Here is a 72089-nt window from a genome sequence, read left to right on the forward strand (position 1 = left end):
GAAAAATTGTGAAAAAAATTCTACCCGCTCTTCACCTGGTGTGGAAGTCTTTGTCACAAAGTTGCAGTGGAAGCGTTCTGAGAATTATAAATTTTGTTGCACTTCATTTTTAAGTGACAGCATGGAAAAGTTTTTAGTTATTTAGAGATTTTAAATATTTATTGTGGTGTGCATATAGTAAAAGGAGAGTGCAGTTTCAAAGCGATTAGGAATGACATTACAAAATATAATGAGGGTTTGTTGGACACAAAAGATTTCATTAGGAGGGAAAGCTTACAGACATTTAAAAGAGAGCACAATTTTGAAGTTCACCAAGCAAACAATGAGCCTAAACATACAAAATGCCCTACAGGAAAAATAATTGGTGTTTTTACAATCTAGCATTGGATAAAACTGGAAAATCAGGTTAGCTCATTGACAAGGTTAGAACACTCATCAGTGTATTTGTATTAAGATACATAGCATCAATTTATGGAAGGCTTGCTGATGAAAATTGATGAAATCTGTGTCTGAATGGAAGAGCTCATTACGACAATGAGAGTTTCTACAGTCCTTTTATGGAAAAAGTGCAAGAAAGGTAAAGTGTTTCGCGATTGGTAGTAGAAGAAGGGTGGCAGAGGAACGAGAGAGTTTAATTTTGGTAATACAGTAATTAACAGGTAGTATGGAAAAAGCTTCTGCATCCTCAGAAGTCAGTGGAAACTTAGAAAGATCGCTGAAGAAAAAAGAAAATTATGATACGATCGTCAGATTTATCAAAGTGAAAGGAAGGCTGCAAATGAAACAGATAAAGAAAGAAGAAAAAAGAAGCAGAAAACATCATATATGTAGCTGAGGATTTCTGAATTAGATCAAATGTATCAAGTGAGTTTTGTAAGTTTAAATGTCCTTTCCTGTAAGTTTGTTTTTATACCTTAAGTTTCTTAACACTTTGAATCCTAAGCTCGTGGAATTTGAAATTTGCGTAGTGATCGGAGCCCGTGAAATCCATGGGGATTCTATTTAATTACGTTATAAATTTCATAAGTATCGCTTTCTGTGTTATGGTTAATTGCATCGTTCTTTAACTCATTTTGTACGGTTCGTTTGTTTTTCCGCATTCTGCCGGGAAAAAAACGAAACGCAATTTAGTCTATACTATATTTTTGAAAATATCTAGTATAGACTAAATTGCGTTTCGTTTCAGTAGTTTGGGGTAGTGGTGGGATTAACGATTCTTTTTCAGGAATCGAATCTTTCGATTCAATTCTCAGAAAGGATTCGTAAAAAAGAATCGTTTGCCCGATTCAATGATTCTTTTCCTTTCCACCACTACCAGAGCTGTAAACTCTAATGCGCATGCTCTCTTTCTCTTCTTCACCCATGTTTAGTTCTTCATCTCTCTTCCTACTCCTGTTCGACTCAATTGATGTATACCTACCAAATGTCTTCGATTCTTCTCTTTTCAACTTTATTCGACTCTTAAGTAAACATCTGTCTGACTTTTTCGGTTGAATACGATTTTTAGTAGCCTGTCACTTCTAATACGCATGCTCTATTCCCTTCATCTACCCAACGATTCTCCTTATTTCATCTCCTACTCGATTCCTTTACTAAAACAAGCTTATATCAACAAACGTCATCGCTCAACAGAGAAGGGAAAATTTAAACTGTTACACACACATTCTATATGACATCATTATTCTTTTTTCTTTTAATTTCATTCGGACGGGAAGCTATGTTGTACAATATTAATTACTGTCGTTCTTTTGCGCATACTGTCATACTAAAGATATATTTTACAATTATTCTTAGTAGACCTTCTGATTTTGTTTCAGAAATGCATTATAATTTAAATCCTACTACGTCTATTGCAACTGAACCGAATGAATCGCAGCAATTAGCCCTTAAAATAACAAACCTTGTTGAATCGCCTAATCCTTCTTCTGTGCATCCAATAACATCTTTGTCCTCAAAAAAATAACAGTTGTCCCTTACTTCTTTGTTACAAAATCTGTCCCTCAAAGTAAAAGCCGAGTGATAGATATTCAATTAATTAGGTTAATAACTAAAGAATATCAACCTATTTCACTCGTTGAGGTGAAGAATTCAATTAGTTTGTTCACATGTTAAACCCTGGGTATTCGCTTCCTTGTCGGAAAATAATTACAACTAGTTTAATTCCACAATTATATGATAGAATTTCTTTTGAGATTCGTAAGTCATATAATTAATATAGAAGCATGCGGAATAACCACTGACAAGTGGACATCAGTTTCAAATAATAATTATATGGCCATAACTATCCATTTCATTGACCATGATTGCAATTTAAAAACCCAATTACTTACTTGTATGGAAATCTGTAGTCAACATACCGCTGAAAACATTGCCTTTGAATTACAAGGTAAATTCAATGAATGGGCTATTATTGACAAAATAGGAGCAGTTGTTAGTGACAATGCAGCAAATTTAAAAGCTGCTATTCGCAATTGTCAGCTACGCCATATTCCTTGCTTAGCGAATACAATTAAATTAACTATCCAAGCATCAGTGTTTGAAGTAAAACAATTGTGGTAAAATCGAAGGCAATTGTCGAATTTTTTAAACGAAGTTCCATGCTGCCTCCAAACTGCAAAACATGCAGCAACAAATGAATTTAAAAAAAATAAAATTAACAGGAAGTGCCTACCCGATGGAACTCACTCCTGCACATGTTTAATAGATTATTAGAAACAAAAGATCCACTAATTTCGATTATCGCTTTGGTGAATCCTATTCTTAATAATATTACATTTGATGAGTGGACAGTTATAGCTGAAATGTGCAAATTATTGTAAATGTTTGAAGAGATAACTATTGAAATAAGTTCTCAAAAAACTGTCACTATTTCGAAAATCTGTTTATTGGCGTGAGCGATGATAAAACATGTACTTAAGATTAAATCTTCTACTCAAAATTCTGAATTCGTTAAAGTAAGTATGTAACAAGATATTAGACCAACTGCTACATAGATATTAGAATGTTGAAAGTAATAATATTTTGCTTTAAAGCATGCAATTAGATCCTCGCTTTAAAGAACAAGGCTTTAAAGATGAGGCATCTTACCAAAATACTTACACAAAACTTTCACAGAAAGTTCGAAGTATTTAGATCGAACAAGGCGATAGGTTTGAAACCGAACAAGAAATAATTGAACCCTCCATTTCAACCGCACGGGAAGATTTTGATAAAAAAGTAACGCCAATTTTAACTAATTCAAACTCAACAGTAGCAGGAATTTTAGAGCTAGATAAATATATAAATGAACCGCTCATCTCAAGAACACAAAATCCTCTCTCTTGATGGGAAGAAAGGCGGTTAATTTATCCAAGATTATTCAAAATAATGCAAACTAGACTTTGCATTCCTGCAACCTCTGTTCCCTGTGAACGAATTTTTTCAAAAGCGAGACAGTTAATAACAGAAGGTGAAATAGACTTGCATCAAAGAATTTCGAAAAAAATTATATTTCTACATGTAAATATATAAAATATTATAAAGTTTATTTAAAAGGTATTAATTAATTATTTTGATTAATTTTGATTATTTTTTTGTGATAATAGAACCAAACATTTTTAAAAACAAAATGTTTGTGTGTGTCTGTGTAAGTAACTGTGCGCATATTAGTAAAAACATCAAAGAAAATATAAAATCATAACATCGATGTGATAAAAAAAAAACAAAGACGGAATCAATGGCTCGCTCAAAAATAAGGTACGGTACAAGCTATATTATTTTAAATTATCCATTTTTTTATTTATAGCTTTAGATAAATTAGTTTAAGATAAATTTTCTAGTTATAAATACTTTTACCCACCGGGTTGGTCTAGTGGTGAACGCGTTTAAGCAAATCAGCTGATTTCGAAGTTGAGAGTTCTAAGGTTCAAGTCCTAGTAAATGCAGATAATTTTATACGGATTTGAACACTAGATCGAGGATACCGGTGAACTTTGGTGGTTGGGTTTCAATTAACCACACATTTCAAAACTGGTCGACCTGAGACTGTACATGGCTACACTTCATTTACACTCGTACATATCCTTACTCACCTTCTGAAGTAATTCCTGACGGTGCTTCCGAAGATTAACAAGAAAAAAAAAATTATAAATACTTTTAATGAGTTGAAAAAAAATTTAGTTGTCTCTCATTTCGTTGTAGTTGATGATACACAAAAAATGTTTTATGGGGCTTACAGATAAAATTTAATAGTTTAAGATTAACTCAGTTAAATAGTACAGTTAATGAAAATATTTTATAATCAGAAGTACTAAATTTGCTAAATGTCAATAACCATTAGTGATGGTGATGTGATAAGTTATGCGTCACGTGTGGATGTAAGAAAACAAACGCAAGCTAGAATTTGGTGTGGTTGGAGGATCCCCCACTACAAGCTATGCACAAGAAAGATTACTATGAATCGAATCGTAATTGAGAAGATTTGGTTTCCTGTCGCTTATCCAATTCATTGTTAAGAATCGTAAAAAGTATTGGTTTCTCCTGCAAACCGATTCTCGATTCTTTCATTCGGTATAAAGAATCCAATCGAAGAAACGACTCGTTCACGATTCTTCCCATTACTAGTTTGGGGTTAGAGGTGAGGTTTGAGGTAATGAATTTGTTGTAAACGAAGTAGTTAATGTATGTTTTTTTCTGTGTGATTGTTTTTTATTTAATTAATAAGTAAAAAATATTGATGAATATTTTAGTGTCAAGTTATATAGTTTTCTGTCTAAATATGGATGTACAATATGTTTACACGCAGTAGTAACGATCCTTTTCGGCTGAGATGGTATTCAATTTTTTCTTTTCGACGAAGGTTTGTGTGTACGGTTTAAATCTTATTTTGCTAGAAAGAAGAAGCATACACGGCAACACTGATAGATTCCCTAAATAAATTAGAGGTGTTAAAATATTTTTTTTAGAGATAATTTTATGTCGTAGTGAACGTGCTAATTGTCGATATTAGTATTTGTAATCTATATAATGATATTTGTTATGCTAAATTATGGATGGATAAATGTATTTTCTGTGTGTTAACGGTAATATCGATATCATTTAAGATTGTTTTTTATTATGTGTATTATACTTTATTTTTAAATTTTAATTTTATTTTTGAGTTAAAAAGCTTAAGTTTAGAAGAAATTCTAATATTTAGTTTTAGAAATTCTAATATTTCGGATTATATTTATAAATATATGCATGTGCCCGAAAAATGTGTGTCTTTGAGTATACGAGAAGGTATAAATATAAACAATTAAAAGAAGATGTATATTTCATGATGTTAAATAAAGTAAATATTTCTTTTAATATCATTCTTTGTCAGAAAAAAAGCAGAAAATGGAACTAAGTAAATATTTTTTTACGCACAGCTTTCAATGTAGTTTTCAAAACGCTTTTCTCAAGATATATAGTATTTTCATTTACTTTTGGAGATCAACATTGTTGAATATATGAAAATCCTTTTCGTTTCAGTAGTTTAGAGCCTAACCATTGACAAATTTAAAACAATATTCAATGGAAGTAGTTGCATCATAGTACTGTATAAGCAATCCTGTACTTGTTCTTAAAACTAAAAATTTTAATACTTTTTGAATGAAGAAACGTGTACTTATTCATTTCTTGCATGCATATTTATCTACATATATTTATATAAAATAACTAAATAAATGTATCTTGAAACATTAATGGTTCTATAGTATGGAAAACATGAATTAAAATCTCAGCCTTTATCCATAAAGACAAACATTTTGATAAATTATTCAAATATTGTGTGTTAATCAAGCAAAATTAGTAAATTAATAAACAGAAAGTAAATGTCACCCGATTATAATACATGATTATCATTCTCAATAACTAAAACCGATAAATTTGTAACAATCGATGCCTTGCGAATTACAAAAATAGATTGTTTTTTAATAACTATTACTTGAATTTACATGTATGAGAAATAGTTAGTACTTAGAATGAAAGTGTTACTGTACCTATTGTAAATAATGTTCAATCAGTCTGATTTTCTTTTGTTTGTTTCTCAGCAGTGAAAAGAATGAGATCGATTTTTGACGCAACCATACTGATTAAAATTAAATTTTTTCTTTACCTTTTCATTCTCCACAAAATTTATAGGTATGTGCATAAAGGCATTTAAATGTTTGTAGTTTATTTGAATTGGAAAGTTAGCGCTTTAGAAGAATTTAATTAAATTAATTTGTCAAGTGGTGTTCTTTTAGTTCGGTATTTGGAAATATCGAACTAAATGTGAATTTATAATTTCACAAAGATTTGAACTGTCATATGTCAGAAATGTTGTAAGGCTTCAGTATAATGAAATAGCAATTTAACTTTAAATTCTGTGTCTTATTCTGAATGCGAACACATTTCCTGAAATGCTATTACAGTAATTTAATAAAAGATAAATCTTACTTTTATTCACTGTGTTAAAAGCAGAAAAAATTATATCCTGAAAAAATTCATCAAATGGGTCCCCGTTGCACTTAACTTTACTTTGGCACCACAAGAAGTTGCATAAATAGGAATCTAATTTTATGGTTGTTTTGTGTTATTTTTAAACTAAATCATGTACATTTGTATATTTACTGTGATAATGCTCAGCAACAAAAAAAAGAAAGAAAAAAACAAGTTCGTTCTTCTGGTTATTTTAAAAGTAATCTAACATTGCCTCCTTTCATCTATTTTTCCATCAGTTTTGCATTTCTTAATTTATCGATATAATTAAAACATGAAACTATATGTATTTCAGTATCTTCAAAAGGTGAATTTATGAAAAATTAGCCTGTTTGTTGATCTATGTCTCATAGATCGCTTTACGAATAGTTATGGTATATGAAAGTTCTGTCTGGCCTGTTGACATAATAGAGGGATGCATCTACAGTAATAAACAAATTAGAAGTTGGTCATGTATTTGTGTGTGAAGTTATAAACCATAATAAAGGATGGTGATAAAATAGGATACAATATAATGAATTTTCTTAATGAGGAAATGATTTTGTAGACATGTTTTATTTAAAATTATCTTCCCCTGCAATGGGATTCCAACTCTATTATAGTTTTGTTTATTGTTTTATGTGTATGGCAACTTTTAGACATAGAGACTACTTCTTGGTAGAAGCTATAGAATTAATTCAATTTCTTTTGTTTCAGAACAAGTCAGTGATGGAAACATATCTGAATTTTCAGAAAAAGATTTAGACAGAATTATCAGGTAACTGAAAAATATGTCTAACAATTCTTGAAATTTTTTTTACATTAGAAAAAAGTATTAACAATTTTTTTTAATCTTGATTGTTATATGAAGTGAGATGTAAAACTACACAAAAAATTATAGGTACTTACGTATTAACTCCACCGCAGCTACAGCTTTATTTAAAATTGAGTATTTATTTTATTGAGTCTCTATTAATTTTAAGAAATGGTTATTTATATTTATTTATTTTATAAATATAATTTAACCAAACTTAAGCTACGCTCGCTAACCTTGACTAATTAACACTGTAATTTTTTGATTATTTATTTAATAAATTCAGTAATTATTGTTATTTAAATAATAAATAATTGCAATAATTACTGAATTTATTAAGTAAATACTCAAAAAATTACGGTGTTAATTAGTCAAGGTTAGTGAGCGTAGGTTAAGTTTGGTTAAATTATTATTATTATTATGCTTTTACGGCCAACATGGGACCACTTAAGTCAATTTTAGTTGGATCTTTTCTGAGAAAAGCGTGTTATTTTACTCTTTCGAGCTGCCCAGTATTTCTTCATCCGTTCAGATCTTGCTTTCTTTTCTTCATCCGTAAACACCCTCTTCGTTGTATTTTGTTGTTTGTCTGTCTTTTGTTTAAATCTAATGCTTTTAGCTTTGTAATTTTTCCAGTTTTATTCTGTAGGTCAGTCAGGGAAATTCCCAATTCTTTCATATCTTTGGTTAAATTATATTTATAAAATAAATAAAGAGACTGTTTTGAATCTATGTTAACTCTATATCGGCCCATTTTCCACCGACATCCAATTGAATACTTTGTTTTCAAATAAAGCTGTAGCTGCGGTGGTGTTAATACATAAGTACCAAATTATAAAATTAGCTCTTGGTAGAACAAAGAACTCATTTTTGGGGAATGAAGCAATTAACGGAGTGTTATAAGGAGATGTCTTTTTTAGGGTTCTCCTCCTCCTTTTGGTAGGTAATAAATTGTTTGACATTATTCATAAAGGATGATTTTAATAAAAAAAAATAGATATAAATAAAGAACTATAAAATAAAATATTTGTGTAACATTATGGGAGAGAAACTTTATCCTTTCATTTTTTTTGTGATTTACTGATTCAAGAAGCACTTCAGCAAAAAGTGTTGTTCCCTTTCTCCAAGTATTGAAATTTCTTTATGCCTTTGAATAGGTCAGGAAGCATACCAACACAGAAGAAGTGAAATTAATAGATAGTGTGCAAAATAATAAAGGAAGATACGAGGTGTGATAAAAAAATACGGTGAATGAATTTTTATAGTGGCAACTGCCGATGCTACATCCATATACTGTAATTTGTCCAATAGCGTGATCAACTGAGACAGGCAGGGACAATTTGTAACACGTTCGAGCTTGCCAGTCAGCTGCGAGAGCCGCTAGAGTGAGGTTGTGTTTATCGTGTCTGTCGCGCAACATGGATTTTGAACAATGCATTAACATTAAGTTTTGTTTTAAGATGCAAAAGAGTGCCAAAGAAGCTCACGAAATGTTAGAATCGGTGTATGGCGATAATGTGGTAACTTTGAAGACTGTGTACAAGTGGTATGCCCGATTTAAAAATGGAAATGAGTCTGTTGAAGACGAGCAGCATGCTGGTCCAGTAACCTCAAAAACAGTTGAAAATGTACAAAAAGTGGAAACAATGGTTCGTTCAAACAGGCGAATGACTATTCGAGAGCTATTGGAAGACCTTAACATCTCGTACGGATCCATTCAAAGCATTTTAACTAATGAATTGGAAATGAGATGAGTGAGTGCAAAATTTGTTCCCAGACTTTTGAGTGATGAATAGAAGGAAAATCGTGTGTCAATTTGCACGGAGTTGAAGGGTCATCTTCATGCATATCCGGACTTCATGGCCAAAATTGTGACTGGAGGTGAAATTTGGGTCTATGGGTATGACCCTGAGACCAAAATGCAGAGTTCCCAATGGAAAACCAGTTCATCTCCTTGCCATAAAAAGGCACGTCAGTCAAAATCCAACATCAAGGTCATGCTCGTTGTTTTTTCGATAGTGCGATCAGATTTCATTCTGAGGGGAACAACTGTAAACTCTGAATTTTATAAGAGTGTACTGCAACGTTTGCGAAACGACATACGAAGAAAGCGACCAGAAAAGTGGACCAATGGCTCCCTTCTTCACCATGACAACGTGCCGTGTCACACCTCGCTTCTCATTTGCGAGTTTTTGGCCGAAAAAAGTGTTCCTGTCTGTCCACATCCGCCATACTCACTGTATTTAGCACCATGCGACTTTTGGTTCTTCCCAAAAATTAAAACTGTGCTTAAAGGAAAACGTTTTGGCACCATTGCTGACATTGAGAGGGCCACGACCGAGCAGCTGAAAGCCCTTCCGAAAGACGCCTTCCAGAAATGCCTCCAGTCATGGAGTCAACGTTGGGATAAGTACATTGTTAGCCAAGGACAGTACATTGAAGGAGATTAAATCGAATTCTATGTAACCTTATTACTTTTTTTAATAAAAAATTATTCACCGTATTTTTTTATCACACCTCGTACTTTAGAGAAAAGATAGTGTAAAGAAAAAATGATTGATAGTATTACAAGAAAGTATATACTACACATTAAAAACCATGTGAAATTTTGAATAAATGAAGCCAAAGCTATTACTATCATTGCTGTAAATGAAAAATGTTTGATTCAGGGAGCAGAAATAGATAGAAGGACTGTGTAAAGGAGAAAAATTATGTAATAAGGTAGTGAAGGAAAAAAATTGATTTCAGTGGAAAGGGTAAATAAGATTAATGCATAGAGCTCCAAAAAACTGAACAAAGTATAAATTACTTGGAATCGATGATATATATCATTTTAATTATTGTAGTGTATTAGAGAAGTACGACTAAATAAGCTCTTAATATTTTTATAAATATCTATGATTTTTAAAAAATCCACAATTGCTATCACAATAATGAAAGCAGCTGTAGATAAATGTGAGTACTATTACAACAGTGTATCTGTGATCAAAATATTCATTTTTCAGCGAACATTTGTAGAAAGTATATTAATTTTGCCAGCTATCTTGATTGCAGAAAGAATGTGGTTCAAGAGAAGCCATCAATCCTCAGACTAATTTTAGAAATCGAGTTTATGAATAAAGTTATTTCTCATCAAAGTCTATAAAATTTAAATACATACATTCTAATTAGTTCTTTCTGATGTGCGCACACACGCGTGTGTGTGAAGTAATGCTGGCACTGCTAACACTACAGTGGAGGTTATAATGTACTGCGACAATATATTGCCATCCCAGTCAGGCATGACATTTTCATTCATGCTACAAATCATTTGTCTCATTCTCTGAAATAATACCTAAGGTAGACCTGGAGATAGCAAGCCAGTTGCCAATCTAGCAATCCACTTCTACCCTGTGTTAAATTAGCATTCTAAACTTTGAGGCATGGAAAATTTACAGCATTGTGTTTTGAATTTTTTTGATTGTGGTCAACCATAGTACTGGTATTACATGCTCTGCTGTTTTTCTTTTGAGTCATAGTGATACACCAATGTTTTGTTTCCCATCAAAGTATTGCAAATGAAGTTATCTCCCTCATCAGTATACCGTTAAGGAAGCTGTTCCCAAGATTTTTCCCATTTTATAATTTTTTTTGTAATCGTCATACATTAAAAAAACTAAAAGTTATTGGGTCGGACTTGTATGCCTTTTAGAGTACTTGTAGGTTTTACATACTACATACAATATACAGTTTAATTCATGTTGAATTGATTCATGTAATCCTTCAACTAAATTAAATTTTCACAGCCGATGTAAACAGATTAGTTACTAAATGATTTCTGATACTGTCAGAAATCCATGATCATCTTTCTTGTTAGAGATCACTTCTTTATGAACAAATTTTTCCAAAATTTTCCCTGCAGAGTAAGGAAGCCCCTAAAATGAAAAAAAAAAATCTTTTATACAAAATTTGGGAATTGTGATACTAGAGAGGTTCCCAAATTTTAAACACTTTAGAAAGCTTTTTTTCCAGTCTCAACATTTATAAACTGATTTTGATAATTACTAACTTTATTAAAAGTCTTTGTAACAGAATTCATCAGACCTGATAAAAGAGGTAGTTTGCAATGGCCTCAAAAGTTACCAAATCTGACTACATGTGAATTTTTCCTTTGCGGTTTTATACATAATGTTGTTTATGTGCTTCCACTACCTACTGATCTACGGCATAGGATTGAAGCAGCAGTTGTTTCCAGTAATGTTAAAGTATGGGATGAACTCACAAATCATAATTTTGTGAATGAATAATTAACAATGGTGATTATAAATAAAAATTAATTTATTTAAAATATATACTACAAATTTGTTTTCTTACTTTCAGATTTATTTAATATGTTGTAATATGTACATATAGCTAAAAATTAATTTATTTATTTGAAATATATACTCTCTCTTCTCTCTTTTTCCTGTTTAGCCTCCGGTAACTACCGTTTAGATAATTCTTCAGAGGATGAATGAGGATGATATGTATGAGTGTAAATGAAGTGTAGTCTTGTACATTCTCAGTTCGACCATTCCTGAGATGTGTGGTTAATTGAAACCCAACCACCAAAGAACACCGGTATGTATCCACGATCTAGTATTCAAATCCATGTAAAAATAACTGGCTTTACTAGGACTCTCGCTTCCTCTCAGTGCTGTAACTCTCGACTTCCAAATCAGCTGATTTGGTAAGACCAGTAGATCGACCCGGTGGGTTTTGAAATATATACTACAAATTTGTTTGCTTACTTTCAAATTTATTTAATATGTTGTAATATGTATATATAGCATTTATTGACTGAAACAAAAAGAAAATATTTTAGAATAATAACTATATTTCCTTTTATTATTCAACAAATTATATATTTGTATTTTATATGTATATATATATATATATATATATATATATATATTTAATTTTTTAACATGTTGCTCCATGTGTCAACTCACAATTAATTATTTATAGTTTAAGAATCTATGAATAACATTTCAACAAAATTCTTTTGTTATAACTCAACTACGTGTTTGACAAATTCAACTTGTGTGGCATATATAATATTAAGTGCACATACTGTGATGCGGCATTACAGTATATATATATATATTGGAAAAACTGATAGATCGTTCAAGATAAGATTCTCAGAACATCTGAGATTATTCAAGAATAAGAAGAAATTATTTTCAAACATGGCGGATCACTTGATTTTGAACAGACACAAAATTACAAGCTTAGCAGATAATCTTGAGATATTAGAAGTTAGTAACGTTAAAAACAAACTAAAGAATTTAGAGAAATATTACATTTATAAATATAAGAACTTCAATTTAGTGAACTATATCAAACACATTTCAAAAACGATGGTGTATTTAAGTTGGCTATAACACCTGCACATTAACATCTGTTTTTAACATCTAATTATGATTTTAATTAGTATATTACAAAACCTTGCAATCCATGACAAAATACCGCCCATTCACTTATAATTTTATGTTAAAAATATTTTTGAAGTAATTAAATTTTTAAAAAATTAAATTTAACTTGTATTTAAAACCATACAAAAATTTAAAACATTTTATTTAAATTAAAAGTTTTAAATTATAATCCCAACAGATAAAAACAAAATATACAAAATTTAAAAAATTGTTTAGAATTACAACAATCGATTAATTAAAATTAACCGTCAAAATAACTATATTAGTACTATACTACTACTTAGTAACTGTATAAGTCAAACTAATTATGTAACTATCCATTTCATTGACTACTATACTAGTGAAGTAAAATCAGTGAAATGGCTAGCACATGATTTTGTTTTTATTTTAAACGTTTTAATTTTTAATTATGTAATTTTTATCATTGTTTTAATTAAATTTTTATATTTTAATTTTGACTTGGTTAATTTTAATTAATTGATCTTTGTAATTTTAATTAATATTTTATGTTTTTATCTCTTGTTGAGATATTAAATTTAAATAAAAGGTTTTAAATTTTTCATAAGACATTTTCATCGGTGTGTTTACTCAATTTGAGTTTCACCTTTATATTAGGCTTATTCTGATTTCATTTATCTACCCTAATTTGTAGCCCTCTCAACTAAATGATTAATCGTTTTGCAGAAGCGTGATCACACCACGTCTATCTCTAACACTGAGGGACACAAAATAACTTTCCCCGTAAGTAAATTTCAAACTAGAGTATACTGTTAAACAATAATTTTTGAGTCTACTAGAAACATCTAAATTTTTTCTCATATCTTTTAAACAAGTGTTGATTGCAACGACAGTTTTGTCTTACAGATACCCAAATCCACCTCTTAATTTATCAAAGACAATTAAGATAATCAATTATGAAATTCTAACAAGAAGCAAACATTAACTCTCAACAAAATATTCCTCTAACATTTATATCTCATTCATTCATATCTCATAAGACCAATGTCACCGCATAGGTCTTTTCCCTGCTACCTAACAAAGAAACACCAAAAATCTCTCATAGATGTTCTAACTTTATGAAAATATTCAGATCTCTGCCTATAGTAATCAGCTATTAATACCCACTCGCTGACAGGTTCAACATTGAGCAGCTCACCTGAGACAGTTGACGGTATGCAGCTATGATAAAATTTATTGCACTGTCAAGGCATGAAGCTGTGAATTTAAGAAATCTTTTATCGATATTTAAAAAATTGATAACTATGAAATCCTTCTTAAATAGAAACATTTAAATAAATATTATACAGAAAATTTTTATTAAATATGTAAAATAATTATTACCACAGCAAAATTATTCAGATTGAGAACCATTATTCCGAAAGGTCTTATTTCAATTTTTTTATTATTTTGAGTCATCATGATCAACATCATTTTTTTAAACCTCCTTGGTTTATTTATCCATTGGCTGTTATAAAGAACATTTCTTAAATTTTCCCACTACAAAAAAAATAGAAAAATTCTTTATTTTTAATGAAGAATAAACTTATAGAATGTACAAACTCTCAGAACATATTCTACTGGTGAAAATAAAGAAGATAGTTTGCATAAAAATGGGTTCAGAAACACTTTGTTAGAAAGTGTTATCGGATGAAAGATTTCACGCTCTACACCTTTGGTAAAATACAGCCAGACTGTAATTAAGGGACCAATTTATAAGTTTTATATTAAAATAAGTAGATTTCTTGACATTTTAATTTATCCTTTGTGAATCATTCTGTTATTATGTAAAAACAGTGTACACATACACATACAAACAGGTGGTGTGTATATATATGTATACATACATATAGTTGGATGGAGTCCAACTGGTATTAGTTTGTTATGGATATATTGTAAATACAGTAATGAAACTAGTTTTTTTTTGGCAGCCAAAGTGGCAACACTGTAAAGTTACTAGTAAACATATGGTTAAATGAACAGCTGATTTATATTACGTATTAATATTTTTAGTTTATTGTTGCCACGTGAGACGTAAACAAACTTTATGTTGTGCGTTACAAAAGTGAGTGATGCTAATTATGAACAACATTGTGCAATCAAGTTTTATGTTAAACTTGGTAAGAATGCTACTGAAACTTTTTCAAAATTGAAAAGGGCATATGGATATAATCCATGCCCTGAAAGACCATTAACATCAAAAAGTGACAACAGTGTTGAGTGAATCAGAGACTTGATACAGTACGACCGGCGATTAACTGTCAGAATGATTGCAGAACAATTGAATTTGAACCATACCACAGTCCATCAAATTTTGACAAACGAATTGGACATGGAAAAAATTTGTGGAAATTTGGCCCCAAAAAACCTCACTATTGAACAGAAAAACAACTGGGTGGAAGTGTGCCACGATCTTCTAGGGTGAATTGAAACTTATCCTGATTTTCTAAAAAATGTTATTACTGGTGATGAATCTTGGCTATTTGAGTAAGACCGAGAAACAAAATGCCAAAACAAGGAGTGGAACTCTTCAATCTCATCATGTCCCAAAAAAGTTAATCAAAAATTTGTTTCTTCAATAGTAATGGGATTGTCCATAAGAAGTTTTTTTCTACAGGACAGACTGTAAATCATTATTTTTACGGAGACATTCTTGAAAGACTGCGGAAAAGAGTTGCCTACATGAGACCATTCACCCAAGACAACTGGATGCTGTATCATGGCAAAGCCACCTTGTCACACTGCACTCTCAATTAATGAGTTTTTGGCAAAGAAAAACATTCGGGTAATTTCTCAACCACCTTATTCACCTGACTTGAGTCCCTGATACTTTTTCCTGTTCCGGACTTTAAAAAAACCTCAAAACCATTTTGGAACAGTAGAAAACATAAAAAAAATTGTAACTGACTATCTAAAGGATATTCTGGTTTCTGAGTTCCAACACTGCTATGAAGAATGTGAAAACCGTTTGAAGCATTGCGTGGCTTCCCAAGGGAACTATTTCAAAGGAATAAAGCCCATGTATAATTTGACTGTAAATAAAAAGTTTTTCTGAACCAGTTTCATTACTGTATTTACAGACCTTGTGTGTGTGTTTTCATGTCCATAACAAGAATAGTACCCAAAATAAATTACAATTACATTAAAATAATTAAAAATTAACAGCTGCAAAATAATAACTTTCAGTTGTGGCTAGTGTATAGAGTGCTTTTCGTCTTAAGCCGCTTTTAGCTTTTCTCAGTATGTGATAGTGTATTGTGTGTAGGATATCTGATAATAACAGTAGAAGATGAATAAATAAGAATGAAGTAGATGATTGATCATAAAAAAAAAACCTTTTATAATTTCTTTTGAGCATGAGCGTGACAGTAGGGAATTTGGAATTTAACAGCATGATGACATTTAACCGCTCTTGATTACATAGTGGTTTTATAAATTACTGTTTTTGTTAAATAGAAATTTTACATTTGTAAAATTATTATATACTAGTATTTACTACTACTTTACCCAACTTTTGTAAGATATAATGGCAGAACAGTGTATAGTACACAAAAAATGAAGTTAAGAAATTTTAAGTCAAAAAGATAACAGAATGAAAAATTATGAGGAAGACAGTAAATAATAGAATATAATATTATGCCAAATGAAAATAGCCGGGTGTAGTCCATTGAGATACTAAAAAGATTCCTGTTTCTTGGCAACACTTTTTGAGCAAATTGTAATTATGATAGAAAATCTTAATATATTTTTGATTGGATAATCTAGAGCGGTGTTGACTGATTGTGTTTCAAACGCAATAATTGGTTTTTTCATAGATTAATTTATTAATTCATTCATAGATAACAGAAAAAGTTTGGTACATCAACTACAAAAATTTTAATTTTGCTGTCGCTTCTCATTTTAATTGGCCTTTCCTCTTCATTATTTTAACAAATTCTTGTAATTTTATTTAATTTTGATTTTATATTAATATTTTAACTTTCTATCAAAAAGTATAATCATCAGTATTATTCAATAAAATTACGTCCAACAGTCTTTGATTCTATTAAGTTATTTAAATGCTCAAATTCCCAAACTCCCTGACTAATCAAAAACTAGTCAAAAAACCAAATTCTGTACGCTTTTTTACAATTAATACACATATCTGAAAAAGCTTTAGTAATCAATCCATATTTATTAATTAAATTCTGATTTTAATTGCCATACCTCTGTTGTTATGTGTTCACCACTGATGTCAAATAAATATATTAAATAAAACAAAAAAGCGCAGTAAGATGCTTCTGTTAACTTTGATATTAAACTGCTCTTCTAAACAAAGAATATTAAAAAAGAATAAAAGTATATTATGAAATTTAGTTTTCTAAAATCACATCACTCATAATCAGACATACACACACACACAAACACAATCCACAATGATTCCTAATCTTATTTTAAAAATTATTGTAATTATTTTTTTATTTTGTAAATATATATATATGTGTTTATATACCTTTACGATAGAATATACAGACAAACAAGCATATCCAATTGTTAAACATAGCATTACCACTGATACACCTGCAATTCCTTTGTTGATTAAACTTACTATCCTGCAATTATAATTTTCATTTTAAAATACATATTTTAGAAAATACACATTTAATTCAATTTTATGGAAAAAAATTTGTAACTACTTGATGAATAATAACTATAAAATAATAGTGAATAATAATAACTATAATTACTATTATGTACAATATTGTAGCATTATATAATTATGCAGTTGTGTAATTACATATAAATTACATTGTTATATTATGAATTAGTTTTCACATTCAGTTTATGTATGATTTCTTATATTTGCTCCAGTTTCTGATTATTATATATTAATATAAATTTTTTTACTATAACAACAAAAAATATTTACCTCAGTCATTATCTATATACAATTATTAAATTAAAATACAGACTATGCTAACTGCTACTGAAAAATATATATAATAAAGAAGTAACATTAAAAATCATTGCCAATTTTTCAATACCTATGAAACATAAAAGGAGTATTTTTAATATTATTTTAAAGAATGCTAATAATAAATATAAACATCTGTAACCATTTTGGAGAATTCAAATAAAACAGTAAATTTAGCTCAACAACATGGAAAAGACTGAAACATGTGATTGCCTTCAAGCTTGAAACCTGATTGCTGAGATCTGATGAAGGCTTTTTTTGTAGATTTGATGTTTCAAAATTTATCTCCAGAATGATACATGTGGATGAACTTTAAATAGATCAAAGAGATATCCCCTCCCAATGAAAAATGTAAGGGGAGGGGGGATATCTTTTACAAAAAGACTTTTAATCAGATAAACATTCAAGAAGGCTATCACATATTTCCCCTATTGTTGTTATAAAATAAAGCTCTGTGCCATTATTGATGTTGTTTTGGGAAGCTCCTTCGTATTTCTTCCTTATTATGTATGTATTAAATATATATTAAAATGAGCAAATCGTCTCATTTCAGTGAGCAATGATTTTTAAGCATAGTCTTTCTATCCAATTTATAATTATCAAAATTGTTAATGAACGGTTTTAACAGAAAATATTGGAATTTTCTTCAATTCCAAAATTTTCCCTGAATCTCTTAGGTATAAAAACCCATGTTATACATTTTCGATGCCTTGTGTAACTAACGGTTCGTACGAATTAATGCTGAAGTCCTTGGCTCCCTACACAGTCGGTCGAAACATCAGAAAACAAGATATAGCTATTTTTTAAATGGTTTCATCAAAATAACTTTTTATTGTGGATATATTCGTCGTCAGGAATAGATTTATGATGAAAGTAATCTAATTTAAAAAAGTAAATAAATTCTTACTTGTATATTAAGTACTAAAATCTTCGGTATTTAACAGAATATAAATTGTACTTGATAAAGGGAGGACGTAAACAATGCAAACATCAAACAAAATAAAATTATACAATATACTATTACTAAAAATTATTTCTTTTCTATTAGTTTCCAGTAACCTTTTTCGGTCTATTGACACCATGAAAGGATATTTATCATTATTTTCACGAACAGTTATTAAAATAGTAGACAGAAAATCCTTCCAAAATGTCATATACACGATAATATATGAGAAAAACCCTGTGTAAATTATTATCCCTTTTAATGAATCTATTCTTTGATCAATATTATCCCAGTTATCGATTAAATATAAAAAGCAACCCATGAATAAAACTATTTGTATTATATTAAATGATATAATTCTTGTATTTAGTTTTGGTCTTCTGTAATCATGAAAATCATAACCTAAGAATGTTAAGGATGCTTTTATTTTATCAGCGATGTCCATTGTATATATATATATATATATATATATATATTATTTTTTACTATTTTAATATCTTCTACCTGAAAACAAAAAAGTAAGAACTAAACAGTGGTAAAAAAATTTATGAAGGTACCTGAAATAGTTTTATATTAAATATAAATATTGACTATTTTGTCTATTAACTGTGGGCTAATCAGTTGTTGAATAGGTGTGCTGCAGTGCACCCTTCCTGAATGTCAGTTCTCAACCAACTATCAGTGAGATTACTCATTATATTTGAACATATCATTTTGCTGTTACTATTCCAGAAGACAAAATTGTGTAGAGACAATCTTGTAAAATATAGCCTTTTGTTAAATTCTAGTCAGTGGTGAAACATAAAGTCCAATAAGTAAGTGTGAAGTGTACTTTTATATGTTTCCTATACTCTTTCATGTTGTTGACAAAATATCTTCAATTGTATTTGTACGGGCCCCACAAACTAGATCTGAAGTATTGACTGAATGATTTATTTTTGTGTGCGATATTATAATGTGTAATGGGTGGAATTTTGTTGTAATCTTTTCAAGGATCAGAGATTATGATCGACCCATGCCTTACTTGTTCCTTTACGACATTCTGTGTTTTAGATTACAGTTCATCAGTGACCACTAACATAAAACAATTTTTCGTGTCACTGTACATTTCCCCCTTGAAAAACGATTACTGTGGTTACAATCTTTCCAGAATATATTTCTCATGTGAGAATACTATCTTCTGAATATCAACTGTTAACTTATTATGTATTGTCATGGGGTTCTTTAGTAATTAGTCAGGGAAAACTTTTCTATCAACATTTTTTGTTCTGTTGCGGTTGCAGAACTCTGAATTTCTCGTTGATGAATTGTTCGGTGGTATCTATTTCCATTGGAAAAATTACAGTTATGTATTTGTAGAACTGAAAAAAAATTTGTTAATAAAGCTTACCTTTAAATATAAGTTTTTATTTTGTAACAGTTATAATGTTGGATAGATACAAATTCTAAAAATTAGAATATTGTTATACATTTAGTCTGGGATTTAAAATCTTTTAAGCTTACTGCTCAATCTAATTTCTCTGCTTTTATATACAAAACCTCAGTTTTGTGAAAGTATTTTTGCTGTATTTGTAAGGACAGTTTACTGAATTTTTCAGTTCTAAAATATGTATAAATAAAATATAGAACATCCCTCAGTAAAGGACTTCGTGGTTTCTACTGGTTTGACTATATATATATTTAATAACTTGTCATGGACATTTTTTTAAGAATGAACATGACTGATATATATATATAAAATATATATACATCATAAGATAAAAAAATGCTTTTGAAAAATGTAAAATGTACTCTATTGTTATGTCAAAAATACTTTTGTAAAAAAGATTTCTTACATTTTTAATAAGCTTCTATAAATAAATCGATAAATGTCTTGTAAATATTAAATACATCCCTTTTTTATTTTTTTCTCTAGCTCACTGTTTTGAAAATAAGAAATTTAGACATTATACGAGTAATGCGTTAGTGGACTAGTTGTTTCTGTATCATACAGAACCCATATACTGAACGATTACTAATTGTACAAACTTTTTGTATATTTTTTTATATTTAAAACTAAATTAAGGAATTCTATTCGAGAATTTTATTAAAATATGATTTTTTTTAAGAAAAAAATTTTACAAATATCTCACGAATACCTCATGTATTGGTAGGTTTCGATTGCCCATAATCTTCTTGTACTCTCTTACAAGAGCATTCATATGGCGCAGGTTTGGGGTGGTATGTGGCTCAATACCGGGAGCCATTCCACGGGGGTAGACCTGATAACCCTGGCATTCATTCTCATAGTGTAATTAAGTTGAGCATCAATTCTATGAACGTAAGGGCTGTTAAGCCACACTGGCGCACAATATTCAGCAGCCGAGAAGACCAGGTTCAGAGCCGATGTGTGCAAAGTAGAAGGTGATGCTTCGATTACATAATGAATCAGGTGATAGAAGTTGCCTAAGAGGAGTATTGTCATATAAGATTGGCTATTCACATGTACTGGTTTTAAATATGAGATAGTAAGCATATTTAAAATTATAAAAATGAAGTACTGGTGCATTAGTGGTGCACCTCTTTCTGATACAGTCTTTTCATAAAAAGTGCATTCATGTATTTTTATCCCTAAAATTAAATTTAAGGAAATATGTAATTCTTTATTTTTGGAAGAGTGGAAATTTTATCAAAGTATAATTTTTTTAAGATAAAAGTTAGAGGTAAATCATAGATTTTTGTCGGTCTGCTATTAGATAAAAGTAAATTTCTTTTCTCTTTCAAATTTTTTCTATTTCAAAAACAACAATATAGTTAATTCAGAGTAATCGTTATTACTTTAAATGTATTCTGAGTATTGGAATTATTTTTACAGAAAATATATGTAATTTATTCTTTTTACAGTATTTATTTCAAAGCATATTTATGGAAATTTTTTATAATCAAAATATTTCTTGTAATAATAAATTTATTTCTGAGTTATCCAAAATCGCTGAGTAATCGCTCATCTGAAATGTTATGGGTTTAAATAAAAATTTAGAACACATAATGACTTTGAAATTCTCCTACAGAATAATAAAATAATACTAAATAATAAAAGAATAATTATGATCTTTAAATAGTAAATGTAGTTAAAAATAATTACGCACCTTATATGTTTTTCTGTCTAGTTTAATAACGCACTATTTATTTTATTTTTCCAATGTAATTATTCATTTTCAGTAATATGTATAAGCAAATAAACTAGTTTAGTTTCTATAAGATATTGATTTCGTGCTAGAAATGAAATTAATATGTGTGGCAGATTATAGATTATGTTAAAATAAATAATAACACTGATAAACATAATTTTTGTTTCCTAACATGAGATACATGATTTTAATTTCTTTTTTTTGATGGTGAAAACGAATATGAACTCACAATCTTTCTATTGCTCACTATTTTTGAAAAACGTTTAAATTTTAATTAAAGGAGTTTTTCATTTTTTAATGTATAGTTAGCATTTTAAGCTCCTATATTGTATTTTTTCAGCTCATTTTTTATTGTTTAACTTTATTAACATAATTTGTAAGCTATAAATAAACTATATATAAACTATACTAGACAAAGAATTAAATCATGTCATAGTCGCATATTATGACATCATATCTAATACTGAAGAGTGAGCCTTCATGGACAAGATTAATCAGGTCAAAACATGTAGCTGAAAATGCAGCTGTGTTGTTTGTATTAAGCACTGAATTTAGGAATGAATTAATTTTTTTCAGTCTTATTGCTGTCTTAAGTTTGTTAACAGTGCAGTGTCATAATGTCTCAAAATTGTGTAAATGATGTGGATGCCTTTTGTTATGTATGTGATGAGTTTACCATAAAATCAAGTAGAAAAACATTACACCTTTAACTAGAAAAACATATCATTTGTACTTTCAGTGTAGAATTGGTGATCAGGATAAGATGTGTGCTCCTCGCATAGTATGCTTTAATTGTTCTGTATATTTAAGAGGATGGCTGAAAGGTACACTGAAGGCTTTGCCATTTGGTGTACCTATGGTTTGGTGAGAACCAAAGCATCAGATAACCAATTATTACTTTTGTTTAACAAGTGTGTCTGGAATTGCTAACAAATCTAAACATACTGTAAAATATCCTTCATTGCAATCTGGAATCAGGCCTGTATTTCACAGTTAAATTATTCCAGTTCCTGAGCCACCTGTGAAATGTATCTTTTGAAAGTAGCAGTGAAGAATCGGGCAGTACTGAAGAAATCAACAATGATTTTGATTTTGAATCATCTTCCTATAAGCCACACCTTATATCACAAGGTGAATTAAATGAATTGGTTAGGGATTTAAATTTTTCAAAAAATCAAGCTGAACTGTTAGGATCAAGACTGCAAGGTTGTAATTTACTTCAAAAAAATATAAAAATTTCAGGCTTTTGAAGCCGACAAAAAGAACTTTCTCAGTACGTGATGAAAATATTTTGGTTCATTGCACAAATATTGATGAGCTTTTGTTGCACTTAGGACAAGTTCATAAACTTGAGGACTGGTACCTTTTCATAGATTCATCCAAGTATAGTTTAAAAGTGGTTCTGCTACACAATGATAACAAATGTCCTTCAGTGTGATATTAATTTAAAAGAGACATATGATGTGATGAAAGACATTCTTGAAAAATAAATTCTAAAAACATAGCTGGAACATATGTGGTGATTTGAAAGTTATAGCTGTTTTGTTATGCATGCAGTTAGGCTATACTAAGTACATGTGTTTTCTTTGCGAATGGTACAGCCGAGCTAGGGATAAACATTATGTTACCAAAGAGTGGAAGAAATGAAACAACTCCAAATGGAAAAAATATTATTCATGAGCCCTTAGTTGAACCCAAAAAAAGATTTTTACTCCCTCTCCATATCAAGCTAGGACTAATGATAAATTTTGTAAAAGCATTGAAGAATGATAGTCTTGGATTTTTGTACATCAGGCAGAAATTTCCGAATGTAAGTGAAGGAAAAATTGAAGAAGGAATATTTGTTGGTCCTCAAATAAGAGAGTTGATCAAAGGTGATGTAGTTATTTCAATTAAATATTATAGAAAGTGCAACTTGGGCTTCATTTAAAGACATTTGCAAAGGTTTTCTTGGCAAATAAAACTCTGACAATTACCACAATATTGTTAATCAACTTTTTACTTCATACAGAGCTATGGAATGTAATATGTCTTTGAAAATACATTTCCTCCACTCACATCTGGATTTTTTCCCGGACAACCTCGGAGATGTAAGTGACGAACACGATGAACGTTTCCACCAAGACATTTCGGTGATGGAAAGCTGCTATAAAGGGAATGGAATACCAACATGCTAGCCGATTACTGTTGGACATTAATTTGGGATGTGCATGAGGCTATTTATAAAAGAAAAGAATCAGTGAAATCATTCTAACACAGGTATGGCCCCATGCAAAATTATAAATTTTACAGTTTTTAACTATATTTTTCTTGATTCTTTTTGAAGCGTAATTTATTTAAAACTAACAGTGATAGAAAAATTATATTTACAGATCTGTAATGTACACAAAAAAGCAATTCAAGAAATGGTATCACACTTAGAGAAACACGCAAAAACTTTTTTTTTTAAATCAGTGTAATTATGATCTTTAATTATTAAATGTATTAAAAATAATTATACTTCATATATTTTATGTCCAGTTAATAATTACGCACTTTAAGTAATATGTATATGTTTCTACAAGATATTAATTGAAAATTATGCATTACTTCCATTCTAAATAAAATTAGTTACTATTAGACTTAAATATTTGTATGTTTATAAAATTATTAGTGATCTAAATAATAATTTTTATTATTTAATCATTTACTTTATCCTAATGTCAGTAAATTGTTTGCAGGAAGGATTGTAACTGTGAAGAAAGAATCCAGAATAGAAAATATTTTTGTTTGTGATATCTTTCCCCAAAACAACATAGGTAAACTATATATTAAATTATACATTACAATTGTTTTCACTATTTATTTTATTTATGCACAAAAAAAAATAAAAGTACATGTAAATATAAAATATCAGTTTTTGTTGAATTCACTTGTAATAAAAAATTAATATTTTATAAATTTATTTAATAAAAATTAAAAAATTAATTAATTAACAAAATATAATAAAATATACAATACAAAATTTGATATAGTACAAACATTTTTAAATGAAATACATTTTTTTTGAATTCACTTAAACTAAAAAAAATAATATTTTTTATCAATAATGTTGCATACACTACGTTGCATAGTTGTGGTCCAGTTTGAATTTGAAAAAAATAAAAAAATGATGCATCTTCAAACATGTCTCCAATGTTTAAATCTTTTAAATATAGTTACAATTTTATTCTTTATACTTTTTTTACAATTCCCAACTTTGGGAACATTAAATTATTGTAAAATTTGGCACATTTTGGTTAATTTGACCGTTTTTTAAAAGCATTCAAATTTTTTCTATACATAATTTTAAACATTCCCTAAATTATTGGTATAAAAAAAAGAATTTTAACACATTGAAATCTGTAATCGCCATGAAAAAAAAATTGTTAAAATGTTTTTGTGACTATATATTTTAATTATGCATAATCTTATTATATGAGTGGAAAACAAGATAATCCTTTGTAATTATTATTATGAACTATATGATTGATCCTATTGTATTTGAATTTTTGTTAAATTTTATTGTTTTATCATTGGTTCATTAGAAACATAAAAAATAATAAACTTTTAAAATACTGTAATAAATTAATATTTTTATAAATTTTGTTAAATTAAATTTAAAAAAAATTAAATAACTTACTTTCAAGTAAGATTAATTTCTTCCAAAAAAAGTAAAATCCTTTTTCAGTTGAGTTGAGTTATTCAGTAGAGTAATATCTTTAACAATTGTTAACTGTATTGAACAAGGAGCTGTAAAATTTATTCCAAAAATATTATTTAGCCAGAATTACAAAATGATGATTCATCACAATTAAAAATTTTGATAAATTTAATGATAATTAGAAAAAAATATTTCCATAATCCTTTATTTCAAGACCGATATATGGACCGTATGGTCCAACTAGATCTAGACCATAGAGATTTTCTTTAAAATTGGGCTCAAATATTTCTATACATGGGGGCATTGATCATATTTTTCTGCAATTAATATTAATTTAATATTTATCGCTATATATACTTTTAAGATAAATTTAATTTTTAACTACTAAATCATTTTCATTGAAATTTGGTTCAAGTATAGAAATAGAAATAGAAGAAAAATTGCTAACATTTATAGCAACCAAACTACAATAGTAATAATCGAAGAACATAAGAAAGAAGCAGTAATAAAAATGGAGTCTGACAAGGATGTTCCCTGTCCCTGATACTTTTTAATCATTACATAGAAGTAGCAGTTAATGAAGTTAAAAAACAATTTAGATCCAGAGTGCAAAGGTGCGAGGTGTAAAGATAGATGTTATGATTTGCTGATGGTATATTAGTAATTTTTACAGAGAGTAAAAAAGATTTAGAAGAAACAGTGAATGAATGGCATGGATGAAGTCCTACACAAGAACTACCACATGAAAATAAACAAGAACAAAACGAAAGTAATGAAGTGTAGTAGAAATAATGTAGATGGACCAGTGAATATAAAAATAAGAAAAGATTACAGAGGTAGAAGAATTTTTACGGAAGTAGAATTACTAAAGATGGATGAAGCAGAGTGATGTAAAATGCTGCAAAGCACAGGCAAAATGAGCTTTCAGTTAAAAATATAATTTGTTTACATCAAAAATTAATTTAAACATCAGGAAAACATTTTTGAAAGTATATGTTTGGAAGTCAAATTTGGACGATTGGAGTACCTGAGAAGAAAAGATTAGAAGCTTTTGAAATGTGTTGCTATAGAAGAATGTTAAAAAATAGTTGGGTGGATAAAGTGATAAATGAGGTGTTGTGGCAAATTGATGAAGAGAGAAGCATTTGAAAAAAATTTAGTTAAAAGAAAAGACAGACTTATAGGTCACATATTAAAGCATAAGCATCCTGGAATAGTCGCTTTAATATTGCAGGGATAATATTGTGCAGGTAGGCAGTGTTTGGAATGTGTAAAACAAATTGTTAGGGATGTAGGATATAGGGGGTATACTGAAATGAAACGACTGGCACTAGATAGGGAATATTGGAGAGCTACATAAACCAGTCAAGTGACTGAAGATAAAAAAAAAGCTAAGTGTCATAAAAATCTCTCTAATAGAACAATATTTTTCATACAATATTTAGTTCAGCCCTGGAATAAATTAAATAATATTTAATAGCAGCTATTTAAACATTGTAGTCAATCTTAGAAAGAATTTTCCAGGACAGAAAGATACAAATAAAACAATATTCAAAAATGCCAGTTTCATTAATGGTAGCTGCTTCACAATCTATAATTATAAATAAACTAAACCCTTAGATTAATGTTATGCTAATTGTTTCTTTAAACTCCACTTCTGACTAACTGCTGAAATCAAACCAGTTGACATCACCTCTGCATTTTTAGCAGCCACCAGCAATAGACTAAATAATTCATTATATGCCCATTTAAGATCTTACTATATACACTGGTGCACTTCAAACAAGCTCCTACTATGTATAGTGGCATATTTAAAACATGCTTCATTCAAGGCTACCACCACCTTTCTAGGGTAGGGTCTGTGAAAGGATCTGACTGTGAACGTGCAATATAGAAAATTTGCAAAATCTCTAGAAGGTGGAGGTATTCAGTGAACAACTTCAGGTCAATGAAATCCTGTCTAGAAAAGGTTAGCCTCTTGATATTTACATTTACCCATGGTTGTAAGTGGGATATTTCAACTGAAGGGATGGTCTTTGTGTGAATTCATACTGGACTTGTCGAAGGGAAATATATGCCTCTAATTACTGTTTACAAGGAATGGTTGACCATGCACTTTATGTTCATTATATTTTGCTCAACACATGAAGAAGTTTGGCCTGTCAAACGATGGATATTGTTCCTTTGAGGGGGGATGGTCTATAACAAACACTTGTTTACACTAATCTTAGAAGAGCTAAAGACTATAACCCTGGCACTTCAAGCTAGTTAGTTTGAAACTAACTTAACACCATTCTGGGAGTTCTGGTGACCAAAACAAATGATAGTCTGATGGTACCAGGTACGGAATATACAGTAAATGTATTAAAACTTCCTAGTCAAGTTCTCTCCATCTCTGACAGGTTGTTAAGTATATATGAGGTCTGGCATTATCAGCACAGTATATGACACCCTTTCTGTTGACTAGTTCAGACCATTTCTTCTAAGATGCAATCGCGCTAATCGTAGACGGTATAGGTTTGAGTTTATGCCTGGCGGCAGCAGCTTGTAATGCATGATACCATTACAATTCCACCAAATGCACAGCTTAACCTTCTTGGGCGTCTGTGGGCTTTGCCACAGATCATGGAGCTTCTTGCTTTGACTATTTCTTTACAAGTAGAATATACCATTAATTTGATAATTATTTATTTCTACCTCGAAAATCCAAATCTCAGTTAATATAATGATTTTTGGAAATAATTTTTAACAAAAAATGTAAAAACAAACCAGAATTCCTGTACAAGTTTCTTATGTTAATAAGTTTCATATTTAATTAAGAAATAAAGACTAATAAAACTAATCATTAATATAATTACTAAACTCATCAGATCCCATTAATCAAGTTTTATTATATTATCCACCGTAGTAAATATAATTGCAGGTGCTCCGTAAGTTTATGTAAAACATACCCACAAGTATTTAAACATTTGCCATGGAAAACACTTTCCGATGATAAGCCTAGAGAATTTCATTAATATATATTGGTTAATTTATATTTTTGGAAACGTAAGTCTTTTATTAAAAAATTTCTTATATCATGTCTCTTCGAGATTCCTTCTTTTACCAATTTTCTCACAAAGCAACGTAAGATCACTGCTAAACTCTTATGGTTTTTGCTCAGCAGTCTATTTCTGCATCTATATTGCATTCAGATACCGGATAGTCTAAAGCATTAGCAACATTTTGAATCTGTAAATCTAGATTTTTGCTTTATTGCTCAGGTAAACCATGGAATCCCAATTGCTAATACATGAATACTGTTTGAGATCACTATTTTGTTTTGAAATTTATGTTTATTTTTTCTACATTTAGCGTAACTGACAAATCATTTACTTTAAGGATATGGTGTATTATTTCCTCTTAAACTTAACGTTTTCCAGACAATGCTTCAATTTTTTTACGACGTGCTTCAATTAAATAACCCAAATTTCTTCCCATTTCTCGGTTCTTTCGTTCAACAATTTCATGATGTCTTTCATCGTAATGGAGACTTCTTCAGCGGCAAATTGTAAAGCAACAAATTTCTTTCTTTCTTTTTCACACAGAGTACTTCTCCAAATTCTATTTTCTTCTTCAATGAAAACAACATCTTCTTATAACACAATTATTGTAACAAAATAGCTCTCTGTTTTAATTAAATAAATTAAATGAAAAACTAGTACACAATTCATTAAATAAATATTAAATATTTTACCTATCACATAAGATAAGCCATGGCTGTCCAGACAGAACCACACCGTACAATCACTGAGTCATAATTTAACTTAACCAACTTTTTTATTAAGAAATTTAGTAAAAATGCGACCATTTGAAAATCTTTTGTAAAAAATTTATTTTAATACAATTAAAAGATTTTACAGGAACAATATTACTTTGTTGATGAATTTTTAAATAATACTAATTAAAATGAAAAACATGATATATCTGCATCCCGTTCAACATGTGTGCATAAATATATGCTCAAAATATTTTTCAATAACACCTTTTTAATTGTGAATAATTTTGTAATCAGTTTTTATATTTAATATTTATAAATTTGAATTTTTATTTAAATAATTCTTATGGACTTTTGAACACATCTATTTTCTACCTTATTATTTATAATAAGATATTATATTTAAAGTATTAGTAATAAGATTTATATTTAAAGTATTCCTTAATTCATATTCCACAAAATTTCATATTTTCACTAGAACTGTCATAATTGATTTGAGTGTTATTTTCTGTCCTTCCTTGCATTGTTACTTTAACATGCTTTCGGAGTACCTACATTCTCAAAACTAAGAAGTGCTAAAAGTAGTTTTATAAGTAGAATGGAGGTACTCTGACACATCAATTACAAATGTTAAACTAAGAAGGAACAAAAATAACATCCAAATCAATTATTCTTTAAGAAATTTACATCAACATTTTTTCCTCTTCTGAAATTAATTTTAATAATGAAAAATATGAGATGGTTGCTTAAAATATTTTTTTAAATGTTAATAAAAAGTAAAACAGTTCTGATCCTCGTTTAATAAGGTTCTCATTTAATAATACTAGCCAGTTTAAAGACAGATAATATTCAATTGTGAATAAATTCTAAAAAAAAAAATTTTTTAAACTCATATTTCAAATAGTATAAATAAATTTAAATTAGTCTAGAACTTATCAAAATAAACCGACGTTTATTACAGTTTGATTCAGAAATCTGATCGAGATAACAGAAAAATGCAGAATGTGTTCCAGTCCCAAGTTCATAAAGTGAGCATTTTGACAGTATAAAGAAACTCCTATACATTCCAACAATGCAGCTAGTGCACAAAGCCTCACAGTTAACGATGAGTGGTCAGTTTCCCATCTAATATTTAAGTTCCTGAGCAATAAGGTTTCTAGTTTCCCCAAAAACAGAAGAGCTTGTTATTCCTTCTTTGACACAAGGTTTATCTTGTGCAAGGCTAAACCTCATTAAATATTTGGTGAAATTTCCACAATCAGACAAAACCTGAACAACTGATATTCTTTCATAAACCTGGATGGATCACTATCCTCTACAGTCCGGTATGAGTTCATACACATATTGGCCCTTACATGAAGAGTTCTGCGTGTAACTGATGCTTCCAAAGGGAGGGATTAAATCTTTTTTTTTGAGTGAAATTTAAAATGGTGTTGATATCAACTATACCTTCCCCGGCAGGTGTTTTACTAACTGAGAATCGCTTACTGATTAACTCCACCTCTTGAGCTACCCTTCGTAATCATTAGCAATGGCTTGGAATGTGGTGTTCGAAGTGGGAGCGAAAGCCTGAAGTCATGAAATATTAGGTTCTAGTATAATGCATTCAGAATTGAACTCTTTGCTTCCTCTTTTGACAGTTTTCGACAATTAGGGGTGTTGTTTATGTAACCGTACTGTTATTCAGATAATTGATGATTAAAGTGTGGGGAATGCAAAATTTAGGGATGGAAGCATTTGGCTGGAAAATCGAGTTCCAACTAAGGAAGAAATCGCTGCCATGATGTCTATAAAAATTCAAACATATTGGTAGTTGATACTTCCCATCTCTGACATTCACTATGTCAATCCACTTATTGAGTTCTCATTCAATTTAATTTTGAATAATGTCCATGTTAATATACTCCTTGAAACTTTTAAAAGTCATTCAAGCAAATTGTTGAATTTTTGTATTGAACACAATTATTTACCTTTCTTAACTTTTTCATAATTAAATCACATACATGTTGACACGTTTTGGATATACTCCATTTTCAAAATTCACTGTACTGGCACTTCTTCCACTACGTAACGCTTATTACCCCACTGGCACTTCTTCCACTACGTAACACTTATTACCCCACTCAAATCATATACATTATCTGGCTAGTCTTTCTTCCTGTACTTTTATAAATCCATTAAGCTTCCTCTATTTATTTTATAATTATCTGTTTCCTGCTCTGAGAAAATTAAGATTCCGGAATAAAACATCTGCTCGATTATTAATCTCTTCATTTATTTGTTTTTCCACTATTTTTTAGTTTAAAAATTTCTAAATTTAAAAAAATATTTAATCTTCTTCCTTTTACATAATTGTGAGTCAGTTTCACTGAGTCCTCCTTTTATTAAATGTGTTGCATACTTAGAATCTGGTTTTTCGTTCTTAAAAGAAGTTATATATATGTTAAATCTTAATTTTAACTTTCTTCCCATTTGCCCAGTATATGTTGCATCGCATTTATATTTATTTTGTATATGCCATTACTGTTATAAATAGCCTTTTCTTCAAAGTTGTTATTAAAAATTTTCATAAGTTTATTATTCATATTTACACTCATTTTCTATTATACTTATTGAAAAATTGTTTGATCGGGTAAACTTCCTGTAAATGTTAATCTAGTCCATTTTTAGGTTTCTTTATTGTTTATTGTGTTTTTTTAATTTTGTTTCTTTTATTTTGGATCATCCTTCTAATCATTACTTTTTTATATCTGATACTTTCTGCTATTCGAAAATAGTGTTGAATTCATGTTTATAAGCTATTTTCTTTAATGGCAAATCATGTAATCTATTACATGATTTGCCATGATTTGAAAAAGCCACTAATTTATGTTTCATCGGTTTTTGAGTGTATATGGTTTGTTTATATGGGTAATTATGTTTACATAAATATACGATTTAAGTGTAATTTGAGGTAAGAGGCGTAACCTAACGCTACATAAAGCCTTACAAAGTGGAAGAAGTGCCAGTTCAGTGAGTTTTGAAAATGGAGTATATCCGAATTGCATCAAAATATGATTTAATTATGAATGACAAAGCTAAGAAAGATAGAAGATAGCTGTTCTCAATACAAAAATTATATGGTAATTTTAGTAGAAAGTACATACACAATAATTTTTAAATTGTTGAAACAGTAAGAGAATGATTGACCGCTTACTGCTAATCATACTTGGGAATACTTTCGTTTATTAGAGGTATCTTAACTAGAGCAGTCTTCCGACTATCCAAAAATAAGCCTCAATATATAGGTCCCTAAAACAGTCTGTGAGGCTGTTCCTTGATATAGAGTAATGTCAATAGTAACAGTACTGTGTTATCAAGGTGCTGAATATGTCAAGGTTATTGGCCGAATAAGATTCGGGGTAAGTTGCCCGATCCTCAATGCTATCTTAAAACCATTATCCAGTAAAATTCTTCGAGAATGTTGGTTTCTTCATCTGATAAGGATTTAAAGCCTGATAACAGACAAGTATTACTTCTTTTCTTAAATAAAATATTAAGTAACATTTAGTCTATTTCTGCCGACATTTTCATCTACCCTAGAGCTTTGCAATGGACTTTGGAAAAACTGATTATTGAGATAAAATCAAGCATGTTAAAACAAATCGCATGTATTGTAGAATGGATTCTTTTTTTTGAGAATCGCTAGAAAACGAATAATTCTGAGTTTAAATCACAGGAAAGATAAGCACATTTTTCTATTTCAACATATTTGTGTGCATATTTTAGATGTTATAATGGAAAAAATATTTGGCAACCGACATAAATTTCAAGTCGCTTGCAAAATTTTTATACCATTTATTTATTTTACAGATTATACTGCGTTTTAGATTTTTAATTGCTGATTATTATATTTAACTTTTTGTTACAAGGCCTGAGTAATGCAGTCATGTATATTCTACTAGCGATTCATTTAGAGGATACATTAATCTAAAGACTATGCTACCACCGATTCCCATCTCATGAAAGCTAATTTTAATTTAAAAATGTTGCAGATTATAATATTGAGCATAATATTAATATTATTTAATATTATGTTCAATTAATATTAAACATAATCATGAGCAAATAATCAGAAAAGTCTCCCTGATTTATTATCTGAAAATACAGTTTTGAATTTTTAATCTTCTTCATAGACCTTTTTTTTCAACTTGTAGTCAGTCATAATTCTTATATATATATATATATATATATATATATAGAGAGAGAGAGAGAGAGAGAGGAGAGAGATTGATTCTAAATTGTGCTACAATCTCTCAGGAGTTGATTGTATAACTAAAAATAAGAAAAACAATTCATATAAACATAGATCAAAAACAGTTTGTTAGCGAGTTTTGGCTTGCAAAACATGTAGCCCTGGTTTCTGCTTCCTCTGTGAAATTAAACTGTACTAAAATTCTTGCGGTATAGATTGAGGAGTAAGTTTGGTGCTTCCTTATGGTTTTTGATCTAAGAAATTGAATAAAAGTGGTCACATATCTCTTTTTATCTCACTTTAAGTTTTAAGAAAAATGGGCTATAACACTAAAATGTTTTATCGGAAAATATACTTTTTTTAGGTTTGGAATAAAATAACTTTGCATTTTTACCTATAATTAAGTAAAAATTTCTAATTAACTTTGTAGAAAATTTCATTCTGAGAAAATTTATTTAAATACTGCCAATTAAAATTAAACAAATATTTGAGACGTTCAACTAATTATACGCAAAATACACAAACTGGATTAGAAAAGCGATGCAATTTTAAACAAAACAATTTACATATAAATACTAAAAATTATAAAAACAAATTTGAAAGACATCCTTCAAAACCTTATTAAAAAATTTCATTTTTTCATAGGTTGTCAATAACAGCTGATCAGCAATTAATTTGATTGTTTAGCATGTGAAAATTCATTTGAGTAGTAGTCTGTGCTGTTACTGTTCGGTTAGTCATTAACAACAAGTGATACAAAAAAAATTTTTTCATTTGGAGAGTTGACAGTCATGTTAATTTATGGTAAATTAAATAAAATTGGTTAGTTATGATTGGCTGCTGTGCGTGAATACCAGGAAAACTATCCTAATTGAAGAATACCAGATCGTAAAACATTTGAGGCTTTTGAGAAGAGAGTTTGAGAAACAAGTATGCTTAAACTCCAATGATTCGTAGTAGCTGATTGTAAACGTTTGTGAGTAATGCCAACGTTGAAGAAGCAATATTGAATGCGGCATAATTATCTATCACCTCAAGCATCAAAAGGTTGTCACATCGCTTTCATATTTTGCAGTAAAGTGTGTGGCGAGTATTATGGAAGCAGCAATTATACCCATTCTACACAATACGTGTACAAAGGTTATTACCACCTGATTTTGATAAACGTATGAAATTCTCTATTTGTTTAATTAGAAAATGTGAACATCATCCCGATTTCATAAGTAATATTTTAGTTACTGATGAATTCTGTTTTACAAGAAATGGCCATTGTTAAATTTTTGAAACATTCGACTTGAGCAGAAGAAAATCCCCATGAGACTGCTACAAATCACTTCCGACAGACTTTTTTGTTTAATGTATGGTGTGGTCTTCTAGGTGATAAACTCATAGGGCTTTTTTTCTTACTGCCAATGCTCAATAGGGAGCGATACTTTCATTTTTTGCAAACAAATCTGATGTAGTTTATGGAAGATTCACTTGCTAATAGAGTACAGATGTGGTTTTTCAGTAATGATTCACATGCTCACTACTATCACACTGTCATGATGTGATAAATCGTTTAAATAACATATTTAGTAAGCGATCGATTGGTTGAAATGGACCAATAAAATCATTAACTTGATTTCCCAATCTCACACCAGCAAAGTTTTTCGTTTGGGGTTGAATGAAGTGGTTAATCTATTCCGGCCATATTGGCACATAAGAAGAATTGAGACATCGAATAATAGAAGCTGGATTGACTGTTGGAATGGCAGCTACATTGGGCAACTGCTTCGAAGAAATGTTTGCAGCTTTATCAAGTAACTATTTTATTATAAATTTAATAATTTTTAGAAAAAAAAACAAAAAAAATGTTATTATATTTTTTTTTTTCAGTTATTGGTAAGTTTTCTACTTGTTTTCAGTTACATTATGTTCAAACATTGATGAAAATTGTTCTGTTTAAAATTATATCACTTTTCCAATTCGTTTGTATGTTTTGTTTCTAATTATTTTAAAACTTCTGAAATTTATGTTTAATTTTAATAGATGTTATTTATATAAATTTTCTCAAAATTAATTCCTATACAAAGTTAATTAGAAATTTTTTCTTTATTTATAAATTAATAAAGTTATTTTATTCCAAACCTAAAAAAGTATATTTTCTGACAAAACGTTTTCATGTTTTATCTTGTTTTTCTTAAAAACTAAGTGAATCGAAATCTGGGACCACTTTTATTCAATTTCTTGGATCAAAAACCATTAAGAAGCACCAGAATTACTCCTCGATTTGTACCCGAAGAATTTTAGTACGGTTTAATTTCACAGAGAGAGCAGAAAGCAGGGCTAAATGTTTCGTGAACCAAAATTTGCTACCTATGCTTATATGAACTTTTTTTCGTAGTTTTAGCTACAGAATCTTCTTCCGATAGATTGCTGTGTAATTTGCAATCATTATCAAATTCTATATTCTTGGTGGTAAATGGTTTTCATACTTTTGCCTTTTATATATATATATGAGTATAATATATACTGGGGTCACAGGCACAGTTAACGGTTTTGCAGTGAATTGATTTATTTATAAGGAAAAGTATTTAAATTTCTCTAAACATTTTTCCTCGTTTTTGTTTTATTCTGCATATAAGCTTAGATGCTTAAGTTAAGTGTTTATTTATTAATACTACTATGTAATAACTGTTAAATTTGTGTATCAGTTGTTTAAACTTATCATGTTTACTTAAATCCTTATTCATTCTGCTGTTTTATACATTCATACATTCATTGAATTCATTATCTACTATTTAGTATAAATAACATTATAAATTAGAGATTAAAAAGGATGTAATAGGATAATGAGGAAGATCTCTGAATAAATTTTCTAACCATTGTGCAATTCACGAATGTTTTTTAACCTCACAAAAATTCTAAACTGGCTGAATATTACATAAAGTTGCATTTTATCTATGAATACCAGATTTTAAAAAAAATCTGTTTGTCTTCTATAAAAATAAACTAAATACATAAAAACAGATCATAAAACGAAAAAGGTGGAATTATTACACAAAAAAAGAATCTTAGTTGCTTTTTTAAATGTTGGGATATTATAAAAAGAAAAACCTTTTCAAAAAGAATGAATAAAGTGAAGGGAAAAGGTAATTAAAATTTATATAAGTTTATATACTAACATAATCTTCTTTAAACAATTAGTTTTAAAATACAAACAGAAATTCAACACCGCTTATCTCTGTGGTGGAGTGGTAGTGTCTGAACCTTTTTATCAGGATTTCACGGGTTCGAATCCCAATTCCAGCATTGCATTTTTTTCGTACACTACAAATTTCTATTTTCATATACCAGCCTGCAAGCTTCTGTAGTGAATTAATTCATTGGGCAAAAAAAAAAATTTAACAGAAACTGTTTGACTTTCTATTCACTTACAACAATATATTTCAGTACGACTTTCTATTTTAAATGATAACACCCTTTGTGTGATATATATCATTTTAAAAATCTGTTTAAGGCAAGAAAATTGTTATAAATAAAAAGTTGATATGATGTCTGTACCCAAAATGGCAGCAGGGTAGAATCTGGATTTTAAAAAAATTACATTGATAATTTAAGGAACTGTTATCACAAGTAAATAAATTTATAAAAATTTGATTAAATGGATATTTTCTATAAATGTATTAAAAAAAAAATATTAAGCATAATGTTTGCTTACTTACTTTCATTTAACTTTAAACTGTTCGAAATGTTTCTTTTGTTGTTTGACAAAGTGCCAGTCAGTTATAAAAGGATGGAACTACATTATTCAGTGATTCCTTAGTGATATTTTGTGTTGATTCTCGAATTGTATTTGGTAAATCATTGATATCTTGGGACTTATTATTATTAACAATACTTTTTAAGTTGCCCATAGAAAGTAATACGATGGTGATAAGTCAGATGATCTTGTTCGCTATTATATTTTATATTCTATAAATTCTTGCATAATATCTAATGATTTGTTGCTTTCTGATTTTCCCCTATTGTTAATGCTATAACTTCACTAAATAGAATATTACACAACAATGAAATAAGCTTCATTTTTGCAATTATAGTAAGAGACCATCAACGGTCAGCTGATCAGCATGATAGGTGACAATATTTTTATTTATCTACTCATTAAATTGAAACGAAAACAATTTTTTGTGTTAAAAAATAATTTTTTTAAAATTGAAAATTACCTTTTAAATTACATGTTAATTAAATCAGATTAAATTTTAATTCACTTTAATTTCTTTTTATTTAAATTTATAATTTGAACTTACTAAATTTGGTAATTTTCAAAATCCAGTCTTTATCCCACCGCTGTTCTGGGTAGAGACATCGTACCAACGTTTTATTTATACCGGTTTTCTTGTATTAAAGAGATCTTTAGAATGATATATCCTACAAAAGGTGTTATTCATTTAAAATATTAGAGTTACTACCCCTGACCACAATCCAAGAAGGGGTTGAAGTTTTATTTCTCATCAAAAGGAAAAGTAGTTGACCAGAAAGTTACAGTATTTATACCTTTCTAATTATTTTCTGTTTCTACAGTGTTTCATTAGTCAGCTTAATGTATAATTAGGTGTAAATTTCAGTATTTATTGTTGTTAAGAGATCTTTAGAATGATATATCCTACAAAAGGTGTTATTCATTTAAAATATTAGAGTTACTACCCCTGACCACAATCCAAGAAGGGGTTGAAGTTTTATTTCTCATCAAAAGGAAAAGTAGTTGACCAGAAAGTTACAGTATTTATACCTTTCTAATTATTTTCTGTTTCTACAGTGTTTCATTAGTCAGCTTAATGTATAATTAGGTGTAAATTTCAGTATTTATTGTTTTAAAAAAGTACTCTTCCTTAATGAAATTTCAGTATTGCTTATATATTTTTAGATAAAATTTTAATATACAGAATGATTCACAAAGAATGGTAAAAAACTTTCAGTACTTATTCTAGTGGTTAATAAAATTCAAAAAATTTAAAATTTTGTTTGGTTAATATAAAATTAAAAGCTGCCGTAATTAAATTATGATGTAATTTCTTTTTAATAAACTTCAAAATTCTAAATTTTTTGTGTAAAGTACACAATACCATCTTACTCAGAATCTAATTCTCTACATATTTTGTTTAAAACGTTTTTGTTTATAATCCATTTAACAATGTTATTTCACGTCAAATATAAAATGGTTTTTTCGACCACAATGTTTTTTTTTTTTTTTTTTTTTTTTATTTGGAATTTTACGGGCATCGACTGCTAAGGTCATTAGCCCTTGTCACAATCTTTAAAAGAAATTACTATCACCATCTGGATCGTCATATGTAAGGGTGTAAAGGGCCCTTACATTTTATTTAAAAACACAAACTACACAAAACATTTAAGACATAAAAGACAAGGACAATCACAAACACTTACGGGGTGTAAAGGGCCCCGATATTAAAATTTGAGATAAGGTTCTCAAAAGACCATGAAATTAAAAATTAAACTTATCAATACCATTTCTTTCTTTATATATATATATATATATATATATATATATATATTATATATATATAAACTACCGCTTAGAGTATCTTTTATCACAGCTTTAAACTTTCATTTTATAGACTTTTAAGAAGTCCACTGGCGTGTAGAAATGCAACTATATTTTCTTCATTTCCATTATCCAGATCAGCTCTAATATTATTTGTAAGACGGAACCTCTTTCTGAGGTCCTCATATATAGTACACTCTTCTATTAGATGCTTGATTGTCAGTGTTTTATTACAAACACCGCACATTGGTCTCACTTCGCCGGTTAACAAATATAAATTTGTTAATCGCGTGTGACCAATTCTAAGTCTGGTCACCGCTACTTGTTCACGGCGAGTCAACTTAAAGTCGCTTTACCATCTATAAGGAGAAGTTTTTACTGAGTTTAATTTTGTATTTAAACTCCTCCATTCAGCGTTTCACTTATTTCTTACTATGTTTGTTAGACGGTTTTTAACATCTGCCACTCTTACAGGAAATGCATCCAAATCATCGCAGACTGAAATATAAAATGGTTTTTTCGACCACAATGTTTTTATCTTTTATCTCAGATTTAAGACTAGTAAAAATACAGTTCTGGGTCTTATATTTCAGTTTTTCAGGTCAGCTTTCATATAAAACCATAACATTTATCACTTAATTTGGGTTCCAAGAATTACCATCGAGCTTAATTTTACTGAAGGTGCAGAGATCAGAATGAAAGCTTTTGACAGCCGTAACTCGCTAACAAAGCATTTCTTAACCTATGTTTATTTACGTATATGAACTTTTTATTTTCAACTTTATCAATAGAACATGTCTTCTTTTTTTACTCTTTGTTTACCCTGCCCACCCCGCCAGAGCCGGACCCACAATCAAGCGTAACTACAGCTCCGGGGATGCCATCACCACAGACTACTTCAGCAAAACTCAAGGTCCCACCCAGGTAGCCGGAAGCCGGTCTTTTAATTATTCGCCATACCTAAAATTAGGGGATCCCTTCGGGATTCCCTCACCGGGACTCTGGCCTTTACGCCTTACCTCAAGTGAGGAACCCCCAAAGGGATCCCCCACCGGGTCTACACTCTTACATTCTCCCTACCTTGCCTCTAATGGAAAACCCCCCAAATGCATCCGGGACTACGGTCTGATTTACGAGTCCCTGTTCACTTCACTTCTGGTGAAGTGAACCTCGCCCTCCCCCCTCAAAGCGTGGCCACAGGGTTTGCAGGAAGTTAAGTGGGTTCCTTCTAGCAATTCATCTTGACATGGCCAACCTCTTCGCAGTTAAAATATTGGCCAGTCCTGTCAGGACCATTACACAGCTTTATCTTATGCCCTATATTCCGGTTTTTTAGGTTCCAATGCCGCGAGGTAAATCAGGAAACAAAAGAATTCTCATGGATGAAAAAAGCCATTGAAGCTGTGATTGCATCCCCTGACAAACGAATTTGAATAAAAGAATCCTGCGAAGTGTTTAATGTAAAATTTGCTACTCTCGTACAAAATGTGTTTTTGTACGATTTGTTTTTGTAGTGTTTTTTAAGCTTTGGTAAAGAAAACTTTGCATACAAATCAAAGTACGGTGTTAGGATAGTAAAGAAGAAATTAAATTAGAGGAATATATTATAAATATTGCTGAAATGCTGTATGGTAGGACAAAAACACTGGTATGTCAATTAGCTTTTAAGTTTGCTGTCGCAAACAAGAAAAATTATCCACTTAACTGTAATGAACATAAGCTTGCTGGCGAAGAGTGGATGAGATTATTTCTGAAACGACATTCTGAAGTCCTAGCAGTCAGAAAACCCAAAAAACGTAGTCTGTTTTGAATTACAGGAAACAGCACGATAATGAAGCTAGTTCAAGTCAGCTTAATTATTCGATTCTTGCAACTGACATGATGGAGAAGTATGTGGTGGAGATGGGAGCGGATCTCACGCTCAACTCGGAGCCTTATACCCCCCGAGCGCTGCCGGGAATGGTTGTATCCGAAGATGAGAGTGCGGCCATTTGTCCGTGTAGTTCTCTCCCTGTCCGGGGCGTGTTCCGGGAGAGGGACTATATGATGGCAAGGGTTGATGGAGTATATTATTTCTCTTGCTACTTCTCTCCTAATAACAAGCTTGAGTGTTATAGGGACATTCTGACCTCTCTTTCGAGAGATGTTCTTGGTCATTGGCTGGCATTGTTGGCAGGTGATTTAAATAAAGCCTGATCGATATCCTGGGGGTCTGCCAGGACAGACAATAGAGGCAGACTCATGATGTAAATCAGTGCTCAACTTGATAAGGTGTGTTTGAATGTTGAATGTGAGTTTACTTACTGAAGGGGAGCATCTGGCTCAGTTATTGATGTGACCTTTGCAACTTCATCATTGGCGGCTAGAATACGTAACTGGCGGGTATACCGCTATCGATCACTTTGCGATAACTATGACGATATTCGAAACGGGATACGGCAGAACTTTGTTAGGCTGGAGTGTTAAAGTCAGGGACTTGACTGCCTTTTTCGAGAGCCTGAATTTTCGGATCGTACACAAGGCACGTAACACTGAGAACAAAGCCGATTGTTTAACTGATTCGTTGGTAAGTGTGGTTTCTAGGCAACTCCCTAGAAAATACATCAGGAAAGGCTGTCCACCACTTTACTGGTGGACGGTCAAAATCGTGCTTAAACGTAGGAAGTGCTTATTGGCTAGGCGGGCGTCTATGAGGACGAACTACAGGTCAGCTAGGTTAATATACATGGCTGTATACAAGGCAAAGAAGAAGGAACTGTCCAGGATGATTAAAGCTAGGAAGAGAGAATGTTGCAAGTACTTACTTCAAAAAATAGAGGAGGACCCCTGGGGGAAACCATACAATTTGTTAGTCAAGAAGGTGCTGAAAGCGAGGTCCCCAGTTATCCGCGATGCCTCAGAGGTTGCTAGAATAATCGAGGAGCTTTTTCCTGTTGGAGATGTTGCACTGGAGCGTGAGGAGATGGATGCGGGGACAATATCGAAGTTCGCAGTGGAGAATCTTAGGGCAGCCGTGTAGTGAGTTCCATTGGAGAAGGCACCTGATCCTGACCGCCTACCAAATGCGGTTGTCAAAGCGGCGATTGTAGCTGAGTCGGAGATATTTTTAAGGGTATATAATGCATTTTTGAGAGAGGGCGTTTTTCCTGCAAGGTGGAGGAGACAGCGCATCGTCTTGATACCGAAGCTGAGGAGGAATTTGGCCCTACCGTCCATTATCAATAATTGATACGTTGGCAAAGATATTCGAGAGAATAATACAACAACAGCTCACGTGCGCCGTGGAGGAGGCTGGGGCACTTGTCATAGAGGCCGATACCCAGAGGAAGGCCGCCAGCAATATCAGCAACAAATATGGTTCTGCTAATTCCATCATAATTTGTTAAATCCCTGAAACCCTGCTGTGTCTGCTTTCCACTAAAAACTCAAAAAGATAATTTATAGCAATCCCACACTTGTGCCTTTCCCCTTTATTTACTGGTGCAAAAAAATGCAGTCCAAGAATGAATGGGTTCATGCTCTTATTTATTCAAATATTCTCATCTGGACTAACACACTTTCTAAAATTACTATCCACCTTATCAATTATTTCTTGTACTTTATGCAATTGATGATTTGGTGGGACCTCCTCATTATTATAACAATGAAACAAACCTAATAACTGAAAACAATTTTAACCCATTTTATTGGCTACAGGGCTACAATACACCAGAATTGGGCTACTGATGGCAACTGACATGACCCATATATAAAATTATTCCAGGAATTTTAACATTTCATCATGGTCTGTGTCCGCCCGTTTTTTTAATTCTAGCATTAGGAGGAGCATGGGCCTAGATGCAATCGTCTGTGATGCGTAACGATTTGTTTCAATGACAAGTGTATCAGTAATGTCATCACATACAAATAAATTCCAAATTTCAATTTGGGCACATTCGATCATAGAATCAATCAAATCTGAATTTATCACACGTGATTCGCCATTTAGAGTTACAAGGAATTTGATTCAGACTATCTGAATTAACCACAGGCTACCAAATATTATTGTCAGGGATATTGTTAGCATCCCTTTCTTCTACAGGTTGCCTTACATCTTCATTTCTACATCCTCAACTTCTGGGCCTAAGCCATAAGAATTATCATATTCATTTTCTTCAAATTCTTGGTGTAATCATTAAGATTAACACCTACATTTTCCATAAATTCAGTCAAATCTAAATCGTCAGGTACCCACTCAGAATTGTAGTCACTGTCTGGTCCAAAAAGACTCATTATCAATTTGGCACTCACTATCACTTTCAAACTTATTTAATTATGAAGATGGCTCATTTAAGTAATTTCTAATTTTGACCTCTTCCATTTTTTTTTTTGAGTTCCAATGCTATTTGTATTAAAATAACAAACTAACCGAAACATTCTACTAAACACTAAAGTTCAAATGAAAATTTTCTAATATAAGTAAATTTATTGATTGCATAAAGTCGAATCTTATGTAATTTAATTACTTATACAATTCACAATAAATTTAAAAACATACCACACAATTGCAAAAAAAACAGCACATGAACAAAAACGTAAGTTAATAGGTTATACATGTAGGAAAAATGATTGACAAGATGTTCTGCCAGCTGTGCAAATTAAAATTATGATACGTGTTGTATGAATGCAAAAATATAATAATACAATTGATATTTTTAGCTAGGTAACAGAAATTGTATGATTTTTTGTTGACTTGGATTTTTTGTTAAAAATGTGCTAAAAAAATGCTAAGGACATTTCAAAATCTGTAGGATTTTTCCTATTATATGATGTATTATTTGTTACTAACATTGAGTAATAGAATTAGCTCTCAATTCTTATAAGTAACTCTGTTGCGAAAGACAAATTTATCTCTCACAATTAAGAGGTAGATTTAGCTTTCATTTTCAATACTGGCAAAAACTTTAATTCGGCTCATGGTAGTCAACCTGTTAAAATGGTTTTTTTTTTGTGCTTGTTTTAACACTGAATTATCAGAACCGAGACATACTGGCTAGTATAAAAAGCATAGGCTTTTCTGGTGTTTTCCATGTATCTTAAGATGTCTCCAAATCACTTGGGAATTTCTTTAATATTCTGTTCCATTTGTTCTATAATTTTTTAAACTGTAGGACAAAGGAAAGGAATTCATCTATACACGGTATTCATAAAATGTTTTAATTAAATAATGCTATGACTTTTACATTATGTTAACTAATTAAATAATTCATTAATATGTAACATATATTTTATTAACATGGAAAGAACGGTCTTTAAATTAATCTCCATTGAACATTTTAATGTAAAAGAAAATCCTACTCTCCTTACAACCTGATGTTTCTACAACACCTGGAATGACTTGACAAGTAACTCTTAGATAATGAAAGATATGAGTAAAGATAAAATGCTACCCTGTAGAGGGAAGGTATGAAGTAAAGATAAATACCAATGATACCAGTCCTTGTAAAGAACAACGCTGGTAATTTCATTGTGTGCTGTTGGCATTTTATAGCAATTTATAATCATAGCAGTCAACACACCACTTAATTACAATAAAGAAAAGCAATCAAAATTTTAGACACAAATAATTTTCATGTTGGGATAAGTCTATCAGCTGACTTGCATCGGAAAAGGAATAATGCTAGAATGAATGTAGTTGTTTCCAGTATGTTTGTGGGATTGTAATCATTATCCACTAATTTACCTTGTTATAAAAACTTACCTTCTTTTTAAAAAATGATTCATTTTAGTTAGTATGCTTCTCTGAACAAGATTTTCTCTTTAGTTTTTGTTATTAAAATTTGTGGATTATGTTTTTCGAGGCCAGTCCATCACATGATCTCATGTACAAGTTTTTATTCTAGTGTTATCAACACCTTCCCAGCCTGTAAATAATGAAAAACGTTTATATAAACATGTCAGGAAATGATCCACTAGAAAGTTATGGCTAATGAAAAATTTTGCGCTGATTCCTGGCAAACAGTAAATCTTTACTAAAATTCTAGGAATGCAAATTAATCAGAGATTTGATGGTCTCTTATGGTTTTTGACCTGACAAATCAAATAAAACAGTTCTAGAACCATATCTCTAATTGTTTTCATAATATCGATGTAAAACAAGTTTTTTTACATTTTTAATTACATTTAATATGATACATGACTATCATATATAATTTTTATGTAAAAAAGTCTGTTAAAATATTTTTAGTTTTTCAAAAAGAAAGGTTTGATAAACCATAAAAAACAATATTTTTTCTAATTTGTGATGTAGATTTAGTAAACAGATTTTCAGAAATTTCCATACTTCTTCTAAAGATTGTTTGACAACTGTTGTCCTGTTGGAACATTTATTGTTAAAGATACACTGTTTTTATAGCTTTTCACTTAAAATAATTGAGAAATCAATTTAATGTATTTTTCCTGTAAAAAGTAAGTGTTATTTTAAAATAATAAAGCACATTTTTAATGATTTGCTTAGCGTGGATTTGTAGACCTCATATTTTTTAGGAACCAATCATGAGTAGTAGTAAGACTTCCACACCAGCAATATATATGCAAGTCTAGTTCAGCTGTAAAAACATAATCAATAACCGAAAATCCACTTTTCAGTAATTACATTGTCATCATACTAAGAAAAGTAATATTTATTGAAAAGTTTAAGTTTCTCTAACGTACAATTGCTAATTAATTGTTTTAATCAAAGAAAGATGTCAGACAGATGCTTAGCAAGCCAATTACTTTACAGTGCTACTAGATTTTAGTAATGTCTCCCTTTTTCTATTAGATACTGAACTGTAATTACTGTTAATCAGCATTAATATACCATCACTTAAAAGTACAATAATGAAGGGTAAATAAAGACATAGTTGGTTAAGTCATGATTCAGTTATAAAGCCGAACATGTCTTAAGATTTCTGGAGGCTGAACATGATATAATATGCAGTTCCATTATGGTAATATAGTGCAGAAATTTGTAGCATGTGAAAAATACCAAACTTGATAAGGATTCAAAATCAGTACCTTCTGGATGAAAGGCTGAGTTCTTTCTATTCTATTATACAGGTAGGAATTTAGCTACTGTTTAAATAACTTTTTTGTTTTGTTTTTCTGGATAAAGAAATACTTTTTTTCTTTTCAGAAATCCAATACCTGATGGATTTGCAGTACAATGGCTTCCAGTGATGAAAAGTACTTGGATATTGATTCAAAATTGACAATGATAATGTCTTTATCCTTTCCTTTAAAAATGAATCTTTGGAATGAAATATTCCTAGTGCTTTGATTATAAGAACAACTTTTACTTAAAAGTAGTAATATATACTGTACTATCTTCTGTTTTACATTGTTTAAAATTTTAAATAGTTTTTTATTTCATTACATGTATGTTTATATTAATTCATTTTTATTTTATTTCTATCATTCAAAAAACTTATAATACATGAATATTGTGTATTATTCTGTAAGGATGATGAAATGTAATTAAGTGGTGTTGACTGCTACAATTATTAATTGCTATAAAATGTCAACAACGCACACTACCAGCATATAGGCAGTATATATGTACTCAATGTTCTCAAGGGAATTATTTTTCACAGTTGTGTTTAATGACTTATTAACTTCAAGGCAAAATGTGATAACACTTAAAATCAGAAAATATAATCATTTAAAATTAGGAATCCTTATACAATTGATTTAATTTTTATAAGTTTTTTTTTTTTGTAATTGATATAAAGGAAATTTGTATTAATGAAATTTGTTCTTCCAAACTTTGTGCATGTATTTAATTTTATGTTTTTAGAGATATTTACAAGTAAATTAAATTTGACAAAAACAAAAATAATGAACCCACACATCAAATGAAGGTAATAATCAAATTACCTACCAAAGGGGCTTCTTAAACTTTTTAGGACAAGGGATAAGCACAATTAAAAGTGCTTCCTTTCAGACAAAATACTCAGTTGAAGAGAGTGCTCCTGATTAGTTTCCAAAGAACTTTGGAAAAATAATGTTTTATTAATCTAAAAGTGATTCATTTAGTAATTTTAATTGAAATTCAAAAACGTTCATCAATGTAAGAAACCACATTTATACCCACTACAATTATTTTAGGTCAATAATTTGTAAAAATAAAAAGATTATGAATGTTTAAATTTAGTGTCGTTAACTTTTCTTATAGCAAACTTCAAATACAGTACATATAAAAATATATATCTTTATATCACCTCCTAAACATACTCAGTTGTGATGTTAGAGTCTATTGTAGTGAAATTAATACTTTGAGAAGCTCCAAATATGATCATGAACACCTGTTAACGGCTTCTCTTGTAATGTGGCTATGTCTGTTCATACCTTCGTTTTTATCTAAGAATGTTGTGCTTGATTTTGATTCTATATTATTTACTCGTTCTCTGTAGTTTTGTAGGCCATGAGTATCCTTAAATGTTTGAAACAATTTCCTCTAAGTTTTCTTTTATTTTCTTATATGGTGCATCATCTACCTTCATCATAATCATACATTCTTTACTTTATTACATCCCTACATCAACCCAGTTTTTCTTTGCTGATATGTTCATTTTCTTGATTATATTTCTAGAGTTGATATAGTATAAATACTTCTTACACTTTTATCTTATTCTGTATTTTTTATTATCCATGGTTTTCTACAAATTATTAAATTTCTACTAAAATCTCCTCTTAATAAAGAATTAAGACAAAGAGAAGATTTTAGTAGAAATGTTTTTTAAATGAATAATTTCAGTTGAATCTAAATTTGTACTTAGTCCTATATACATGACTTGTTTGGATTTTCACTTTGCATTATTCTCTTTTAGTATGTTTTTATCCCATTCCTTAAAAATCACTTTTTCATTATTTTCTTAAACTGCAGTCTTTTATTCTTATAACTAAATTATGGTCATAATTAATATTCGCTTTTAGGTATAATTTATAATCCATTATTTAGTTTCAGAATCCAAAAAAAAAATTTGTTGTTTTAAATTTTTACCTCACTGGAAAGAACACCTAGAAATGGAATTTTACTTATTTATAGTAAGTAAGTATACTGTTCAGTTGAATCTTGATTTTTTTTTAACCCTTGCTATTCCTCTTTGTCTCAAAAGTGTCTCTCCTTTTATGATTTTTAAAAATTCTATTCACAAACACTAATTTTTTTTGGTACGTAATTCTGAAAATATAGATCCACATTTATTTCTCTGATCTAGCCCATATTCTCCAAGCATTTTCTCTTCTTGTACTTTTCCTGCAATAACATTTCAGTCTCTAACTAATATCAAATTACCATCGCTTTATACATATTTAATTAGATCACATACTTTTTTACTCTGCCTCATCTTCTGAAAAGAGGTTGGCATATAAAGAAAAACTATTGTTCTAAGCATAGGCTTTGATTCTTTCCTTATTAAAATAATGTGTAGTTTTCTACTGCTTAGAGCTTGAAATAAGTTATAGGTAATTTATACCTTGAAATAAGTTCAACCCTTAGATTTGCCCTTATGCTAAACACCAGTTGCCCATTCTGTAAGAAAGATTTCATTGCTTTTAAACGCAGAAAAATGGTTATTATCAAAGCAAAAATTTTATGTAATAAATAAGAAAGAATTCAAATAACTGTAGCATTAAATAAAATACAAATGTGTTTAAAACTTTCTATATACTTACCTAGTATCTTCCAAAAATTACTAACTTAGTAGACTAATGTAGTTACAGCAAATAAACATAAAAGTTGTGTTTTAGTACAAGTAGGTGATTTAGTATTTGTTTAGCAGGAAAGATTAGAAAGCAGTTCTGTTAATTCAGTTTAGTGTAGCTTCTTCATCAAACTCCAGTTCCTCATACAAATGAACAGGTGTAACTGTGCTTTTTTTTGTACAGTTGAGATTGTGTGGCAAGGTTTAGTGAAACTTCTTTCATTAGTTTTAGTGATTTACTCTTAAGTGTTAATTTTATTTTCAGAAATATGAGCATTAGATGTTCTGACTTACCATATGTTTACTGTTTGATAAATGTAGGTCATGTGAATCCCTGTGGAATAATAATATAAAACATAAAATACATCAACTTATCTGTTCCTTCTCTTGCATATCTTGACAAATGATTACCTCCCATAGATCATGATTTAATTAAAGATTCTATTATGATATTTATCTCTTGTTTCCAAGATTCAGAAATGAAAATATGCCATTAACATTCTCCTTATAGAAAGATCTCTTGTGTACATAATCATTTGTTATTGCCATTTTTGATCGTTACGCAGTATACAACATGCCTTAACAGACAGCTACAGAAAAATTGTAAGGAATAGGTTTGATGAACAAATAAAGCATGCTTATTAAATTGCCAAAAGCATTTTCAATTATCTTTTTTACTCTTTTAACTCTGCAGTTCATTTTTAATTTGACAAAACTATTCATTCAATAAAAATATGATACTTATCATGTGATCAGTGACGATGTTCTTGCATTATGTTAATTCATAAAAGAAACTAAACTTACAGCCTGTTGTGTATTTGAGATAATGCAAATTGTTAAAAAGTCAATAGAAATTGGTAATATAAAGTGTAAGATAGGTTGATGGGTGAGTGGGTGTAAGTGGGTGAGTTATTTTGTTTGTACTTAGCTGATAATAGATGAGTGATGTATTCATGAATCTTTGCAAAAAGGGATATTTGTGCTGTTATGTAATATGCAGAGTCATTTTAACGAATCAGGATGTGTATTTTTAAATTGTGCTATGATAATGGGGAATAGTTATAATACATTATTATTAGAGTGTAATGATGTATATTTACAATAGCCTCTTAATGAGTCAGCATAACCTAATGATCATTCACGAAAATATTAAGCGTTTAAATAAGAAATTTGATATTGCATTACTATCTGAGATATGGATAAAGTCGGTTGATGAGAATCCTTTATATAGAATAGCTGGATATACATCCTTTTTGTGTATAGTGATTTTTCTAAAGCTGCTGGGGTTATTGTGTTTGCATCTGTTGTGGAGGGTATTACTCGTGTGAGGATGGATTGTGAGTTACTGGATGCGGATGATATTCTTTTATAATGTAAGTGATTTATTTTACTTTTTATATTCTCAGTGTTTATGGCTGGAATAAGCAAAATAACTGATCTTGAAAGGAATCAGTTGGAATCTTCCTACGATTCCAACTGCGATATTTTTGTAATTAGAGGTATTAACATAAATATTTATTAAAAAGGAGATACTAATGATGAAAAATATCCAGAACTACATATGAATGGGTACAGCTCTGTAGTTAATGTTAATAACAAGAGTTACTGAGAATGAAAACCATCCTGTGTTGATAAAAGTTTTTACAAATCCATTTTATATAAACACAGTGTTTCTAGTGCTGCCATTCTGACACATTTTAATGATCAGAATCGGTAACTTAGTAACTATTTCTAAGGACAGAACTCAAAATAATTTGGTAAAGGATTTTAAAGAAGTTCTGGATTTGGTAAATTAAGGTCATACTTATATAAACATAATCGGAGTGAAAATCCATTTATTTTGAAATCCTATTAATTATTATGAAACAGCAAATGTCCAGGTATTGATTAGATCTTTTTCACTTTGGTTATTAAAATTTCTGTTCTAGTGATCACTATATTATTTGCTTTATATAATAAGTTTTGCTGTGGGTAAATTTCCCTCTGCCCTTAAATCGGCAAAAATTGATCCAGTACATAAATCAGGCTGTTTATTAGGTGTAGTTGTCAACTGCCAGACAATTTTAATACTTTCAGTTTTTTCAAAACTGCTAGAAATTTAATTAAAAAAAAAAAAAAAAAAAAAAAAAAAAAAAAAAAAAAAAACTTAAGTATCAAAAAATAAATTTTTTAATCATATCAATTTGGGTTAAAGGAGGGCTCAGTACTGAATTTGCAATGCATGAATTTATAATTGCTGTCTATTCTAGGCTTAATTCAACAGATAAGCAAAAATTTTCTGTCTTAGTTTTTTATATTTGTAAAGCATTCGATACAGTTAATCACTGTCTTTTATTAGATAAAATGTATAGTGCTGGAATTAGGTATCTAGCTTTAAAATGGTTGATGTATTATCTAGAGAGCACAAGTCAGTGTGTAGTGGGTCACTGTAGAGCAATATGCTTCAGATGAATTTGGTGACTCCCAAGCCCAGTTCTTAAGGACCTATTCTATTTAAAATTTTTATTAATGATCTGTTTTTGCATTACTTTATGGTAAAGCTACATCTTTTGCAGATAATACTGCTCTAATATATTTGTCTAAGAATTTTGGTATGCTACACACTGATCTGGAATGCTTTAAAAACCAAATATCTATTTTTTTTCCTTTATTGTCCTTCCAAATTTTTAGCTCTACTAATATACCATAATGTTGATTGTACTTATATTCAGTTACAATGCAACTGTTCAGTCATATCTCAGGTGAATTTTATTAAATACTTAGGGTTGATGGTGGATGGCAAATATCATTAAATTTGCTTATACAGAGATTATATACATTAAAAAATGTTTAAGTGTTAACATTTTTGTGTTAAAAATTGTTTAATATATGTTATGTTTTTTACAGTGGATGTTCTTTGTCAAATCTACTTTGCTACAGTTTATTCAAAATTAAATTATAGATTGAAAAATAATAAATAAATAAATTTTAAATTATAGAATTATTAGATTATCTACATCTGATTATAATTTTGCAAAGCTATTTTACAGATAATGTGTGATGTGAGTAGAATTAAATCTTTCCCTTTTTTCAGAAAATGTATGTTTTCCATTATATCTCTTTTTATTTATATGGTGTTTTAATTTTTTATGAAAGAAGTGGTAATGTCAGGGTGGTGATAGCTACTATATAATTAGGTAAAGCTTTAGGGGGGGAAATATTGCTGTTCCAAGCATTATTACACTTCTATTTTTGTAATATAAGTTCTTTAAATGTCTGCCTGGTAGTGTAATAAGTGCCTGTAATCTGAATCAATTTAAATTTAACTTAAAGAAGTTGATTTTCTTCTTGGCTATTGATGAAGTGGAAGAATTCATTGTGTTTAATGATTTAATATAAATGTAATGGCTGTAAATTTTAAATTTAAATGTAATCATAGTATACTTATATTCATATCTGGTGAATGTTAATACTGTTGTGTGTGTGTGTAGGAAATTGGAGCTATTTATTTTAATTTTTTCTAATTCTAATTGTTATTCTGGTACTCCTCCTACCTATAATCAAGAGTGTTTGCTTTATACACAATATATTTTCATATGCATCTACAGTAACATCAACAATAGGCTAAATATACTGACATATTAGTATGATTAAACATCACTGCTTGCTAACTGAATTACAAGTGCTTTATATTTTATATAAAGCACTGTATTGCATCACTTATGTATTTTTTGTGTCTGTATTTATGTTGTAGTTGAGAATAAATAAATTTATTATTATTACTCTCTTCCACTTCAGATGCTTTAGAGTATGCAAATATTTTTTGTGTAAGGAAGTAATACTGGTATTACTTACTGAAATTATACTTACATAGCTTGAAGTTTGATATGACCTACAAATGTCACCTTCTGAACTTGATTCTAAACTAGCACTTGGTTCTATGTTAACACTTGTTTATTACCTCTTCCTGGATCACCTCTTCATATTTTGATTTTCAGGAGACATTTCTGTTTAGTTAACCATAAAAACAAACTAAGAAACAAATGATTAACTCAGATAAATTGATATTCACAGCCACTTCTTACTCGAAGCTGTGATAATTCTAGCAATGAAGCCAGAAAATAATTAAAAAAAAAAAAATACCCCTCTGAGTGCAAGTATTAAAAATTATTTAAGTATTGTTAATTATTCAGAGTTAATACCAAAATAAATCAGCATGAAAATGGTCGGTCACACAAGGTAATATTTCGGAGGACTAAAATTCACCAACTGTGATCTCAAAGCTGTAGTTTACAGTTTACCTGAAAATTTATATTTGAATAAAATGAAAGAACTGAAAATTATCAAACTTGTTGACACCACTCCTTATTGCAATGGCATTACTTTGAATCACAAAGTAAATTTGAACCTAGAGACATTGGTAATATAAGTTTTAAAAATGTTTGATTTCTTACTAAGAAATGTACTATATTTTATGTAAGGGAAGTTCATACCTTGACTAATGGATCTTGTCCTCTGAAGAGAACAAGATATAAACTTTCTCTAAACGGCAAATTCCAATAAAGGCATCAATAGCATTTCTTATATCTGCAGCATAACAAAAACAAACCTGCAAATCGACTTCTGATTAATATTTTACAACCAGTGATCCTTTCTAATTTCTAGATACTTACGCTTAATATTAGACCTGAAGAATAAATGAGCTCTAGCTGCTTTCAATTAATAAAACTTCATAAGTATTGGTAATCAACATTTTTTCCTGTTTCATTAATGCTTTACCTTCAGACATCAAAAAATAAACCGTAAATGTAGCACAAGATCTTATTAAGTCATACAACAAATTTTGTCATCAAATTAAATGTAATCATAACACTAAGTCTTTCCTTCCAGTTGATAAAATAAACATTTAAACAAATAACAGTTGGACTTAAAATTTGTTATGTGAATTTGTGATCAACAGTGATCATAATACTACCATATTACATGAAGTATACCTAATTATTTTAACAGAAGTAACTTAAAAGAATAAAACTGTTACAATACACAGACAAATGGAGTCAAGAGATACTGGGAGGGCATGAAGTATGATAAACATTGTAGTTGTGGTAAGAATAATGTTCTGCTTTTCAAATCCTTTAAACCTCCCTTCCACTATTTTGTAGCACAAAGCCAATTTGAACACCATGGAGGAATGAACAAAACAATGAAATGTAAGGTAAATGTGTATTTGAGATGATAGTATTGTTAAAAGGCAATAAAACATTTATAGTATTTGTTTCACTTCTTAATAAGCAATATACAATATTTTATTATATAATCTTGTAATCTTGCAATATTTATGAAAAAGGGGAATTTCTGTCAGACTTCAAAAAAAGTGTTATAGTCATGATACCAAAGAAATCAGGGGCAGATAAATGTGAAGAATACAGAACAATTAGTTTAACTAATCATGCACCAAAAATCTTAACTAGAATTCTATACAGAAGAATTGAGAGGAGAGTGGAAGAAGTGTTAGGAGAAGACCAATTTGGTTTCACGAAAAGTATAGGGACAAGGGAAGCAATTTTAGGCCTCAGATTAATAGTAAAAGGAAGATTAAAGAAAAACAAACCAACATACTTGGCGTTTATAGACCTAGAAAAGGCATTCGATAACGTAAACTGGAATAAAATGTTCAGCATTTTAAAAAAATTAGGTTTCAAATACAGAGATAGAAGAACAATTGCTAGCATGTACAGGAACCAAACAGCAACAGTAATAATTGAAGAACATAAGAAAGAAGCCGTAATAAGAAAGGGAGTTCGACAAGGATGTTCCCTATCTCCGTTACTTTTTAATCTTTACATGGAACTAGCAGTTAATGATGTAAAAGAACAATTTAGATTCGGAGTAACAGTACAAGTTGAAAAGATAAAGATGCTATGATTTGCTGATGATATAGTAATTCTAGCCGAGAGTAAAAAGGATTTAGAATAAACAATGAATGGCATAGATGAAGTCCTACACAAGAACTATCGCATGAAAATAAACAAGAACAAAACAAAAGTAATGAAATGTAGTAGAAATAACAAAGATGGACCACTGAATTTGAAAATAGGAGGAGAAAAGTTTATGGAGGTAGAAGAATTGTTATTTGGGAACTAGAATTACTAAAGATGGACAAAGCAGGAGCGATATAAAATGCCGAATAGCACAAGCTAAACAAGCCTTCAGTAAGAAATATAATTTGTTTACATCAAAAATTAATTTAATTGTCAGGAAAAGATTTTTGAAAGTATATGTTTGGAGTGTCGCTTTATATGGAAGTGAAACTTGGACAATCGGAGTATCTGAGATGAAAAGATTAGAAGCTTTTGAAATGTGGTGCTATAGGAGAATGTTAAAAATCAGATGGGTGGATAAAGTGACAAATGAAGAGGTATTGCAGCAAATAGATGAAGAAAGAAGCATTTGGAAAAATATAGTTAAAAGAAGAGACAGACTTATAGGCCACATACTAAGGCATCCTGGAATAGTTACTTTAATATTGGAAGGACAGGTAGAAGGAAAAAATTGTGTAGGCAGGCCACGTTTGGAATATGTAAAACAAATTGTTAGGGTTGTAGGATGTAGAGGTTATACTGAAATGAAACAACTAGCACTAGATAGGGAATCTCGGAGAGCTGCATCAAACCAGTCAAATGACTGAAGACAAAAAAAAAAAAAATCTTGTAAATCTATTCCAAGGATAAATCTTCATCAAAGAATTAACTGCTGCAATAAGCAAATAATTTAAGTCAAAAGATGCTATGAGTGTGCGAGGGGTTTCTGATTCTACGAGATGAAATCATCATTAGTTAAATTTTTTTTGGACTCTTTTAACCCCCTTCAATTTATTATTAGCACAAAGTAAATTTCAACCCTCTTGGAAACATAGAATTTATGTTGATTTTATGTATTAGATTGTTCATCAAGTAATGATACTTATATAACATGTCAAGATAAAAATAATATAAGCATTTATTAAATGGAAATGTAAACAAACCTGCAAATCAACTTCAGATTAATATTTAATTTGTAAAGCCAGTAATAATTTTGAATTATACCTTGCTTAATCATCGAGCTGGAGAATTCATGTACTCTTGCCACATTCTAAAGTATCATATCTAATTTTGTCATCAGATATTAAATATAATCATACAGCAAGTATTTCCTTAAACTCATTTGATATAATAATGTACAGTTGGACAAAGAATTTGTGTGTGGACTACAGTAGTGATCATACACATGAAGTTAACACTTAATTATTTAACAGAATTTGTGATCAATTTTGGTAAGTTTTTTTGTTGATGATGATAATGATGACTGGTGTTTTCTGAACAATGAACGAAGATCTATGACCCAAACAGTGCTCACTGAACATGGATCAAGTGTACAATGAATGTTGATTTATGACCTGATCGGTGTTCAATGAATAATGGTGATCGTGATCTCATCAATGTCAATGACAGTTGATTGGTAACTATTTATTGTTATGCTACGTTATGTTAATCACAAAATCAAACTTAACTAATGTTTGTTGTGTATTTGTAATTACTGCTCCTACTCCTGAATTGTTAAAAAGTCAATAGGCATTTGTAATATAAGTTTTAAAAATGCTTGACATCTTAGTAAGCAGTATACTATATCTTATTGTATAACGTAAATCTATCCAAAAGTAGAATTACCTCAAAAAATTAGCTGTTACATTACGCAGGTAATTGGAGTCAAGACATGATATAAGTGTGTTAGAGGTATGACAAACAGTGTAGACGTGATAAGAATAATGTTCTACTTTTTACAAGATTTTCTCTAAAAATCACCTCTACAACTATTTTCTTTTCAATGTTATTCAACTGGTTTACACAATCACTTAATTATAATTTTTTTTTTATGATTCTTCAAAATATCAAATTGATTAAAATTTTCACACAACTGAACAACACTATCACATTCTGTACCAAACTTCTCCAACTTGCCTCAGAGAACCAATAACAATCAAATAATTTTATTGAGTAAAAATAAGAATTCTTTGTGAAATTTTAAAAATATCTTAGTGAATTTCACCTATGCAATTAATATAATAAGTGTTCTTACCTTTATTTTTTTCCAGATACTGTTATTTTTTTATGAACTAATTATTTAAATCCTTTACATACCTGGGAATATTATTTTAATATATGTAGGTCCAGCACTACTGTCTATAAAATATACAAATAAAAAATTAATAATTTAAAATAAACACAACCAAGTTAAAGTCTGACAGAAAATTATGGTATGTAATTGTATTTTAATATTAACAATTTTTCCAATAAAATTAGAATTTACGACAAAAAATGTATCTTATAATTTATGTTTACATTACTTCTGACCTTAATGGTTACAAAAATGAAAAAATATGCTGAGTTTTTTCAATACGAAAACAGAAGTATAGGTTTTTAAGTTTTACTTAAATTAGTATTAATAATTCTTAATTAATTTAAATCCTTTTATTGTAATTGAAATACTAATTGCAATATACTTATATGGAATATTTTTGCATTAAAAAAATGAAATATTTTTTTGAGAATTGCAACACCATTATTATCTTATCGATTGATATTTAATGTCTGGTTGTAAAAAATTAGAAAATCTTTTTTTTTCTTTAGATTAAAAAGTAGCACCACTAGTTATTCAGTTGAGTCAATTTAAAAGCCAATCAAAAAGTTCTTTACTAAAGGTAAAAATTTAAAAAGTAAGTTAAATTAAAAATATCAGCTGGTTTGATAGAGCTAAGTTTTGAAAAGATTCACATATTTCCACAATAGTTTGAAAATAAATGGTAACATAAAAATATCAAACAACTTGTATTCGCAAAAAAAAAAAAACATAAGATAATGATAATTATAATAATTGTAGCAAAAAATTTGAACCTTGAATTAATAATTAGTTATTTTTGTAACCTTCCTAAGGCATATGATTCAACAGAGAACCTCTGTTAAAATATTGAAAGAATTTATGTTGATAATAAATGCTAAACATTATAAATAAACATATTCAAAAGTTAATTATTGTAGGTGGGATTTCCAAACCCTTTGAAATAAAAACATTGTAGAGAAGGTCTCTTACCAGTATTGTTCAATTGCGGTAAATGTTTTAGCATTAGCTGATGATCTGGTAACGTTGAAAAATACATTAGAGAGATTGAAAATTCAAAAATTAGTAAAATGTTCAAATAGAATCAATTATTGAATCCCAATAATAAAAGTAGAATCCAAACCATGGAATTTCAGAATAATCAAGAGTCCAGAGATTTAAATATTTAGATGAAATAATTACCCTGACTGTCTTAGAAAAAGAAAAGAAATAAAAACAAGAACACAAAAAATGAAAGCGACTTTCATCTTAGAGAAATGTAAAATAAAAATCCTTATTCAAAAACATAAAATTAAGACACTAAAACCATAGTTTTAGTAAAATTGTTGTATTGTACAGAATTCTTAAAGGAATTAAGAAAAACCTAGTAATTATTGAAAAAAATTATTTTAAGAGAACTCTATTGCCAAAACTCAAAGATAATACTTATAAATTAAGCAAATCAGAAGAAATTTACCAAAATTTTGAAAGGTTATACAATTAGAAAAAGAACTCAAATTTTACAGTCACTAAAATCGAAGATGAAAGTAAATTAGCAAAACAAATATTTAACTTTTTTTGAAAAAAGGAAAACCAAATAACTAATTGAAAAGAAATTAAAAAAGATCTAAAATTAAGTATTTCCAAAGAAATAATTTTCAATGAAATCTTTTAGAAAACTAGTAGATGAATCTAAGTTTTGAGATAAATAGAAAAGGAAACAGTGGATGGACCAAAGAAAGAAGGAGAAAATGTTAAGGAAAAAATTTGGTAAAGAAAAAAGTCAGGTGTATACATCAGTGATCTTTAGAAAGTCTAAAAAAAAAAAAAAATAGGAAATTTTTCATAAACTTTGAAATGTACTCCAGCTAATCAGCCAACTGAATCAGTCAGTTCAACACTCTTGGATATTTGATTCTGCACATTATTTTATTTATTAGTTTGCGTCTTTTTTACACTGAAGATAGGAATTCACACGTTTATACATTCACCCTAATTGAATGACATGTAATCACCAGGTATATCAGGAACATCAAAATAAAAGGCCTTATACAGATTCTCTTTATAATTTAATCTGGATTAGGATGCCAAATTAAAATAAATATTATAAAAAAAATAATCAATTTTCTCAAGAAATGTTAAGATTTACGTTTTTTTTAAACTAGTGGCTTCTTCAAAACAAACAGTATAGTACATTTAAGAGCTTATTCAGTGTTGTATCTTATTGTAACATTTTTTTATCTGTTAAAGCCTCAGTCTAAATGAAAAGGTTTTCATTTAAAAACATTTCATTACAATATATGAACATTGAAAAATCTTTTTTGAAAATGACTGCGTTTACTTAGTCATTTTTAATATAGTTTAAAACAAATATTTTGAAGACACTTATGCTTATTTTAACTTAAACCAATTAATTATAAACTGGGCATGTGATCTCATTCATTTATGTTCCATTTACTCCTGTTGGGTTATGCAACTCCATGATAGTTTATGATAAAACATCGTGAAGTGTTGTAAATAAATTATTTGATTAAATTTTTTTCTAATTATTTAATTACAAAGTTGTTACGATTATAGTAAACATCTTTTTTTAATCATTTTTTTCAACTTGTTTAAATTTACATATTTATTAAAGTGTAATTAAATACTGTAACTATGCCTGTGTAATTAATACTATAACTTAGATATTGACTTATCAATCTCCCATTTTAACTTCTACTTTCATTCCTCCTCTCTTACTAACCTCACTAATTTGCGCATCTTGCTTACTTCTTTCCTCACTTTAGCTATCTATCCTTACCTGGAATTTTCTTTTAGTCTTATTCCTACAATCTTCTTACACTTTACTGCATTTACAAATTTTCTTCCACAGTTTTCCATACTAGTAACATGTCATCTTGTTTTTCTCATCATGTTCCCTCCTATGATAAATATTTGTGTAATTAATCTTCCTTTCTCTAAAATGTCATTATTTTTGTTTTTACTCTTATTTATTTTTAAATTTAATTTGTAACAAACAACAACATTCTTTATTTCTTCCAAAATATTTTAACCAACTTTAGAAAAAAAGCAAGGTTCTCAATTCATCTTGTAATTTTTTATATACGTTTAAATAATTTAAATGAAATTAAAATCTTTGAATCATTTTGTTATAAATGTTTAATAGATGATTTGAGAAATTATTTTTTTTTTGCTTGAAAAGACATTTTCTGTGATGGATCTGTGGCAAATTTATTCACATGAATAAATGGAAAACTGTAAAATGAAAAATTATGTTGTCTATATAGATTATTTTTATTTTATTTTTTTGCTATTATCATTCTTAGTTCTGGATTGCTATAGTGTTATGACTCACAGCCTAATGCAGTAATGATATTTAAAGCATTTCTTTATAAAAATTTAAGAAACTTCATTGTGATAAATATAATACAGAAAAAGCAATTAACACATCAAGGTCTATTTCTTATAAAACTGATTCTCTAAAAACAATGGTGACCTTTATAAACTCCTATCAGATTAATGTATATCAGAGTGATTGAATCATATGATATTCCAAAAATCTCCATGTCTTTTTTGTCTGCTGGTGATCCATCACCACCAGTGTATATTCATTAGAAACTAATAACATAATGATGGTTGGATATATAGTGGGCCTCGAGTTTTCAACCTCCCACATGTTGTGTTACCGATCTATCTCTACCAGTCTGACACCCAAAATACATCAGATAAACACTAGAAGACATTCTTTGAAATGATTCAACGATAATGATAACAAATGTATCAGACTAAATTACAATAATATAAAGCTTTTTAACCATGACAATGTTGAAAATGTGGCAAAATAATTTTTTTCTTAATTAATAAATAAATTTTGTTTATTTAACTGATTATTTCCTTTCTTTATGAACATTACACATAATAATGCATTTATTTTATGAGTATTAAATTGTATTTGGATAGTTAATAATAAGTAGTATGTGAATGACTGCAAATAGCATGTTCTTTAACACTATTCCATGTGTGAAGAATTTAAAAAAAAGAAGTTTGTAACTATAACAGACTAGGTGAAATCTAACTTAACGGGTATCTATAAATTACTTTTTATATACTCATGTAATCCTTCTATGAATTATGAGACCTTGTCGATGGTGAGGGGATTTGAGTGCTCAGTGATACAGAGTAGTTGGATCAAAAGTGCAACCATATCGGAGAGGTATCTGTTGAGAGCTAGACTAAGGAATGATTTCTGAAAGAGGGCAGCAGCTCTTTCAGTAGTTGTTAAGTAGGTCAGGACTTAAACGGCCATAACAACGTCACTCAATCTTCTGAGTACTGCGCAGCTGAAAGCTATGGAAAATTACAGCTGTTTTTTTCCAAGAAAATGTAGTTCTCTGCATTTCCATGTAATAAAGATGGAGGTATCTTCCTTGGTAAAATATTCTAAAGGTAAACTAAGTCCCCTGTTTGGATATCTGTGGGGACTGCAAAGGAAGGGGTCACCAGAAAATTAAAAAAATAACATCCTATGAGTTGGAGTGTGGAATGATAGAAGTCTAAAAAAGGTTGGTAGTTAGACAACTTAAAGATGGAAATGGATATTTTAAATATAGAATTAGTAGGAATTAGTGAGTTTTGGTGGGAAGAAGAAAACGACTTTTGGTCAAGTGATTTTATAATAATTAACTCAGCTTCAAATAAAAGGAAGGCAGGATTAGGTTTCATAATGAACAAGAAGATAGGGAAGAGAGTAGAGTATTTCAAAATGCATAGCGATAGAATCATTTTAATTAGAATAAAATCAAAACCTAAGCCAATAACGATTGTTAATATCTACATGCTTACAAGTGGCCATGATGATGAGGTAGATTGTGTATATGAAGAAATTGATGAAGCAATTAAACATATAAAAGGAGATGAAAATTTAATAATAGTTAGAAGTTGAAATGGAAGCACTGGAAAAGGCAAGGAAGGAAATATTGTGGGTGAATAAGGGGTGGGCAAAAGGAATGAAAGACAGGACTGACTCATTGAGTTTGGCTCAGAGTATAATTTAGTAATTCCTAACACCCAGTTTAAAAATCATAGTAGAAGAATATACACATGAAAAGAGCCAGGTGATAGTACAAAGTATCAGATAGATTATATCATGGTTAAACAAAGATTTAGAAATGAACTCGTCGACTGCAAAGCTTATCCTGGAGCAGACATAGATAGTAACCATAATTTAGTGATAATGAAATGTAGATTGGGGTCTAAAGACCTGAAGAAAAGGTGTCACATGAATCTGTGGAATTTAGAGAAGCTTGAGGAAGAGGAGGTAAAGAAGATTTTTGAAGAAGATATCGCAAGAGGTCTGAGTAAAAAATGTAAGGTAGAAAATAGAGAAGAAGACTGGGAGAATATTAAAAAGGAAATTCTTAAAATGGCAGAAGTGAACTTAGGGAAACAAACAGAACTGGTAGAAAACCTTGGATACCAAAGGATATATTGGAGCTGATGGATGAACATAGAAAGCATATGAATGCTAGTGCTGAAGAAGGTAAAAGGAACTATCGACAATTAAGAAATACTATAAAGGAAGTGCAAACTAGCAAAAGAAGAGTGGATTAAAGAAAAGTATTGAGAAGTGGAAAGAGAAATTATTATTGGTAAAATAGACAGAGCATAAAGGAATGTTAAGAAGAATTTTGTGGTACATAAATTAAAATCTAATAATCTGTTAACCGTAGATGGCACACTGATTTATAATACAAAAGAAAAGGTCGATAGGTGGGAGGAATGTATTTAACATTTATGTGTAGGAAATGAATTAGAAACTGGAAGAATGAATTAGAGGAAGAAGAGGAGGCCAAAGAAGATGAAATGGGAGATGCAATTCTAAGATCTGAATTTAACAGAGCATTAAAAAATTTGAATGGTGGAAGGTTCCTGTGATAAGTTAGGATACCTGCAGCATTAGTCCGCAGTGCTGGTGAGGAAGTGGTAGATAGATTATACAAACTGGTGTTTAATATTTATATAAAAAGAGGAAATTCCATCATACTTCATAAAGATTGTTTTTGTCATGATACCTAAGAAAGCAGGAGCAGATAAATATGAATAATGCAGAACAATTAGCCTAACTACTCATGCATAAAAATTCTTAACTAGAATTCTGTACAGAAGAATTGAGAGGAGAGTGGAAGAAGTGTTAGGAGAAGACCATTTTGGTTTCAGGAAAAGTATAGGGACAAGGGAAGCAATTTAGCATTCAGATTAATAGTAGAAGGAAGATTAAAGAAAAACAAACCAACATGCTTGCCATTTATAGTTTTAGAAAAGACATTTGATAACGTAGACTGGAATAAAATGTTCAGCATTTTAGAATATTTAGGGTTCAAGTATAGAGATAGAAGAACAATTGCTAACATTTACAGAAACCAAACTGCAACAGTAATAATTGAAGAACATAAGAAAAAAGCAATAATAAAAAAGCGAATCTGACAACGATATTCTCTATTTGGGAATAGAGAATATCGTTGTCTGGTATTCTCAAGAATATCGTTACTTTTTAATCTTAAACTGGTAGCCGCAGTTCTATGTTAATGATGTTAACATCATTAACATAGAACTAGCAGTTAAAGAACAATTTAGATATGGCGTAACAGTGCAAGGTAAAAAGAAAAAGATGTTACGATTAGCTGATGATATAGTAATTCTTTTAGAGAATAAAAAAGATTTAGAAGAAAAAGGGAATGGCATGGATGAAGTCATACGCAAGAACTATTGCATTAAATAAACATAAACAAAACGAAAGTAATGAAATATAGTAGAAATAATGTAGATGGACCGCTGAATATAAAAATAGGAAGAGAAAAGATTATGGAGGTAGAAGAATTTTGTTATTTAGAAAGTAGAATTACTAAAGATTGGCAAAGCAGGAGTGATATAAAATTCTGCATAGCACAGGCGAAATGAGCTTTCAGTCAAAAATATAGTTTACTTATATCAAAAATGATTTAAACGTCAGGAAAACATTTTTGAAAGTATAGGTTTGGAGTGTATATGAAAGTGAAACTTGGACGATTGGAGTACCTGAGAAGAAAAGATTAGAAGCTTTTGAAATGTGGTTCTATAGGAGAATGTTAAAAATCAGATGGGTGGATAAAGTGACAAATGAAGAGGTATTGCGACAAATAGATGAAGAAAGAAGCATTTGGAAAAATATAGTTAAAAGAAGAGACAAACTTATAAGCCACATATTGAGGCATCCTGGAATATTCGCTTTAATATTGGAGGGACATATAGATGGCAAAAATTGTGCAGGTAAGCAACATTTGAAATATGTAAAACAAATTATTAGGGATGTGTGATGTAGGGGGTATACTGAAATGTAATGACTTCACTAGATAGGGAATCTTGGAGAGCTGCATCAAACCAGTCAAGTGACTGAAGATAAAAAATATACTCATATAATTAAATTTAAACTGTGTGTTCTTTTATTTGACTCATTCTGGTTTTCTTTTTCATTTGAATTGACTTATTTTTCCCGACTTATAACTTGAAAACCTTTCTATGGTTCGAATTTTCTATGAAGAGTATATTTATTATGAGAAATGATGAAAGAAGTAAAAGTAACATCGCTTCAGTATTCTTCATGCCTGATTTAATTAAAATCATAGATATTTCAACTGGTTTAAAATCATAGATCATAGATATTTCAACTGGAACTTGTCATTCATACGTTTCAAAAATTTATTTGCTAAATAAGTCACTAGCGTAAAAACCTACCTGGGAAAATGATTAGAAATTTCCTTGATAACATCCTTTTTTTTCGAATAGGTATTCACTTAGTCCCTCACTGGCTTCAATTTCGAAACTCAGCCATTCCGCCATTAACCGTTCAAATAATTTTGTCATACAACTTAAAAAGGCACAGCGGCCTGTACCCGGTGGGGTCATTCTCCTCCCTACCACCCTTCCGAAGCATAACCAACCTCCCCACCTTCCACATCTTCGGAATCATACCAACTACCAGCACCTTATTAAACGTAGATAACACCTTCTCCGGCATCGCCATTGACCCCGCCGCCATCACCGCGCTTCTTAATTACATCTCATCAAATGGAGGAATTACCACCGCAGCAACCTGCGTTTTACTTAAGTTTTTACTTGGGTTCTTACTTAGGTTTTACTTAAGATACTTGATAAAAAAAAATGCTTTGGAGTTATAAGATATTTTCCTTAAAACTATGTTGGTAAACTATACATCTTGATGACCACCCGCTTCAAGTTAAACTTATAACCTTTAAGAATTTTACGTTAAATTCATCTTTTCTTACTATTAAATAACAGTAGTTTCATACTTTGTTATTTACGTTGTGAGATAGCTCGAGAAACCAATCAAAAGCCGAGCGCTTAACGGTTATTCTATTTCTCCATAAATAACAGGTTGACGCACTATAATAGTTTCATAGTGACTGATAATTATTAGACTATTAAAGTCAAGTCTGGTATTCAAATTTGGACGATTCTGGATGAAAGGCTTCTGGATGAAAATTATCACTCCTCCATTGAGGTCAATATTAAGGTTACGCAAACGCTATAAAAATGAGGATTATAATTAGTTAACTCAAAGTTTATCGCGAGTACTTTTCTTTCTGTTTTATTTCTTTATTTGTTAAGTATTTCTAATACACATTACAATGGCCTAACTGCAAAATCATATCTGTACATGTGCAATACATTACTAGAACATATAACAAATAAACATGCGATAGAAACCTGATTCATTACTTCTTATATTGACCAAATAAATAACTTGAACTTTCTTTTACCTTCAGTATAAAAATTAAATCCAATCCGTATATTTCAGGTAGTTTCAATTTTAGTGGTTTAATGGTAGCAACTAAAAACATCTACATGCTGTGTTTGAACCACAATGGTTTATTTTGTCATGAACATAGTGCTATGGCATTCCATAAATCTTCACTCTATATCTATAAAAAAAAAAAACAAAATTAATTGCAAAATAAATCTGTACATAAATTCTACATGTGTTGTTACATTGTTTTTAAGAGTTCACCCGATAAGAATTTAGAAATTTGCTCGTTAAGCAGCCATAAGAACATGTTTCTACTGACAACATTTCTTCATTTAAATATTCCAAGGATAAACCAGTTGTTCAAGTCCCCACATCCTCAATATAGATTGAGTGGAAATTAGATGTACACCTGTAGAACTCAAAGTAAGGAAGAAGGGATCTAATGCAAGGAAAAAAAGAGGTCAGTGAGATAAAATCGCTTCATGAGTTTAGTTTATCCTATACCTAGAGCAAATTCCGACCCTCTCCCCCAAGTAATTTCCGACGATTATCCACCCAAATCGTAACAATTTATCCAGGATAAAAGAGTTCACTAATGACAGACAATTTGGGTTGATTGTATGTAATTTACAGTAAAAATAAAACTTTCATTTTCTGTTAAAAACCCAGCCCAGGAAGAGAATCATGATTCGTAATGGGTATACTCAGTCGTCAGTTATGAAACTGGGAAACAATAACTGTTCAGTTAGAAATCGATGGGAATATATACCAGGTTTATGTTTTACACTTAGCATATACATTTTTTATAGTGTTGCAGGAGATTCCTACTTATAAACATTAACTTTCGATAATACTACTCGTATATTTATTGAAAATCTAACTTATTTACTGTTTTTAATAATTTGCTTTTTTTTATAAGAAAAGGTTCAACATTTTAAATACTTCACAAGAATATTAGTTAATGTTTTCGTTTTTCTGATATTTTTATATATTTACGTTGTAGTTTTTAGCTAATTTTTTCTACAACTCAGAGAGATGTGTTAAAAATTATTTAATGGGTAACATTAGAACGAATTTTTACGAGGCGGTAAAATAAAATTATGTGTAACATCACCAATTTAGCCTTATAAATTTCTATGTTACATGCTATAACTCAATGTTTTCTCTATCCAAAGTAGAGAGAACGTTTGATCGAAGGAAACTCGAAACTGAAGAGTTTCCAGACCATATATATATATATATATATACACATATATATTTATTTATTTTAATATTAATTTTTTCGTTATTTTAACAGGAGGCCTATAAAGTTTTTCTCAATTAGTAAAGTTTTATTTTAGTCATCTTTCTTTATAATTCTCATTAGTATTCTTAAATTATAAAATTTGGCTTAAATTTATATGATGTGTTACGATAAGTAGTCAAATTTCTTGTATAAATCATAAAAAATGCTCAAATTAAATTTATTTTTCTCATCTCAAATCGTTTTACTCAAGATAACTTCTAGTCAAATTCCATTACTATTCAGATAAAAATCATCCCTTCCTGATATATAGAGTATTTTAGCGTAATGGAAAGGGAAACAAAAAAGGTTGTTCGTCTACAGCGGGAACGTATCAGAGTTTCTATGTCAAGAAAAAGGAATTGTTAGAAGAAAGAAAGCTTTTCACGTTTTAATTCTTATTTATCAATATTATCCTCACAATAATGAAAATAACGACTACAACGGTGTCCAGGAGAAAAAGGCCAGTTGGAAAGGACGAGTGAAGCGAGCCCTGAGCGGCAAGAATACATATAAGTTTACTGGTGTCTGTGAGTCTTTTAACCTTTCACGCTAACTAAAACTACTCAACCGATTGTGATGACATTTTGCATGAACATAGTATTTTGTACCGGAAAAGAAATAGGACTATTGCCGTTAAGAAATGTTTCACCGTTTGAAGATGCTAGCCGTTATAATGGCTTGCGGCAAAAACCGGATTATGTTTCTTGCCGATATACAGTTTTACTGTTGACAAACTGTTGGTCAAATTGAATTTAGAGACCACTTGCAATATGTAAAATTATTTTTTTTACAAAAAACGTTTTTTCGATTTCTTTCTTGTATCGATAAAATTATCAATAAATTTACGTCGCTGTACGGCGTGGGGGGTTTAAAAAATACAGCCACTGCGACTGTTACTATGTACGCGACGCACACAAAAACAAAAAAATAAAAATGAGAGACGAATTACGGTCATCTCCTCGTGATTTTCGTCGGGTAACGCTAAGAACCGTCCAAAATACTTTTTACCCGTCCTTCGTACATATACCAGTTTTAATTACAACTTTTAAGATAGGAGCTGACTATTCTGAAATCTGCATACTTCAGATCACTCAAAGTTTCGAATTCTGTGCTTCAAAAAAAATTGCCGACAAAATTTTCTGTGCGCCGAGAAAATTTCAATACATTGATAATTTTTATAAATTGAACAGGCTTTAAATATCATTGATCTATGTTATTCTCACAAACGTGAGGATACGTCCTGGCTCGGCGGAAAGAGAGAGCGAAGCGAGCCCAGACAGTAATTTTTTTATGTACTCGTAAAAGACAAAAATAAGGTGAACAGTTACAAATTATATCTTCAATTATTTTTGTGGATTCTTTTATTTGAGATAAATGTAGTAAATAATTACTTACATCAAGAGATCCGGTTCACAAATCAGTGAGAAAAATGGAATTAATAATTTATTACTTTATTAGCTTATACATTTTAATATGTTTTTATGTGTTTGACGCACAGATAGATCATTTTATTCATCGAATAACGGTTAATCCAGTACTATTTAATGCTGATGGATTCTTTGAATTTGGAAAAGCTCTGATACCAACTGTAAGTAAAAATTTATCTGACATAAGCTAAATTTTGATAAGACTTTTGTTAACATATACTCGTACATTTGTGTTTTGTGCCTTTATAATATTCAAATTAATCTGAAAAGTAAGAATTATGTAGCCCCCTTCTTAAAGAAGTAGATAGAAAAGTCTAATGTTAAATGCTTAACTTTAACAAGAAAATAATTTTTATGATACACGTTAATTACGAATAGACGTAATGAATAACATCTTATGTATAACCATGCGGCTGTCAATTTTCGATATCTTCATTCAGAGAACAGCACTCGATTCATCCAGTACTTAAGATCCATCAAGAAGAAAGCTACTTCTAGAGGGGATGTGCAGGGAGTAATAGCTGTGATCTAGGGGAGATATTACTGTGCTCAAATATGGGAGAGGCTTGCACACACATAAACAGCTGATGCTAAGTGACAAGAAGTGGCTGATTAGAGCTGCTGAGTTCTGAAAGCGGAGAACATGATTGTGTTTATTATTTCCGGACACAGAAAGTAAGTAAAAATTGATCCATTTGCGTAAGTAATTCACTACTATTATTATTTTTGGCTACATGAATGAGATTGCTTTTACCGTGATCTGAAGCTTATCCGAATACAAATTTTGGGTTGTTTCTTTCAGGAACAATCTGTAATGAAGTATTACTCCTGGTAAACTGTATTTGACTGAGAAATTCTGTTGAAGATTTTTACCACATTATTGTTTCTTTTATTGTTAATCTCTTTTTATGAAATTTATCCATATCTCCAGTTAATTCTGAAATGTAAGCAAGGAAAATATCATTTGGTTTAATAAAGAAACGGATTCCACAATAAAAAGAAAGAACAGTAGAAAACTGTTTCTACTTTAAACAGTAGAAATATTATTTTTATAAATTTTATTATGTTATTATTTTATTATTCATTATAATTTTTAATATTTTTTTATCTTAATTATTTTTTTCTATTAAGGATTATTATTATTATTATCAGACCTAAGAGGAATCGGCAGGAAATGATGTGTAAAACGGTTCCGAGCTGAGTCCCGGTAGAAAAGGGGTTGGTTTAAGCCGGTAGTCTGCAGTCAGCGGGAGACCGGCACTCCGTACGTAAATCCATTTCCACCTTCCACACGAAAAGAAAAATCTGACGCCACCTTAAATTAAGTATTTGATAACATTTTAACTATTATCTAAGGGTAAAAATATATTTTTTATTGTTAAATTATGTTGATACGGGAACCTGCTGATAAGACTGATGCCTTAACGGGGCCTAATATTGTACAATTTATGAAAACAAACGAAACATCATAATTATTATTGAAATAAAAGTTATATATTTTGTTCATGAAACAAGTTATAACAAAATGAAGTTATTTAGAAACGAGGAGATATTTTTACGCTGGAGTAAAACTTCTTTTAACTATTAATTAAATTAATTATTATTAATAATTAATGATTAATTTATTAATAAATTATTAATTAAATTAATCATTAATTATTAATAATTAATAATTAAATTATTAATTTGATTAATTATTATTAACGTTTACCTCATTAGGATGAAATATCCATCACCTTCCAACGTTATTGCAAAAGAATAAAAGAAAGATAGTTGAAAAATAAAAGTCTCTGAAATGTTTGTGATGTCATAGAACGGTAAATTGTATTTGTTATTTCATACCGCAAACTACAATTTAGACCCAATAACAAAAGAAACCGCTAGTCTTAACCCTTTTTAACCGCTAGTTTTGTATTAAAAACAATAGTATAGTGTTTACTTGCAAATACCTCTGCTATCTACCGTAACAGTTTATGAATGAAGTTTATTGCATTATTTCTTTCGCTTTTTTTCTCTTTTCTTCTTCACCCCAGCCGATCCTGCAGTTAAGTATTACAGAGCCCATGGGAGTGTTCTTTACTCTAACGGGCCTCCACATCTAGGCCGGCCGGTCGGATCTCTCTTTGCGCCCGCCTCAAACCCCCAGAGTAGGATCCATCAGGCCCGGCTATGCCGACCCTGGATCCCCACTCCGGGACTCGGTCTTTATGCCAACGCCTCTAAGGGGGACAACCCGAGTGGGGCATCCCCAACGGAACTCGGCCTTTTTCGTTCGGGGGTGTGAGAGTCCCGGTGTCTCATCGCTTCCGCCCACTCATGTAAGCACGTGCAAATGGCAGCTCCGCAGAGGGCCGTCCTTCATTTCCAAGTCCCCGATCCTTCTTCTATAAAACCCTTTCCACGAACACGGCAATGGTATCAAAACACTTGGGGCTCCGCAACATGGTGGCGATGATGTTCTCCACGCTGAGCGGTCCGGTAATCGCCGAGAAAGTTGGGCGGTAAACATCCTACTGCGGGCACCAGAACACCACGTGTTCTGGCGTATCCAGGTTGCCGTAGTAAGGGCAGTGGGGATCATCCGCCCTCCTCCTACCACCCACGTAGGCGTGGAAAACTCCATGGCCGGTCAGGAATTGCGTGAGCCAGTAATTTGCTCACCAAACCTCGGACTGGCCCACGGTTTTATATCCGCGATTAGGCCCTGCCCTTGGGGGATGCATCCCACATAGCCTGCGAATTTCAGAACAGGGCTGCAAGTATGTCCCCCTTGGGAACGCCCATGGCCTAACACTTGAGCCAGCTGCTAAGGAGGTGGCTGCCCTGTGATCACCAGCACCGCCTTTCTCGATACCAAGGCATATGCTGATACTACCTTGAAAGCTATGCGTTGCTGTACCCTCTCTAGGATCCCCCGTTTGCGCCCCACAGCCATGGCCCACTTCCACGCCGGGACGATATGCAGAAGTGTTGCAATGATTACGTGTGAGTATAGCCTTTTTATCGATGCTCGTAGTCCACCATTGTTTGAGAGCAACCTAGCTAGATGCTGTACCATTCGTCTCGCTTTATTGATAACCTCTTTCACATGGTGGGTGAACGATCGCTTGTGGTCCAGCCACATTCCCAGATATTTGGTGTTTTCTCGCGACTGAACCGCCTCTCCCTTGATGTTGATCACGATGGGCGCCAGCACCCGTCTTCCCGCCAGCGGGACGAAAACAGAGTTTCTTCGGGACAGCTGCAACCCTTTTCCGTCATCCATCTTCCGATCTTAGCTCTAGTAGCGTTAGCTATCCCTTCCTCGGTCTTCCCCACCACCACAAGGGCTAAATCATCAGCGTAGGAAATGGGAGTCACCCCTCCCGGGTAACACATTGCCGCAGACTTAACATATTTATGATTACATAATATTAATTAATACTCTCATAATCTGAGATTAATAGCAGAGGTAAGTAATGATTAACGTTCTTATCGTGTGGTAGTATTTTTTTTAAAGTGATGTGTCATTTTTATCCACCGGGCGGATTGCATCAATTGGCATTTCTCCCGCCACCATCCCATTCGGTCGCCCTGAACCATAAGACCGAATGTCTGTGCCACAAACGACTATTGAGACTCGAAACAGTTTAGTGACTAGTGTCCTAACTAGCTCCTAGAGCTAACTTAAAATCGTGAGCGGAATAAGCGTGGTATCATACACTACTCGCTTGCGTGTCCCAC

At 30.4% G+C, this 72089-nt stretch overlaps 1 long non-coding RNA gene across 8 annotated transcripts; it reads left to right on the top strand.

The window, feature by feature from the left end:
- Positions 1–4552: 4552 nt before the first annotated feature.
- Positions 4553–46835, top strand: LOC142332934 (uncharacterized). Of its 8 annotated transcripts, none has more exons than XR_012758447.1 (6): positions 4553–4627; positions 7180–7240; positions 11729–11875; positions 13414–13470; positions 24514–24591; positions 46171–46835. It is a non-coding gene; the product is annotated as an uncharacterized LOC142332934 (long non-coding RNA). The 8 variants fall into 8 exon arrangements; XR_012758449.1 differs by lacking the exons at positions 4553–4627; positions 13414–13470 and adding exons at positions 4638–4922; positions 6054–6144; XR_012758445.1 differs by lacking the exon at positions 13414–13470 and having other exon boundaries at positions 11729–12006.
- Positions 46836–72089: the final 25254 nt, after the last annotated feature.

Source organism: Lycorma delicatula, chromosome 12, assembly GCF_047948215.1.
Source record: "Lycorma delicatula isolate Av1 chromosome 12, ASM4794821v1, whole genome shotgun sequence".
In the NCBI taxonomy this organism is placed as follows: domain Eukaryota; kingdom Metazoa; phylum Arthropoda; class Insecta; order Hemiptera; family Fulgoridae; genus Lycorma; species Lycorma delicatula.